Source organism: Panthera pardus, unplaced genomic scaffold, assembly GCF_024362965.1.
Source record: "Panthera pardus isolate Hobbes unplaced genomic scaffold, ASM2436296v1 HiC_scaffold_24, whole genome shotgun sequence".
In the NCBI taxonomy this organism is placed as follows: Eukaryota; Metazoa; Chordata; class Mammalia; order Carnivora; family Felidae; genus Panthera; species Panthera pardus.
In genome coordinates, this window is record NW_026526810.1 from 62,741,852 (window position 1) to 62,805,428 (window position 63,577).

At 35.7% G+C, this 63,577-nt stretch overlaps 4 protein-coding genes and 1 long non-coding RNA gene across 5 annotated transcripts; 1 reads left to right on the forward strand and 4 right to left on the reverse strand.

The window, feature by feature from the left end:
- The first annotated feature begins 5,381 nt into the window (after nt 1-5,381).
- LOC128772777 (olfactory receptor 4F6-like) lies at nt 5,382-6,320 on the forward strand. Its single transcript, XM_053888708.1, has one exon. It carries the CDS (start codon nt 5,382-5,384, stop codon nt 6,318-6,320), a length of 939 nt encoding a protein of 312 aa, XP_053744683.1.
- Nucleotides 6,321-13,477: 7,157 nt separating this feature from the next.
- On the reverse strand, nt 13,478-20,315 carry LOC109255709 (uncharacterized). Its single transcript, XR_002075330.2, has 3 exons — nt 20,182-20,315; nt 17,756-17,839; nt 13,478-13,706 (listed from the first exon to the last, which is right to left on the reverse strand). It is a non-coding gene; the product is annotated as an uncharacterized LOC109255709 (long non-coding RNA).
- Nucleotides 20,316-30,292: 9,977 nt separating this feature from the next.
- LOC109255613 (olfactory receptor 4L1-like) lies at nt 30,293-31,234 on the reverse strand. Its single transcript, XM_019430444.2, has one exon. The coding sequence runs from the start codon at nt 31,232-31,234 to the stop codon at nt 30,293-30,295; it is 942 nt and encodes a 313-aa protein (XP_019285989.2).
- An 8,481-nt stretch (nt 31,235-39,715) lies between these two features.
- LOC109255614 (olfactory receptor 4K13-like) lies at nt 39,716-40,657 on the reverse strand. The gene has a single exon (XM_019430445.2). The coding sequence runs from the start codon at nt 40,655-40,657 to the stop codon at nt 39,716-39,718; it is 942 nt and encodes a 313-aa protein (XP_019285990.2).
- A 15,177-nt stretch (nt 40,658-55,834) lies between these two features.
- Nucleotides 55,835-56,761, reverse strand: LOC109255734 (olfactory receptor 4N5). Its single transcript, XM_019430518.1, has one exon. The coding sequence runs from the start codon at nt 56,759-56,761 to the stop codon at nt 55,835-55,837; it is 927 nt and encodes a 308-aa protein (XP_019286063.1).
- Nucleotides 56,762-63,577: the final 6,816 nt, after the last annotated feature.

A 63,577-nucleotide genomic window follows, 5' to 3' on the forward strand; every position in this document is an offset into this window, starting at 1 on the left:
AGATTGAAATTTATGACATTAAAATTTAATCATCTTTGGACCTACAGAAAGAACAATTCCATATGCTTCAAACTAATAAATACACAGAAATCCAGAGAGTAACAATTTATTGATAAACATAGAAGATAAGAATTTCTGTTTTTTTTTCCTGGACATATAAGTTTAAAAATGGGTTTCCTATTCATTTGTTTCTCTCTCAGATCTACGGTTAGGGTTAGGGTATGTGCCTAATATCCTGCTGTTCAGAGACCTCTCCCAAGGTTATGGATTAGGGGTTAGGATTTCATATTCATCTTATTTGATAACCATTTCTTTTTATTCAATGAAAATTATTCATATATTTTGATGTTACTGACTTTTATTTCATTATACATGTTTGAATGGCTCCTCAGGTGGAATTACCATTAATAATTTAATTCTCTATTGTAGACATTTAGGTTATTTCTAATATTTTTTAATAAGTATAGTTCTAATATATATGTAGCCCTATAGCTTATTTTTTAACTAATCTATTGTAGCATTAAGCAAATTTTCTTCAAGTGAGATTCTTGGTCATAAATGAAGGATAATTGAAACTTTTTGGTGTGTATTATTATTGTCATGTCATAAAATTCTGGTTTAGTTTTTATTGAAGTATAGTTCACATACAATGTTATACTTGCTTCAGGTGTAGAGTATAGTAATTCACCAATTCTATACATTTCGCAGCACTCACCATGATAAGTGTAGTTACTGTCTGTCACCGAACAATATTATTACAGTATTATTGCCTATATTCCCTAGTGACCTACTTATTTTATAATAGGAAGAGTACCTCTTTGTTTTAAAAATTTTAAATGTTTATTTAGTTTTGAGAGAGAGAGACAGAGCATGAGCAGGGGAGGGCCAGAGGGAGAGGGAGACACAGAATGTGAAGCAGGTTCCAGGCTCCAAGCTGTCAGCACAGAGCCCAACATAGGGCTTGAACCCATGAGCTGTGAGATCATGACCTAAGCTGAAGTTGGACACTTAACTGACTGAGCCACCCAGGTACCCCAGGAAGAGTATCTCTTAATACCCTTCACCTACTTTGCCCATTCTGACACCCCCATCAGTTTCTTCTCTATATTTATGAGTGTGTTCCTGTATTTTTTATTATTGTTTGTCTTGCTTTTTGGATTTCATATATAAGTGAAATAATTTGGTATTCACTTAACATTCACTTAACATTCTCTAGGTCTACCGAAGTTATCACAAAAGGAAAGATCTCATTCCCTATTTTGTCTGGGTAATATTCCATTGTGTGTGTGTGTGTGTGTGTGTGTGTGTAATATATATTAACATATATATATATATATATATATATATATATATATATATATATATATATTAGTATTAGGCTGCTTCCATATCTTGTAAATAATGCTGCAATAAACTTAGGAATGCAGATATCTTTTTGAATAGATGGTTTTGTTTTCTTTGGGTAAATTGCAGTACTGGAATTGTTGGATTATCTAGTATTTCTGTTTTTAATCTTTTGAGGAAACCCCATACTGTTTTTCACAGTGGGTATGCCAATTTACACTCTCACCAATAATACATAGGGAGGGTTCTTTTTTCTCCACATCCTTGCCCAAACTTGTTATTTCTTGTTGTTTTGATTCTAGCTATTCCAACAGGTGTGAGTTGATATCTCATAATTTTGATTTGCACTTCCCTGACGATTAGTGAGTGAGCATCTTTTTACTTGTCTTTTGGCCATTTGTAGGTCTTTTTTTCAAAAATATCTATTTGGGTACTTTGGTGATTTTTTTAAATTATTTGTTTTTTTGGTATGAGTTTTATAAGTTCTTTGATATTTTTTGATATTTTTTGATATTAACCACTTGTCAGATATATTATTTACAGATATCTTCTCCCATTCATAGGTTGCCTTTTTTGTTTTGTTGATGGTTTCCTTCATTGTGCCAAAGCCTTTTAGATTGATGTAGTCCCAATAGTTCATTTTTGCTCTTATTTCCCTTGCCTGAGGAGACATATCCATATGCATGTTGCTAAGGCCAATGTCCAAGAGATTACTGCCTATCTTTTATTTTAGGAATTTTATAATTTCAGGTCTCACATTTAGGTCTTTAATGCATTTTGGGTTTATTTTTATGTATAGTGTAAGAAAATGGTCCAGTTTCATTCTTTTGTATGTAGATGTCCAGTTTTCCCAACACCACTTATTGAAAAGATTGCCTTTTCCTTATTATTGCCTCCTTTGTCAGAGATAAATTGATCATATAATTATGGGGTTATTTCTGGGCTCTTTATTATGTTCCATTGACCTAATATGTCTATTTTTGTTCCAGTTCCATAATATTTGATTATAAATGATAGCTTTGTAGGATATCTTGAAATCAAGGCTTGTGATAATTCCAACTTTGTCCTTTTCTCGAGATTGTTTTGGCTATTTGGAGTCTTTTGTGTTCCATACAAAGATTAGGTTTATTGGTTTTAGATCTGTGAAAAATGCTATTTGTATTTTGATAGGCATTGCTTGAAATCTGTAGGTTTCTTTGGGTAGTATGGACATTTTAATGATATTAATTCTTCCAGTGCATGAGCATGGTATATCTTTCCATTTCTGCATGTTGTTTTCAATATCTTTCTTCAATGTCTTATAGTTTTCAGAGCACACTTCTTTTATCTTCTTTGTTACATTTATTCTTAGATATTTTTTCTTTTGGGTGCAATTGTAACTGGTGTTTGTGACTTAATTTCTCTTTGTTACTTCATTATTAGTGTATACAAATGCAACAGATTTCTGTATATTAATTTTGTTTCCTGTTACCTTACTGAATTGATTTACCAGTTCTAGTAGTTTTTTTTTTTTTTTTTTGAGTCTTGAGGATTGCCAATGTAAAGTATTATGTATCTGCAAATAGTGACAGTTTTACTTCTTTCTTATCAATTTGGATGTCTTTAATTTTGTTGTTATTGTTATTGTTGTCTGATTGCTGTGGCCATGACTTCCAGTGCTATGTTGAATAAAGGTAGCACTAAGGGACATCCTTGTCTTGGTCCTGTTGCTAGAGGAAAAGCTCTCAATTTTTTTTTTTTAATCATGGAATATGCTGTTAGCTGTGTGTTTGTCATATGTGGCTTCTATTATGTTGAGGTATATTCTATCTAAACCCACATTGTTGAGAGTTTTTATCAGTAACAGATGTTCAATTTTGTCAAATGCTTTTTCTGTATGTTTTTATATGATTATATAGTTTTAATTCATTTTGTTAATATGATGTATTATGTTGATTTACTTGTGAATATAGAACCATCCTTGCTTCTGTGGCATAAATCCCACTTGATTGTGGTGAGTGATCCCTTTAACATATTGTTGAACTCAGTTTGCTAATATTTTATTGAGTAATTTTGCATGTCTATTCATAAGGAATATTGGCCTATAGTTTTCCTTTTTAGTAGTGTCTTTGGTTTTGATATTGGGGTAATGCTGGCCTAATAGAATGATTTGGAAACCTTCCTTCCTCTTGTATTTTTTGAAATAGTTTGAAAGAAATTGGGATTAAATCTTTAATTGTTTGATAGAATTCACTTGTAAATCCTCTGGTCCTGGATGTTTGTTTGTTGAGAGTCCCCCCCCCCCCCCCCCCCGCCCCAACTCAGTTTCATTACTAGTAATTGGTCTATTCAGATTTTCTATTTCTTCCTGATTCCATTTTGAAAGGTTGTATGTTTCTAGGAATTTATCCATTTCTTTTAGCTTGTCTAATTTGTTGGCCTCTTTGTATCTATTTTGAATGTACCTTCTGGAGAATTGTATTAGTTTGTACTACCATTATCACTGTATGAGTGTGTCTGATTCCTCACAGCCTCATCCATGACAATCATCATTTTTTTTAAACTTAGACGATTTGTTAGAACTAAATAGCACTCTAGTGTAATCTTATTTACATTTATCTGATTACTGAGTGTTTTATTTTTCATGATTATGATTAATAGGCATTTTGCTTTTGTCAATAGTCTTCATATGTTCTACTCATTTTAAAATTGATATAAAACATTTTGAAATGTATTTGGAATAGGTAATTTCATATTACAAATATTAATCATCTGGGAGTGCCTGGGTAGCTCAGTCAGTTGAGTGTCTGAGTCTTGATTTCAGCTCAGGTCATGATCCCAGGCTAGCGAGACTGGGTCCTGTGTTGGGCTCTGTACTGAGTGTGGAGCCTCCTTAAGATTCTCTGTGTCTCCCTCTACCCCTTACCCTGCTCGCATGCACATACTCTCTCTCTAAAAAAACAAACAAACAAACAAACAAATCTATTTTCCACAGTGTTTTTACTTTTATTTTTATAGCACTTTAATCTTCATGTAAAAATACCTATGTGTATATCTATATATACTATCCTTCTATATCTGTGTATATTGACATATAATGTGATTTTGATTTCAATGTCTTGGTTACTGTCAACTATTTCCTCCTTGTTTTGTTAATGAAGGGTGTTAAGAATGAATTTTCCATCTTAATGTTTGTTTTTAGTATTTATATATTTCTTTTGTTTTTTTCTTAACATTTAAGTATTCATTAAAAATTTCCTTATGTTTATGTTAAAAGGCAAAGATCTCCATTTATCCAAGTTCCATCTGCTGTTCCAATCTTGTTGGTTGAATACTTCACCCTGTCCACACTGATATGATTCTTCAGTAGTCTCACTAAGTTTACTTTAGGCCTTTCATTCAATTCCTTACATTGAAGCCTTGTGACTGTTTGACAGCAGAAATATATCAAGCTACTCCTTAAAATCCCTAATAATTCTCTATTGCTCATAGGATATAAAGCAAAGTTCAATTTATGGATACAAACTTTCATCCTATCTGGCCTGTTACTCCAGCCTGATCTCAATTGTTTATCCCTTTGCCCTGCTAACCTTCCTGTTTCATGATCTTTGAACTTGGCATTTACATAGTGTGGGCTCTACTTTTCAGTAGTAACTCCCTGTTAAGCAGAATCTGATCAATCACCACTTGGATGACCCACATTGTCTTATGGTACTCTGTTCTTTAAAGGAAAAGAGGGCTCTATCTGTCTCTAAAGCTATTTAATGTCTAGATCCACCATTAGCCTGTAAGCCTCCTAAAGTCAGGGTCAGTGTTTTACCTCAAAACTGGACATATGGTAGCTTTCAATAGGAATATTAGTTATACTATGTGTGTATATTAGCTGAACAGATAAATTAACATGATATTTTAAAAACACCTGTTGCCTGTTACTAAAGATTTCTTCTTAAAACCAGATTTAATGAAAGCTTAAATCTGTGTTTTAAAATAATAATTTTTGGTAAATTCCTTACTTATTGTTTTGTTTTTGCTCTTTTAGGTATCACCAGGTAAAGCCAATGTTTGAAACAAATTACTCTGAAGTGTCTCAATTTGTGTTGCTGGGACTTTCTACCTATAGACCAGTGCAGCATTTTCTCCTTGCTTTCTCTACCGTGTTTTATGTAACAATTGTTGTGGGAAACCTTTTGGTTGTGTTTACAGTGACTTTTGACCCATACTTACATTCCTCCATGTACTTCCTTTTAGCCAATCTCTCATTTATTGATTTGTGCCTTTCTACCTTAACAGTTCCTAAGATGATTCATAACCTATGCTCTGGGCACAAAACCATATCCTTTCAGGGCTGTGTCATCCAGATATTTGCCCTTCATGTCCTGGGTGGATCTGAGATGGTCCTGCTCATCGCCATGGCCTTGGACAGATATGTGGCCATATGCAAGCCCCTCCACTACCTGACTATCATGAGCCCACAGATGTGCATTTTGCTTCTGTCCGGTGCTTGGGTTATTGGCCTCATTCATGCAGTGGTCCAGGTAGCTTTTGTTGTCCATTTGCCTTTTTGTGGTCCTAATGAGATAGATAGCTTTTACTGTGACCTTCCTTGGTTTATCAAACTTGCCTGCACAGACACCTACAGAATGGAATTCATGGTTACTGCCAACAGTGGGTTCATTTCCATGGGCACCTTCTTCTTATTGCTCATGTCCTATATCTTCATCCTGGTCACTGTATGGAAACGTTCCTCAGGTGGTTTGTCTAAAGCCTTTTCTACTCTGTCAGCTCACATCACTGTGGTGGTTTTGTTCTTCGGACCGTGCATCTTTGTTTATGTGTGGCCATTTCCCACAGTGCCAGTGGATAAGTTTCTTGCCATTTTGGACTTTATGATCACACCCATTCTGAATCCCATTATCTACACATTGAGGAACAAGGACATGAAGATGGCAATGAAAAGACTGAGTAGTCAATTCCTGAGTTTGAGAATGATCTCCTAAATAGCTCATGGGAAAACAAGTGGTGCCTTCTGCAAGCAATACTGTATGGATAAGTGTTGAAGGGTTATATACTATCTTAAGACAATTTATTTTTCAGTAGAACAAAAATCTCAGATAGTTTATTCCATGTTAATGGTCAGTGGTGTGATTATATGCATATTTATTTATCTAAGACCATTTTGCCTATTTTAAAATGTTAAAATACCGAAAACCTGCATTTTGTGTGGCTCATGAATTTGAAGTCACCGTGCTGTATTTGCAGAGCAATGGTGTAAACAAAGTTTTCTGTGTTACTGGATTGGAATATATTCTCATGTAGACAGAATGATTGATTCTTACAACTTTTTTTTTTTTTTTTGGGTGAACAAAGCATTTAAGTTGGTTCAGGTGTGCTGCTACTTTTTTCTTTTCTTTGTTACTTAGGTTAACGGATATACTCCATTACATGAATATAATTTTTGTCATAGATTATATATTGTCTGATATTCACATAAGCAGAAAACAACAAAATGGGCAAAAAACAACAACAACAAAAAACAGTCAAACAGCTCTTAGTATTTGCAATCATATTAAGATCTGGTTTCCAAGTGGGCAAAGTTATAACTTCTTCCTCTCAACTCTGCTTTTAACTATTCCCTTTAAATGTGTACTGGTGTTAGAAAGATGTGAATTAAGAAATAACATACATTAAAGAGAATAGAACTAGGATGGGGTTTAGAAAACGTTAAAGACAAGGAACTCCTATGTAGTATTGCTACATATCTTTATGTAGCCTGGATACAATGCAATACTGAATACCACTCCATGCTCAAGCATTATGTCTGTGCTGTTTAGACTTACAGGCCTGACAGTTCACCACCCCACGAAGCAAAATGATGTGTTTTGAAAATGCTTACGTGTTGAAATTTTATTGTTTCGTTTTGTTTTTAAAGTTTATTTATTTTGAAAGAGAGAAAAGGAGGAGCAGAGAGGGAGGGAGAGACAGAATCCCAAGCAGGCTCCGCATTGTTAGCACAGAGCCTGATCCTGCAGATAATGAGATCCTGACCTGAGTGGAAATCAAGAGTGGGATGCTTAATTGACTGAGCCACCCAGGCACCCCTGACATTTTATACTGATATTGAGATGGAATTTGCTTCCTTATGTATTTCATATTGTATTTATTTGTAATCTAGAATTGTGCCTAATGAAATATCTTCCGTAATGTCTCCTCCTTTTATGTCTGAAAATAAAAATGGCAATATAATATCTTCTACCGTTAAGATAAACATTCCTTCTGAGGCTACACATCTTAAGTCTTTTTAAGCAAAATTCCTCATTTAGAAATTTTCATGAGGGGTATGTATGTATGTATGTATGTATGTATTTATGAGGCAGCCTGAAATGTCTACTTAATTTTCTGTTAAAATTTATTTCTTTTGGAATCTGGGCATAAGCTGATACTGATTCTAGCCACAAAACAGAGAAAAATTATATGATAATATTCTATCATAAATGAAATGTCATTAAACCTGTAACACAAGATATATAAGAACATTTGGATCAGAAATTCAAAATCTCTCTGGGGCGCCTGGGTGGCTCAGTCGGTTAGGCGGCCGACTTCGGCTCAGGTCATGATCTCGCGGTCCGGAGTTCGAGCCCCGTGTCGGGCTCTGTGCTGACAGCTCAGAGCCTGGAGCCTGTTTCAGATTCTGTGTCTCCCTCTCTCTGACCCTCCCCCGTTCATGCTCTGTCTCTCTCTGTCTCAAAAATAAATAAACGTTAAAAAAAAAATTAAAAAAAAAAAAAGTAATTCAAAATCTCTAACTGAAAATGAATAATTTGGAAATAAAAAGTAAGAGCCAACTTATACTCAGAACAAAATTTGAACAAGACAAAATCATTTCAGAAATGAGAAATAAACTACTAGGTACTCAAAAGAGACCAGAATGGCCAAAATTACAATGAAGGATACAGGAAACAAAGATGAAAAGAACCAAGAAAATAAAACCCAGTTAAAGACAAAAGTAAAAAATTTTCAGAGAGAAAGTTGTATAGAAGTAGGCAAATGATATTCAATATTTGTATAATTTTAAAATGAGACAATATAATAGAATTAACATTTCATACTGTTATTAATGTGTCAGAAATAAAAGGCCGGAATCTGTATAATGAAATACCTTATAGTCATCTTGGGAAATCTGATCCAATATGGTCAATTTCAAGATGTATACTAATAAAATTATTGCTATTTAAAGTATTGTATCTTCTGAGCCTCCTTTCAAAGTAACTGAAGTAACCTAAATAGGACAGAAAATCAGGTTGGCGGCAATGTATGGTTGTCCTTAAGGTATAGTTAGTCCATCCTTCAAATCTATCAGTATTAAAGAAAAATGATGTTAAGAAAGTAACATTTTGTACAATGTTGGATGTATAGCAAAACAACAAAATAGGACAGATTTATTGACAGTCGTTGATAAACAGTGTTCAATCTAAGACAGGTCAAGTGGGAAATACAATAATTGAAAATTAAAATTATCAGAAATATGATCACACTAAGCTAGATGTTTTGGGTCTGTGGATATATACCAGATTTTTTAACCCAATTATAATGAATACACTTTTCAGGTGTACATGTAACATGTAACTGGATACACCAGTGAATGGTTATTTAATGTCTAGTTCCTTCACTAAGGAGTATACTTCCTGAAGGCAGGTGAAAGTTTTATGCCAGAACTTGACACAGTATCTGGTGTTTATTGGGTATTTTCAGTAGGTGGTCAGGGATGGAATGAATGAATTCTTAAAAGCACCTTGTTCCTGGTAATGAAGATTGTTTCCAAATGCCCACATTTGGAAACCAATTGAGATCTTCTTTCAACATTTCTAACATAATATATTTCAGGTTTTTTTCTTTCATGTGAACATCCATGAACAGAGGAAATTAATTTGTGGTGAGTGAATTTACATTCCTGACCTTTTATAACTTTTGGCCAGTGCAACACTTCCTATTTTTCATTTCCTAAAACATGTTCATCACCCAAAAATAAACCCCATACCAGTTAGTAGTCAGTCCCAATTCCCTTCTCATCGCATTTCCCGGCAACCATGAATCCACTTTTTGTCTCTATGGATATGACTATTTTGGACATTTCATATAAATGGAATTTTATGTGTTTGTGTGTGTGTCTGGCTTCTTTCACTGGGCATAATGTTCTGAAGGTTCATCTATATTGTAGCATGTGTCAGAATTTCATTCATTTCAATGGCTGAATAATATTCCATTGTATGACCATACCACACTTTGCTTTTCCACTCATATGTTGACAAATATTTGGATTGTCTCTACCTTTTGGCTATTGTGAGTACTGTTCTACAAACATTTGTGCTATTTTTTTGTTTGCTTGTTTGAACACCTGTTTTCAATTATTTTGAGTGGAATTGCTGTCATATAGTAACTTTATGTTTACCATTTTGAAGAACTGTTAAACTTTTCCACAGTGGCTGCACCATTTCACAATCACATCAGCAGTGTCTGAACACCCTAATTTCCCCATATCCTCAGCAACACTTGTTATTTTATTTTATTATTTTTTATTATGGCCAATCTAATGCATATGAAGTAGGATCACATTGTGGTTTTGATTTGCATTCCTCTAGGTGTTGAGCACCTTTTCATGTGGTTCCTTGTTAGCCACTTGTTCATCTTCTTGAGAGAAATGTCATCTCATATCTTTTGTCGTTTGTGTTTTTTTTCCCTTGTGATACATTTATTTCCCAAGCTTCTTTTTTTTTTTTAATTTACGTCCAAATTAGTTTTGTCTCTTGTGTTTTTATTATTGAGTTTTAAGAGTTCTTTATATTTAGACCTGTATTAGCTTTCTAGGGCTGTCATAACAAATTAACAGTCTTGGTGGTTTAAAACAGAAATTTGGTCTCTGCAATTTTGGAGGCTAGAAATCTGAAATCAATCTGTTGGCAGGGCTATGTTTCCTCCAAGGCTCCAGGGAAGAATCCTTCCTTGCCACTTCCAGCTCTGGTTGCTCCAGATGTTCCTTGGCTTGTGACTATAAGAGTTCATCCTCTACCTCTGTCTTCACATGGTCTTATCCTCTGTATTCTTGTCTTTTCCACTTTGTCTTTTATTAGGACAGTTGTTAATTAGATTTAGAGCCAGCCCAGGTTCTCCAAATTAATGTCATCTCGGCACCCTTATTACATTTGCAAAGACCTTTTTTTTTCCCAAGGAAGGTCACATCAACAGTTTCAGGAATTGTGATATGGCATATAGACCTATCTCTTTGAGGGCCACCACTCCACTGGCTACAAGACCCTCATCAGAGGGTCTTACAACTACGTTCTCTCATCTGCAGGCTTTATTTTCACTTTCTTGAGTGGAGTCTTTGACACAAATATTTTTAGTTTGGATGAAGTCCAGTATACCTATTTTTTCTTTTGTTGATTGTGCTTTGGGTGTCCTTGTAAAGAAACCATCGCCTACAATAAACAAACAGCAAATAATAAATATACTATGAATTTCTAGGATTGTATCATCTGTGGTTTTTGTTTTGTTTTCCATTCATGGCCTGGAGAAGCTGAGATGATAATGAGGAGCGTGGTTTTGAGGTGTGTCTGCAGACAGAAACCACATTATGCAGGGCCTTTAGGTGTTGAAAAACATCACAGTTTGAACTTTATCCTAACAATAAATGGATGGCCTTTGGGAGCTTTCATAGTATGTATGTTTGCTTTGTGAAAGACACTGTTAAGCGTTTTATGTAAGTTATGCATTTTATCCTTAACATGCTATGAGAATGTAGTGCTATTTTACAGAAACTGGTTTAGAGAAATTAGGCTTCTTGTCAAAACTCCTACACTGACCCCCTTTCATAGGTGTGAGTTTCCAGTGTGTGGGGTCCTCTAAGCTTCTGAGTTTTAATAATGCCAAACTCTCCCCTTTATTCCTCCAGCCCTGAAGCTGGTATTTTTTTTTTCCTTCAGCTGCTTTTAAAATGATCCCTTAGTGCTTTAAAAAGTCTATTTTTAGTTCTTCAATACCTAGGTAACCATCTTTAAATGATATTTTTTTATTAAAAGAACAAGTATGTCTTTTTTTGGTGTGTTCTAATTTTAAATGTGTAACAAAATTGGTCCCAGGAAGCAGCTCCTTAAATATGGGGATTGGGAATTGGCTTGGTCTTGGCCTTGGGAATGAACACAGCCTGAGATCCTTGCCCGTGGGAAATGGCATGCTAGTGATCCATTACCAGCAGGCAGTGGCATTGCAGATAATTGTGTTGATTGCATTGAAGGCTAACTGAAGCAAGTGGCTATTGTACTTGACCATTTTGCTACTAATGATGATTATAACGAGTGTGGTGAGTGATGGATTCTTCTGAATACTTATAGAAAGAAATGACAAACTCAGATTTTTAAAAGTTCATTTCAGGTTGTAGTCTGAGAACCAGAAAAACATTATGGCAGCTCTTAAATATCTTACTTCTGTACATATAGATATGATCCTGCTGAAGTTGGCCACAAAATTTATTTTTGTAGTTTGCAGAATAACAATATAGTTTGTGAAATTTAGGGCATTACTTAGGAAGAAGTGGAAACATTTAGAATTAAACATGTAGGGGCATCTGGGTGGCTCAGTTGGTTAAGTGTCCAACTATGACTCGGGTCATGATCTCCTGGTTGGTTCATGAGTTTGAGCTTCCCTTTGGGCTGTCAGCATGGAGCCCTCTTCAGATCTTCTGATCCCCTCTCTCTTTGCCCTTCTCCTACTCATGCTCTCTCTCAAAAATAAATAAACATTAAAAAAAAATGTAGGGGCACCTGGATGGTTCAGTTGGTTAAGCATCTGGCTTCAGCTCATGTCATGATCTCATGGTTTGTGGGTTCAAGCCCTGCATCAGGCTCTGTGCTATAGTTTGGAGCCTGGAGCCTGCTTGGGAGTCTGTGTCTCCCTCTCTCTCTGCCCCTCCCCCCCGCCCACACTCTGTCTCTCTCTCAAAAATAAATAAACATTAAAAAAATTTAAAAAAAGTGTAAACATTCTTACAAACTTCCAATTATTTCCCTCTTTTGTTCATTAAAATATGCAACATAAAGCGGTAAAGTGTCCAAAGCTTATTGGAGGCAATCTTAGTGACCAGCCAACTATGTTATTTAAGTAAAATACATGGTACTATCTTTAAAAAAAAAACCAAAAAACTACCTCTTACATCCTAGTTAACAAGCATATTTTTAGCAACCCTATAGGATATACAGATGCAAAAGAAGTTTCAGACATGCTGCTTGCTTTACAGTAGCTTAGCAACTTTTTAACCTTTTACTTCTGGCTTTATCCAAGAGGGGTTATTCAATTTTAAGAATCTCTACAAGAGGCATTAGCACATTCTATTAAAGCATGTTTGAAATTCTTAGCTGTAATTCAGAGAATTTTCACAAGAAATGTAATAATAACTTTGGGAATAGTAAACTTGAAAAAACAGGGAAAGGAGACAAATTGAGTTACTCTTTTAGGAGTATTAAAATATAGCAACACATTTTCCATGCCCTTCTGGATTCAATGTTCATCCACTAAGATTTTTTTAAATAATAATTTTTCTAAAACTGTGAGAATCTTATCATTTATGTTTTTTCAAGGAGAGACTTGGACTCAGCGAATTTAATCATTGCCTAAGATACCCCCTTGGTGAGATGTTCAGGAAGAAAGTCCAAGTTCCTTCTGCTAGTTTAAGGTGCTTTCCTTTTCTCTCAGGTTCTGAGTTTTATCTTATTTCTGTAGTAGTTGAGTTTTATATCACTTCTCACCGGATATATATCCGTTTTTACTTCTATCTCTATGTTAAAAGTTGTTTTAAGATAAAATACTCTATCTGATGTGAAAAACTTTATCTTCTTAAATGGAAAAATCCACTTGAGTCAAGATAGCTGGAATTTGCTAATATCCAGTAGCCATCAAAGAATGGAGATCTTCCAAAAGCTGACCTGAGAACATCTCTGTGGTTCTGCATGATGATGATATGTACACCTTTGTCAAAGAGACCATAGAAGCTCCCATAGGAATAGGATGGGACGAGAAAAACTATATTACCTTCTTTAAAGGTCAGAAGTTAAACAAGCCACACTCAACTCGAAGCAAGTGGACATGGGTAATGCAGATACATACAGATATTTTAAAAATTACTTTAAGAAGAGAGTTACAGAGAACATGAGATAACTTACTAAACACAAATTTTCTCTAAGACCAGATTGCTATTTCCTCTTCTCTTCTGATTTATGCTTGAGACGACATCCGCAGTTGGGTGGAGACAGTATCTGTAGAAGTACTTTCCCTCAGGCTGACACATATTCACCACTAGAAGGAATCCTTTGGGTGAAATTCTCCTATTCTGTATTCTGGGAAGAAGAAGAATCATGAAAATAATTTACATTGGACATCTCTTGGGGACTTCTTTGTCAAGAAAAACTCTTTCATATTCTAGAAATCAGAACAAGGAGACAAGACAAATTACTCTTTAAGCAGCTATGCGTTAAACATTAGTGAAGTTTTAAAGTATTTTTCATTTAACATATAAGTACTCAGGACATGTCTTTGGCAATATTAATCTCTAACTAGATTTATATCATCAAATTCAATTAAGGTTTTACTTCCAGTTGCAAGAAGAGTCATATCCTGACGGGTATGATATATAACCAACATCATAGATGACCTCATGATGAGAAGCTCTCTGTACCCACCTGCCCAATCTTAAAGTTAATACAGAGGCCTTAAGTGGATTCAGCCATGTATAGTGTCCTGACAGTCTCAACACCACATCACTCTCTCAAGGCTGTATCCTTGGGGCAGCTTCTGGGAGGGAGGAAGGTACGTGGAATGCACATTCCAAGTACAGGGGAGGTGGGGGGAGCCTCCCATTGCCCAGTTCTAACTCATGGGTCAACTGGTGGTCATGTCCTCTCGATGACCTCCCCTTCCAATTCTCTGATTATATTTTTAAAAATTATTTCCCCTTGCAGCTCTATCAGTTTTTGTTGCATATATTTTAAAACTCTGTTATGTGGGACATAAATAATTAAAATTGTTACTACCTCCTGATTAATTGATTTCTTTCTTAGTATGAAATAACATTCTTTATCCCTGGTAATATTCTTTGCTCTGAAATATACTTTGATACTAAAATAGCCACTGATGATTTCTTTTGATTTGTGTTCATATGGTAAATATATATCTCATCCTTTTATTTAAATTTTTAAATGGACTTTTTCTTTAGAGTAGTTTAAGATTTACAGCAAGATTGAGTGGGATGTACAGAATTCCCATATACCTCCTGTACTCTCACATACACAACCACCTCCACAGTCAACATTTGATATTACAGTGGAACATTCCTTACAATTAGTAAATCAACACTGACACATCATTATTGCTCAAAGTCCATAGTTTACATTAGGGTTCACTTTTGGTGTTGTACATTCTGTAGGTTTTGGAAAATGTATAATGACATGTATTGACCATTGTAGTATCATACAGAATAGTTTTACCTCCCTAAAATCATCTGTGCTCTGCTTACTTACTTTTCCCTCTTTCCTAACCCCTGGAAACTACAAATTTTACTGATTCCATAGTTTTGCATCTTCCAGAATGGCATATACTTGGAATCATACAAAATATACCCTTTTCACATTGGCTTTTTTTTTTTTAGTAATAAAAAAAGTTCTGTAAGTTCTTCTGTGTCTTTTTGTGGCTGGATAGTTTATTTACTTTTAGCACTGAGTAATATATCATTGTCTGGATGTAATACAGTTTATATATCCATTCACTGTATGAGGCAGATCTTGGTTGATTCCAAGTTTGGGAAATTTTGAAAAAAACCTCTGTGAACTTCAGTATGCAGGGTTTTGTTCCAATGCATTTGGGTAAATAGCAACCAGCACAGATGGATTGAATTTGGTAAGAGTTTGTTTAGTTTTGTAAGAAATTGCCAAATTGTCTTCCAAAGTGTCTGTACTGCTTTCCATTCCCAATCAGGATTGGAGTTCCTGTTGCTCCATATGCTTGCCAGTGCTTGATGTTGTCAGTGTAGGTAGTAAGTAAGCCTAATAAGTTTATTGTGGATCTTGTTTTCATTTTTAGTTCTCTAATGATACATGATGCTGAACATCATTCACATGCTTATTCACCATCTGTATATTTCTTTAGTGAGATGTTTGATCAGGTCTTTTGCTTATTTTTTACTCAAATTGTTTTCTTATGGTTGTGTTTAAAGAAATCTTTGAGTATACTGGATAATAGTCCTCTCTCAGATATATCTTTTGCAAATATTTTCTCCAAGTATGGCTTGTTTTCTCATTCCCTTGACGTTGTCTTTTTCAGAGAAATGGTCTAAATTTCCATGCAATCCAGATTGTCAGTTACGTCTTTCGTGGACTGTGCCCTTGGTATTGTATGTAAAAGATAATTGCCACATAAAAGGTCATCTAGATTTTGTCCTATGTTATCTTCTAGGAGATTTATTTTTTTGCACTTCACAGATCTGTGATCTATTTTGAGTCAAATTATGTGAAATGTGTAAGGTCTGTGTAGATTATTATTTTTTTTTTTTTGCATGTTGATGTCCAGTTACTCAAGTGTTATTTGTTGAAAAAACTATCTTTGCTCCATTGCATTGCCTCTCCTACTTTCAAAGATCTGTTGCCTAAATGTATGTGGGTCTATTTCTGGATTGTATATTTCATTCCACTGATATTTGTCAATACCATATTGTCTTGGTTACTGTAGCTGTATAGTAAGTCCTGAAATTGAGTAGTGTCAGTCCTCTGACTTTGTCCTTCTCCTTTTCTTTACATGTTTAACCAATCTGTCTTTATATTTAAAGTGGGTTTCTATGCTGTAGTATATCATTGAGTCTATATTGATGGAAGATTGGTTTATAGTTTTTTTGTTTGTTTGTTTTTATTTTGTGCTGTTTTTGTCTGGCTTTGGTATCTGGGTAAAACTGCCCACATAGAGTGAGTGGACATTCCTCCATTTTCTGGAAGAGTTTTTGGAGAATTGGTCTTATTTCTTCTTTAAAAATTTGGAGAATTTATCAGTGAAGCCATCAGGGCCTGGAGTTTTCCTTTGAAAAGTTTTAAAATTATGAACAAAATGTGTTTATTTCTTATATGTCTCTTTAGATTTTCTATTTCTTATTGTGTCTTTTAGGCATTTGTTCATTTCATATAAGTTATGTAATTTGTTGGCATATAGTTTTCCATACTATTCCTTTAAAATAGTTTTTATTTTTTTTAGGGTCCCTAGTGGTGTTTCTTCTGTGACCTTGATTGTTTCAAACAATAGGCCTTGGACATAGATTTTCTGCATTTGTCTCCAAATGAAGTCCCTTCCTTCAGGCGGGGCTTCCAGACCCCTCTTGTTTACAATGTTCACCCTGGGCATCTCTCCATATCATGAGGCCAGAGCCAAGAGGGGAAATGGGAGCCACTAGATATTAAGGCCACAGCATTTGCTTACTTTGTGTCTCTGTGTTATATGTTGGTAATTCTTACAATATTTAAACTTTTATATATTTGTTAGGGTTATCTGAGATCATTGATCTTTGTTGCTTTCATTGTAATTTTTTGGGGTATACGAACCATACCCATATAAGATGGCAAATTTAATTGGTAAATGTTTGTGTTGACTGCTCCAACAACTGTTCCCCCATCTCTCTCCATCTCCACAGGGCTACCTATTCCCAGAGACAAACAACACTGATATTAGGCCAGTTAACAATCCTACAGTGGCCTTTAGGTGTCCAAGTGAAAAGAAGAGTCACACATCTCACCTCAAATTAAAAGCTAGAAATGACTAAGCTTAATGAGGAAGGCATGTTGAAAACTCAGACAGGCCAAAAACTAGGCCTCTTGTGCCAAACAGCCAAGTTGTGAATGCAAAGAAAAAGTTTTTGAAGGAAATTAGAGGTGCTATTCCCAACAACACATGAAATAGTAAGAATGCAAAACAGCATTTTTGGTGGTAGGCAGAAAGTTCTCGTAGTTTTGGATAGAAGATCCAACCAGTCTCAGCATTCCCTTAAGCCAAAGCCTAAGCTAGCACAAGGCCCTAACGCTCTTCAATTCTAGAAAGGCTGAGAGAGGTGAGGAAGATGCAGGAGAAAAGTTTGAAGTTAGCAGAAGTTGGTTCATGAAGTTTAAAGCAAGAAACTATCTCTAAAACATAAAAGTGCAAGGTGAAGCTGCGAGTACTGATGTAGAAACTGCAGAAAGTTATCCAGAAGGTCTAGCTAAGACAGGTGATGATGCTCTATAATTTCAACAACAAATCCTGGTAACAGCAAATCTGTTTACAACATTATTTACCGAATACTTTAAGCTCACTTTGAGACAACTCCTTAGAAAAAAAAAGATTCCTTTCAAAATAATACTATTCATTGACAACGTACCTGGTCACACAAGAGCTCTGGTGGAGATGTACAATGAGAATAATGTTGTTTTCCTGCCTGGCAATGCAACATCCATTCTGTAGCCTGGGGATCAAGGAGTAATTTCAATTTTCAAGTGTTATTATTTAATAAATACATTTTATAAGGCTATAACTGCCACAGATAGTGATTCCTCTGATGGACTTAGGAGAAGTCGATTGAAAACCTTCTGGAAAGGATTCACCTTTCTAAATGCCATTAAGAACATTTTTGATTCATGAAAAGGTCAATATAGCAACATGAACAAGAGTTTGAGAGAAGTGTCAACTCTCATGGATAAATCTGAGGAGTCCAAGACTTCAGTGGGGGAAGTAACTATAGATAAAGAGCAAAATAACTACAATTGTTAGTGGAGCCTGACAGTGTTACTGAATTGCAACAATCTCACAATAAAACTTTAACATGAGGCTTTGCTTCTTATAGATTAGCAAAGAGGATCTATTCTTGGTAAAGATACTGTGAAGATTGTGGAAATGACAACAAAGGATTTAGAATGTTACATAAACTTAATTGATAAAGCAGCAGAGCTGGGGAGGATTGACTTCAGTTTTGAAAGTAGTTTTACTGTTGGTAATATGCTATCGAAATGCATTGCGTGCTTCAGAGAAATCATTTGTGAAAGGAAAAATCAACCAATGTGGAAAACTTCACTGTTGCATTTTTTTTTAAGAAATAAAATTGCCTCACCCATCCCAACCATCAGCAACCACCACCCTGGTCAGTCAGCAGCCATCCACATGGAGGCAAGACCCTCCATCAGCACAAAGATTACAACTTGCTGAAAGCTCAGATGCTGGTTAGCAATTTTTAGCAAAAGGTTTTTTTCACCTAAGGTATATACATTATTTTCTTTACATATAATGGATGCTATTACACACTGAACAGACTACAGTATATTGTAAACATAACTTTTATAGGCATTGGGAAGCCAAAATATTCATGTGACTCACTTTATTGCAATGTTTGTTTTATTGTGATGGTCTGCAACCATCTCTCAATGTCTCCAAGGCGTGCTTTTATGTGTTCTGTAGTGTATTATTTTTAAATGCAGGAGCTTAAACTTTATTTCTGAATTCATAGTTTTAGATGGAACTAACACCTGTCAGCTTTCAAGATTCCTCAGTGCTCGAAGACTTCTCCAGTCCCAGTAATTGTTCCCTCCCTGCCTCCCCCAAGCACTCCCAACTATAAACATTATGTTGCTCTTTTATTGACTCCCATTCTTTTCCTCATTCCTCAAATGGTAAGGTCCAATTTGTTGTTTTCTTTACTTTGACCTAGTCAGTCTTTCCAGAGCCCCCTTTCCTTTCTTTGTTTTCTAGCTCAATATATAACGAAAAGAAAGTTGGTGATGAATTTTTGCTCTTCCCACTGAGGATAGGAATTGGACAGGGCTGCTGAGCATATCATACAGAAAAGGGAGCCCAGGCTCAGAGAAGTAGAGGTAATTATGGGTGAGGTCACTGGAATTAAGCTGATCCCAGGTGATCTCATTTTGGTTGTTTATGCAGGTTCTAAGAGTAGTTCAGGGCAGGTCTGTATTGTATAGCATAGTGTTATACTTTCTAAACTCTTTGTTCTTTCTAGCTGCACAGGAACAGTTCCAAGATCAGCAATACATCTCCTATAATTTCTTTATTGGAGCTGGTGTAGTCTAAACAACCACATCAAAAGAAAACCCTGAATAAAGCTATCTGTTTAGGTACAAAAATGCTTAAATTTTCTTAAATTAGCATGGGTTATTGATAGCTGGCTATAAGTTTTAATAGCTTAATTTAGAAGCAGGCTCACTCTCTTTGAAAAGGCTTGTAAAAAAGATAGATTCAGGAAATTTAACTCCATATCAAGAAGAGATACATGTACCTACATAAATGAATCCTCTTGACTTTATCACTCTTTTGCTTTGTCCTTAATGCCTACATAAAATTCTCAGTGGATCTTTTCCTAACAGGTTGAGTCATAATTAATGCTTCTCATCTCTGTGCCCTCATGGTACCTAGTGATATAATTATTTGTATATATATAGAAATATATATCTTTCTTCAAAGACTATAAATTTTTAAAATTTATTTATTGTCATGTTAGCTCCTAGCATGCTGCCTGGCAAAAAAATCTTTCCTCAATGACAAATGCAGTCATTTATTGAGATTCTGCTATTTGCCATATTATGTTTTTAGGAAATTCATGTAAATTATCTCTCTTAATTCTCATAGCTCTGAGTTAAATTTTCTTTCTAGCTCATCCAGAATCTCCGACACATCATTCCAAACCTGAGTGTGCTTTTCAGTACTGATTATAACAAACTCAGCTAACATTTGCTATTTTGTGTGAGCTTTAACAGGCAAATGGTTTGACTTTATTATCTTTGCAACATCTCTTTTGCTTACCAGTTCAGAGACAGTTACAGGCAATGTGTTGAGATGGGAAAATTTCTAGATGGCTGCAAATCTTCTGAATTCATAGTTCTTTTAGAAGGAACAGGTTGATAAGATGTATAAACTCCAACCTAGATTTCTGAATATAGTTTCTATTGGTATCAGGTAGTGTGTACTAGAAAATTCTCAGAATCTTCAGTAGGTGATTCTATTGGGAATTCTGTCTGTTGAGAGAATAATGCTTCACAAAATGTGTTTTGTGATGGTTTCATCTTTTAGAGCAGTAACAGTTTGAAAGGACAGATGAAGTGAGACCACTAGGGAGATTAGGGATATTTTTAGAGCTGGTGGCTTACTTTCTTCTCTTGTCTTCAGGTGGCTATGCAACCATTAAGTTTAAAAAATTTTTTTGGTTGTAAAATAATCAGATTAAGCAAATGTTGTTGCTTCTGGTGCCACATGATTCATTTTCATGTAAAACTCTCCCATGGATAGAGATATGAGATGGATGGAATATAAGTCATGTACTTGCATCTTGGCTGTGAATCTGGTTGAGAAATATAGTTTGTTTTTATTTTATTTTATTTTATTTTATTTTATTTTATTTTATTTTATTTTATTTTATTTTTTAAATGACTTTTTAATGTTTATTTGTTTTTGAGAGAGAGAGAAAGAGAGAAAAAGGCAGAGGATTCAAAGAAGGCTCCACTCTGACAGCAGACATCCCAATGTGGGGCTCAAACTCACAAACCGTAATATCATGACCTGAACTAACTGAGCCACGCAGGTGCCCCAGGAAATATATCCTTAAAAAAATCCCTTATTGGCAAGGCAGTTACACTAATGGGATTACCAAAATGTGAAGGTGTTCAAAGCTTTTAATAGAAGACACAAAACAGAATTCTCTACATATAAATCATTTGCAATGAACTCGGATATTAATGCAAAAACATGTCACCTCCTTACCCCAGGGAAGATGTGATCAGATTACTTCCCTAGAATTTAAATGTGGTTCAATCCCTCTCTGTCTAAGTGTCCTACAGTGGGATAGGAGAGATGGGGAGCAAGTTTTCAGTGTTTGTACTTTGAATCAAACCTCACCAGCAGAGAATATGGAATTCATACAGGATGCTGTTATAATGTAACTATGAAAAAAAAATAATGACATCCCTGATATATTGGCATCCAGATATTAGTGAATATAGACTCTTTAATTGAGGTCAAACTCTGGTGACACTGATATGAGAAGAAAGTGAATGATCTGAGAAACTAGAGTAAAATTTATGAGAATATCTTGAAGCATATGGTAGCCCTGATCTGACATGAATACTTTAGTCCCAGGCAGATGAGGGCTTGTGAGGGTTGTGTGACAAGCTGCCACAGAACATTTGATTTGTGCTGCTTTTCTTTTCTTTTTTCATTATATTTAGTAGAATATTTGATACACACAGCTGTGATGAAGAATGGGAAAGATCTTTATGACCTGATACGGAGGTCATGTGACTTGACATTTCTAGGATACAGTGTCAAATGAAATGACCAAAATAATGTCTATGGTACGCAAGCAAAGAGGAAAATAAGGGGGGAAGGAACCATATATCTTCACATTTGTGCAAAATTAAACATAGGAAACAAACCACTAAACAATGAGATTAGTTACTTACAGGCAGTGAGTGCATGAAAATTAAAGATTGAGGAATTGTTGAAGATTACTTTAAAAAAAGAGACGTGGCATTGGAATACAACTTGTGATCCTGGATTGGTCCTGGACCACATACTTTCTTTTCTAAAAGGACATTATTGCCATGATTGGCAAAAAAAGGAATAAGTTTGATAGATTAGACATCCATATCATATTACTATGCATTTCCAAATTTAAAAATTACATTGTTTTAGAAAATACATACTGAAGTAGCTAGAGGTAAAAGAGCATTATATCTAGAACTTACTCTCAAAATTCAGAAATAAAAATATATGTGTATACATATAATATACATATATCACATATGTATTATATACATATGAATATATACACATATAATTGTATCTCTATACACATATAATTTAATATATGTAAATATCTATTTATCTTATATTTACATAGATTTATATATGCAAATATATTTTTTGTATGCCTATACTATATACCTTTATATGTACCTATAAAAGCACTGTTAAATATTATTAATATTATAGCAGAAATGAACTTTACTAATTACCTATAATAGGCAAACTTAAAATTATGTTTGCAAGTTGAAAATATGGATGATACTATGGAAAAAATTAAAACCTCTGTTAGGAGATAAGGATTACAATTTAATTAAATGGAAGGACATATCATGGTCATAAATTGAATGACATAACATAGCAAAGACATTAGTATTGTCCTAAATATATGTATTCTACTGCTAAATACTGTCCTAAATATATGTATTCTTACCTGCTTTTTTAATTACATTTTTTATTTAAGTTTATTTATGTTGAGAGAGAGAGAGAGAGAGAGAAAGTATGAGTGGGGGAGAGGCAGAGAGAGGGAGAGGGATGTGGGGGGCCGGGCCCCGGTGCCAGGCTGAGACGGGGTCGAGCAGTGTTCCCCGTTGACTCAAGCCAACCCGGTGGTTCCCCCTCCCATTCCCCCACTTTCAAGGGCATACACAAGCCTTGTCAAGGCTGAGAAAGTTAATTCCTGAAGCCTGTGGTCTGCAGGTGTTGGCAGTAATGCTACCTCCCTTTTTCTACCCCGAGTCAGATAGACACAAACATGGGAACTGTGTCTTGCTAGCAATCTATCAACAAGGTCTTGTGACCTGTTCAGAAAGTTCACAAGGTACACAGAACTAAATGTTTTGGCTGGCAGTGATCATGTGAAACCTGTTTATTCTTAGAATGACCTGATCCATAAGAGTCTTATATTATAAAAGATTGTGTATAGCAACAATAAAGCCGTCACTTGGGCCATCAGCCCAGGGGACCCTCCTGTTCCCAAACTTTCTTCTCTCTTTTTTTCTTGCATTCCCCTACCCTCAGGACCCTGACCTCGGTGTTTGTCGCGCCGGCCGCGACAGAGGGAGAGAATTCCAAGCAGGCTTTGCACTGACAGTGCAGAGCCCAATGTGGGGCTTGAACCCACGAATGGTGACATCATGACCCCAGCCAAAGTCAAGAGTTGGATGTTAAACCTACTGAGCCGCTCATGCCCCAAAACTTAGCTGTGCGTTAAATGAGCTCACGGTGAAACCTACATAAAGGTGCATGATTTTCTAAGTGAACTGTGAATAGAATAACAAAGCAGGTGAACATATCAACTAGATATTAAACCATATGTCAAGTGAGAGCACCAAAAATAATAAGGTGATGATAAAATAAAAGACGAAGAGATGGAACTGAGTAGAAAACTCAAGTCATGTATGTATATGCATACAAATGTCTTCTGAGATACATATATGTAAGTGTACATATGAGATATACATATACAATGTACATATAAACATATATACACACATATGTACATATTTACACACACACACACACACACACACACACACACACACACGTACTTATGTGATGACCAAGCAGAACACTAAAGAAAGGACAGATTGATTTGTAGTTGCTTCTGAGACTAGTGGTTAACTAAGAGGAGAAGAATAAATTTGGGTCCCTACCTTTCAAATATACAAAGGTGGTCTGCCGAAATATTTAACCACAAAAATGTGAAAAATATGATCATAATAGAAGAAAATGTTGAGGAATATCTGTGTGGTTTATGGTTGAGGAAGAATTTCTTATAATCATATCTTTTTTAAATGAATAAAAAGACAAACGTTTAATAAGTTCCTGAACACAAATTTTTATCCAGTCAAGGAAACTAGAGACAAGAGTAATGCATGAGAAATTCAAAAGAAATATTTGTAATCTATTAATTAAATTAAAGTGATATTAATATTTAATCACTTTTGCCAAATAGAACTTTCTATGATAATGAAAATGGTTTATACCTACCTGTCTTGTCCCATTTGGTAGCCACTATTTACATATATCTATTAAACACATGAAGGAGACTAATATGAGTTAGTCTCCAATTTTATTTCAATTTATTTATTTTAATTCATTCAACTTAGAATTTAAACAGACATATAAGGGGTGCCTGGGTGGCTCAGTTGGTTACGTGTCTGATTCTTGATTTTAGCTCAGGTCATGATCTCGTGGTTTGTGAGATCAGCCCCTAGTTGGGCTCTACACTGTGCTGACAGTGGAGCCTGCTTGGAAGGAACTCGCTCCCTCTGCCGCTCCCCCACTCGCACTTTCTCTCTGTCTCAAAATGAATACAAAAACTTAAAAATAAACAGATATATATGTTACCAGCTACTGTATTGAACAGTGCAGAAGTACAGCATGCAAATCAACAAGAAAAGCTCAAAAACTTAAGTCGGCCAGAATCTTAAAAGAATAGCCATAGGAAAACTTGAATAGCTAATAGGTATGAGAGGGGTACCAAATTCACTGATAAACAAAAAAAAAAAAAAAAAAACAAAACAAAACAAAAAAAAAAAGCAAAAAAAAAAAGGCAAATTAGAGCAACAAGATATTATTTTACATTTAAACAAAAATTTAGAAAGGCTAATTACAGTAAATTTTTTAGTGGGGACATGAGCAATGGGAACTCTTGCTGTGTAGCTGGAGAGTCACCCTGGAAAGCAGTTTGTAATATTTAGTGAAATTATGTGGGTAAATGCTTTATTATCCAGTTTTGGTTCTTCTGGGTGTTTATCTTAGAGAAATTCTTACACCTACATAGGGCTGTTGGACAAATATTAATCATGAAATCATTTATGGTAATAGGAAATCATAAGCAGTTTAGCTGTCCATCATTTGATGAGTAGATAGTACAGAGAGTTTACTAGTGAATAATAACAATGCTTTGAAGTGATGAACTTTCATCGCTTCTCGGCCTTTTGGCTAAGATCAAGTGAAGTGATGAACTCTCTTTGTATTAAAACAATATGAATTGTATTCAGAGGAAAAGAAAATAGAACGGCATTTTTGTAAATTAATGCACATAGATTTATAAAATAAGGAAATTGTCACATTTAAAGGGGAATAAATATATTTAGAATGAGATAATTTCAGTGAAGAATTAATTTAGGAAGAAAAGATAAAAATAAATAGACTCTTATGTACAATAAACTGCGGCATTGTTTTTATCTCGATGCTACATAGAGGATACTATAGAAAAGGGAAAAACAACTGATAAATGACATCTGGTGTTCTAAATCTTTTCCTCTCTGCATGATATAAAGAAGCAATTAATTAATTAAGTCCTGTTATGAAGAACAGTGTCTCTCAAATTTTGGCTACAATTTCCCTTAAAAATTACAAGGAAGAATGAGCTTATGTATTTGACAAGGTAAGTCAGTGACACCTGCAATCTAACCAGTCACTCAGTCAAGCAGTGTTTATTAAGTAACTACCGTATGGCAGACATGCGCTAGGGATGTTCCAGTGAGTACGGTAGACATGGTCCTTGACTTCATGATTCCTTTATGTTCTATTGGGAAATATAGATAGATGTAAGCATTTGATTAAATAATTTACAGTATGACAGACACTAAAAAACAGCAATCTAGGCTGCTTTGGAGTCCTGCAACAGAGAGTTCTGCTCACGTTTGCAGGATTAGGGAAGGCTTCTCTCAGATGAAGTCGGAGCTCTCCCTGAAGATGAGTAGGTGTGAGTTTAGAGAAGATGGTGGTAGGTGAAAGAGCTTATAGTCAACTTTTAAAACTGAGCTATCGTTAATGTATTTAAAACCTTTTCAGAAAATAGAAAGAGAAAGTTATACAATGAACAATTCTAAAACAAACCAAAACAGAAACAACTGGTAAAATAATTCTGATAAGATGAAAAGCAAAATAAAATCCATATTATTACAAACTGGAGCTTCAAGTACAAATTCAAGGACATGTTGACAATATTAAGTCAATCCACTAGTGTAACAGATTAAATGAAGAAAGATACAATTATCTCAAAATGTACATAAATTTTTCATAAATTCAACAATCATTTATGATTTTAAAAGATTGGAAATTAATAAAAGAGACATATCTTAATTTTAAAAAATATAGTCCATGATATTTTGTGAACAAACGCTGTAAATTCAGGGTTAAAAAAATGCCTTCCCTTCAGCATTGTACTGATGGTTTTAGCCAAATTAAATCCAACCTACTAAAATATCACTAAATATATTATAAAATAAAATATAACAAAATGAAAAGATATGCTACACTGATGAACTAGAATAATAAAAATTACAAAGTTGTTAATTTTTTCTAAGTCTATAAATTCTGATTTCAATTGCTATTCTAAATTGTTTCTCTAGAATTTGGTAAGTTATCCTAAAATCATCTGAATGAGTTGATTGACAAGAACAGGGATATATTTAAAGTAGAGCATTTTGAGGGTGCAGATTCCCTATGACAAATAGCAACTATGTTTAAGATTGTGTAGTGTTTTCCTTGAGAAACAAAATGTCCATTGGAATGGGTGACAGAGGCCAGGAATGGATGCCTGGATATTCGGCATATGGCAAGGGTAACAATCAGTAGGGAGAAACTATTTAGTAGCTGGTATTTGGATGATAATTTATATTCATATAAAAATAAAGTAGATTCCTATCAGATACCAATATAAAATTTAACTTCCAGTCGGATTAAATAATTAAATGTGATTATTTAATTTGTAAAAAAATTATAAAAATTATAAAAAAGAAAATAATATTTTGGGCTATCAAATGTAAAGATGTATTACATAAAAGACAGAATCATAAACCTAAAGGAAAAGATAATTAAATGTAACAATTTTAAATTTTATAAATTTATAAACATCACAAAGTGTTCATATAATCTGTAGGAGTGAAGATGCTTTCATTTCATGTAATTTGTGTGTGTGTGTATGTATATATATATATATATACATACACACACACACAGTATATACATATATATTCACTATATATATATGTAGTGAAAAGGCAACCCATAGAATGGAAGAAAATGTTTATAAATTATATACAATGTAACATTGTGTATCAACTATATTCAAATAAAAAATTAAAATAAAAAATTTAATATCCACAATATATAAAGAACTTCTATAATTTAACAACAACAACAACAACAAACAAACAGTTTAATGGGCAAAGGATTTGAATACATATTTATCCAAGGAAAATACACAAATAGCCAACAAGTATATGAAAAAATGCTCAACATCATTAATTGTTAGAAGTGCAAATCAAAACCACGCTGAGGTATTACTTCACACCTCTTAGGGTGGTCACTATCAAAATAAAAACAAGAAGAAACCAGAAAATAACAAGTGCTGGCAGGGATGTGGAGATGTGGAAAAATTGGAACCTTCTGCACTGTTAGTAAGAAAGTAAATGGTGCAGCCACTCTAGAAAACTATGAGAAGTTTCTCAAAAAATTAAAAGTAGAAATACCATATTATACAACAATCTGGCTTCTGGGTATATATCTAAAAGAATTAAAAACAAGATCTTGAAGACATATTTGCACACCTGTGTTCATTGCAGCATTATTCCCGATAGCTTAGAGGAGGAAACGACTTAAATGTCCATCAGTGGAGGAATGGATAGAGAAAATGTGGCATATATACATAATGGACTAGAATTCAGCTTTACAAAAGAAAAAAAAAATCCTTACATGCTACAATATGGTTAACATTCGAAGATGCTATGGTAAGTGAAATAAGCCAAGCACAAAATGACAAATACTGCATGATCCACTTACATAAATCTCTAGTAGTCAAACTCTTGGAAACAGAAGGTGGAATGGTGTTTGCCAGGAGCTAGCAAGATGTGCAAAGGGGAGTTTTTGGTAAATGAGGATAGAGTTTTACTTTTGCAAGATGAAAAATTTCTAGAAATCTGTTGCACAAAAAGGTACACATAGTAACAATACTGTACACTTAAAAATATTTAAAATGTAAAAAAAAATTTAAATGTTGTATGATTTTTGCCACAATAAAAAAAATAACCAGAGAAGCACATATTTAAACAGATAAATCATCAAAACAAACTGAGTAAAAAAATACATTTTAGAATAATAACATTTATATAAATTCCATTTATATCAAGTTAAAAACACACAAAATGTTTTTATGCACAATGTATGAAATATGAGGGAAATGATTTTAAGAACATACAAAGGAATGATACTTGTGGAGTTGATGATAATGATGACCTTTGCTACAATAAAAGAACTGGGTGAAGATGGTTGCTTGGGGTCTTGATTATCTCTAATAAAATATTTTGGTAGTAAAAGAGAATCTAAAATGTGGCAAAATGTTAGAAATTTGATAAAACTACATGCTATATCAATGTCTACCCTTAATTCTACGATTGAAATAATTCATAAGAAATAAATACAAATATACCCAAAGAACCCAATGAACTTTAGGGACCTGGTTCCCTTAGGTTTTGAAAATAAAATTTTAGTCTAAAATATAGCATGCACACATGGCTCACAATACTATCTTTAAAGCACCCTTTAATCTATAATTAGTATATTGCACATATTGCTTAAGAGGCAATGAAGAAAGAATTGGGTAAAAGCCTCTAAAAATGTTCCTGGATGTTCAGAAGAGAGCAGAGCATTTGGATTTGATATCAAAGAGGCTATACAATGTCATTTTATTCTAATATCCATGAACCATAGATGAAACATTATAATTTAGTACACTTTATACAACTTGGAGAGCTTGCATACTTCTTGTTTTGTTGTAATGTGATTTCCTGGAACATAAGGGGGCTTCTTCATTTTCCCTTGTCCATGGGGATTAACACAATATTAATGCTCTTACTGGATTCTTGAGAGATACATGAGAACAAATATGTGTATAAACATAAATGAAAGAATAAGGTAAAATGAGCTGTGTGTAACATATATATCAGGTAGAATTTCTATTTTTTAAGAAAGAAATATGTGTTTCTTGTAAGTAGATGACAGATCTATCTTCATAGAAACTAGCCTGTTTGCCTTGTTAAAAAAGTAATAATTCTTACACATATTAGGATCCACAAAAATCTGAGCTTATGTGTGTGTGTGTGTGTGTGTGTGTGTGTGTGTGTGTGTGTGTGTGTTTAAGAGTTTAGAAGAGTTGGGGGTGCCTGGGTGGCTCAGTCGGTTGAGCCTCTGACTTCGGCTCAGGTTATGATCTCGCAGTTCATGAGTTCGAGCCCCATGTCGGGCTGTGTCCTGACAGCTCAGAGCCAGGAGCTGGCTTAGGATTCTGTGTCTCCCTCTCTCTACTCCTTTCCCGTTCATGCTCTGTCTCTCTCTGTCTCTCAAAGATGAATAAATGTTAAAGAGTTTAGAAGAGTTGGGATGAGCACGAGGTGTTGTATGGTAACCAATTTGACAATAAATTTCATGTTTAAAAAAAAAATCAGGGTTAAAAAAAAAAAGTTTAGAAGAGTTCATACAATCGTATGCACATTTAGTCAACTAGAGAATTTAGCTGAAAGTGCCCTAATTCTGAATTAAAAATAGATAAATAAATTCCTATTTAATTCCTCTTTATTTAAAAAAATTTTTTTTAACGTTTATTTATTTTTGAGACAGAGAGAGACAGAGCATGAACGGGGGAGGGGCAGAGAGAGAGGGAGACACAGAATCGGAAGCAGGCTCCAGGCTCTGAGCCATCAGCCCAGAGCCCGACGCGGGGCTCCAAGTAACGGACCGCGAGATCATGACCTGAGCTGAAGTCGGACGCTTAACCGACTGAGCCACCCAGGCGCCCCAATTCTTCTTTATTTAATGAAATTTAGTCTTGGACATTTCTAGGTTTCCGACTATACTTAGTGAGCCAGTTTTTTTAATTCTTTATTACATTGAAAAATGATTAACCCTACCTGGATTGAATTTTAATTAAAACATATTCTTCCAAAAAATAAAACATGTTATAGAAATGTTATAATGGAACATTTGATATTTTTAATATACATTATGAATATTTTTAAGTCTACAAACAAAATGAATTAATACCAACTTATTCTGAGATGTACATGAGTTTTGCATTGAAAAGCTTTATCATCATGATTGTTGCCTAGAAGATCTGTCTGGATCTGACATGTTGGGTCCTCAGCCTATTCATGGCTGCTTTCATCTCCTTATTTCTCAGAGTGTAAATAATGGGGTTCAGTAAAGGTGTAATAATTGAATAAAACACAGAAAGAAATTTATCCACTGAAAAGCTACTGACAGGCCAAGCATAAATGAAGATACATGGCCCAAAGAACAGAGTGACCACAGTAATGTGAGCGGACAGTGTGGACAGAGCCCTGGAGAGTCCACCAGAAGATCGACGTTGGACAGTTACCAGAATGACAGTGTAGGAAACGAGCAAGAGTATGAAGCAGATGAAAGACAACAGTCCACTGTCAGCAGTTACCAGCAACTCCAGAACATAGGTCTCAGTGCAGGCAAGTTTTAGAACTAGGGGAAGGTCACAAAAAATATCGTCCAATATATTGGGACCACAGAAGGGCAAGTTGATAGTAAAAACCATCTGGCTCATTGTATGCACAAAACCGACAACCCAGGACAGCAGCACAGAGCCCGTGAGGACCCGGCGGTTCATGATGGATGTGTAGTGAAGAGGTTTGCATATTGCAATGTACCGATCAACAGCCATGACTATGAGAAGAGTCATCTCACTGCCCCCTAAAAAGTGGAGGAAGAACATCTGAGCCATACAGCCCCACAAGGAAATAGTTTTGTTCTCCTTGAGAAAATCTGTGACCATCTTAGGGGTTGTGATTGTAGAAATACACATATCCAGAAAGGAGAGATTTCCAAGGAGGAAGTACATTGGTGTGGAGTACAGATGTGAGTCAAAGGTTACGGTGACCACGATGAGAAAGTTTCCTGCCACAATAGCTGCATAGGCCAACAAAAATATGAAAAAAAAGAAAATTTCAAGTTCCCAAATGTTGGTGAGTCCTAACAAAACAAACTCTGATATCATTGAGCTATTCATTGTATCCATCTAGTCTATATAGGGGTTTTCAGAAAGTCATTAAAATGTAGAAAATCTGAAAAAAGTGATGATTTAAACTTTGATAGTTTTGAAGATATGAACATATAGAAAGTAGCATTGGATTCCTATAGAAAGAGAAAAGATGAACATTTCTCAAAAAACACATTCAATTTATTGATTCAAGCAACATTCACAGTACCAAATTTTTTTCAGCCAGAAAAGCACCAAAGATAAGAAATTTATTGTAAAATTTTGTAAACAGTGTTTGCAGGTGTAGAATGCATCTCCACGTTGATTTGTTGTTTCTATCATGAGTTTATGAGTTTATGAACCATGAGTTCAATGTGTCAATGAGTAAAAGAGCCAAATGACCATTAGTCAAATGATTTAATTCAAGTGGGTAGTAATATAGTCGTATAACTTTGTGGTGATGGTGCTAAGTATTTGATCTTTTGCTTCTTTCCCCTTCCCTAATATAAAATATTCAGATGTGTGCATGTGAGTTGATATATTTTTTTCAGCAACTTGCTTTAGGGTAATTTATTATATCAATTATACTATATCATCACCCCTCCCTTCTATCTTAAAGAGGTATAGCAATGATTTCGCTTATTCCTGAAGCTATAATCTGGTTATGGATTATCATATGTTCTTATTGCCCCCCTAAATTATAATAAAACAAGCTTCCTAGGAAGTTTCCAGGCAAGACCATAAATGTTTCTCAGTTTCCAGGTTTCTCTCTTTCTCCCTTCCTCCTTCCCTCCCTCCCTCCCTCCATTCTTTCCTTCCTCATTCCCTCCCTTCCTTTTTTCCTCCTTCCTTCCTCCCTCCCTCCCTCCCTTCCTTCCTTCCTTCCTTCCTTCCTTCCTTCCTTCCTTCCTTCCTTCTTTCCTTCCGTCTTCATTTCTTCCTTCCCCTCCTCCTCCTCCCATCAATGTCGTCCTCCTCTTCCTCCTTCTTCTGAATAGCGTTGTGCATTCAGAACAAAACTTGTGTCCTCCACTGCTGAGCCTTTTCGCCTATTTTCCTGAATGTATTATTGCTGGGTTCTTGGCTGGAGTTTTTATTTTTTCCTTGTCCCTTTATATTGTGTATACAGATGGTCTTTACAAGTAGTGTTTATGTTTCCTTGGCTCCTAAATGCTTATCATTATTGTACCCAGTACTTTCCTCTGACACTGTTTTGCACTTGTGTGCAGACTGACTCAACTCTTATCTTGGCTCCTACATCCTTAACACTTGTACCCTGTATATGTATCCAGATTGGGCTGACACTGTTGGCTTACTTTTATCTACTTTTAATTTTGATTTAGATCTTTTGGTCCTAGCATGTTTTTCTTTCTTCTTAAAAAAAAATCTATTAGTGATATACACCAAACACATAGGTGGAGGCTCATACATATACAAACAAAAAGCATGATACTTACAGCACATTCTAGTCCTGGAGCACCAAAACAGAGCATGCAAAACCTACTCTGAATTTCTTTCTTTTCTTTTCTTTTCTTTTTTTTTTTTTTTTTGCTTAATAGTTCAGGAAATATTCAGAAGTTTTTGTTTAGCCTAACTATCAGAATTAAAGAAAGAAACTGAATCAAGAATAAAGATTTAAATTCTGCCCCTGGCCTCAACATTTACTAGAGATGTATACTCTTAACTTTTGAACATTGATTTATTTTTCCATAAAATCAAATAATACCTACTCTACTACCTCATAGATTGTTATGAGACCCCAGGGTAACATATTTGGAATATATTTGTATATTTTATTAAACAACCATAGATCCTACATAGGTACAATCACATAATTCTATCTGTAGCATTATCTCATTTTCTGATGATTTTAAGGATGCTCAAACCAGTAAGAACCACAGAAGAATCTTACCATGTAAGACTTGGTAAAGAAGACAGTGTCAAAGTATTTTTCTCTATAAATATAAATGATGTAATTACCTTAGTTGTCTTCATTATAAAGATTTAACACCATCATTGTTATTCCATTTCATGCAGTACTTGAGTCTGCGTACTAGTTATGTATAGCTTCAAATTATGCATTTCTCAGTCTTATGGTACTAACAGGAGAAAATCTTGAGAATTATAAAAGCAATTTTGTAATATTTTAATATGTAAAATTGGAAAATTAAAAGAAAAAAATTGATATTTATTAGTTTTTTTAACAATTTGCAAGCCTCTTCATTAAATATATCCATCATATAGATGGATTCTATTCTGTTAGGATAGATGAAATCATTCATTATGACAATTTATACACATGATCAAAGATAAAATATCTTTAAAATCTATGTTTTTCTGCTCAGACACAGACAAAAATAAGATAGAGTATGAAAAAGAAAATAATTCTTCTTAACGTAAGTCACAGTTAAACCTTAAGTGGAAAGTTTAAACTTTTGCATGATCTGTATTATACAGACGTGATGAGCTGAACAGGAATGAAAAATAATTGGATAAAAGTGGATAGGGCCTGGTTTGGTTTCTCTGTAGCAGAAATTTGTCTGAGAATGGGATGCTTGACCCGTGACTGGAGAGCCTGGCTCTTTCTGTGCCTTTTTTGTGACTAAAGGATGAAAACGTACTGCACTCTTTTCCACTGAGGGCACTTGTCTGGGGAAGAAAAGCTGTGGGATGTCCAATACTGAGTCTCTGTATTCAGTAACAAAGTCTTTTCCATACATTTCCACAAATGCACTTAAACAATATGTGTGGAAATGTGTAACTGGCAGTTCTTTTAATAAGAATAAAGGCTGTGCACTTTTTAGTGATCTTGAGGGTTTTTTTAAATGAATCATCTTATGAGAGAATTAGGCCGTGCATAGATTATCTAACCCAAGGGTAATATTCACTTTTATAGGCAAAAATCAAATTCTGCCAAAATAGCCATTATAAATATTTTCCTGATTAAAAAATAAACTTTTACAATTAATAGAAAAAGACTTAACATTATAAATACACAAAGGACTTTATTCTCATATATTGATCAAGTTTGAAATATTAAAGTAACTTTTAAATGTAGGTAGGGGGCACTGGGTGGCTCAGTTAGGTTAAGTGAGAGACTCTTGATTTGAGCTCAGGTCATGATCTCATGGTTCTTGAGTTCGAGCCCTGGTGTTGGGGGTCTGTGCTGACAGCACAGATTCTGCTTTGGATTCTCTCTCTCTCTGTCCTTCTCTCTGCCCTTCCCCTGCTTGTACACACACTCATTCTCTCTCTCTCTCAATACACACACACACACACACACACACACACACACACACACACACACACACGTTGGAAGAAGACCAGTGGACTTAGAAAAATAGAAGATAGTCCTTGGCTTGCACAATTACCAAAAACAAATATATTACCAGTACAATTAGATAATTATATTGAATAGAAAGTTATATAACTTCAGTGAAGAAAATACTTGTAGACTTGAGGGAGAAGATTTTTTTAAAAAATACTGATTGAAATTAATCATTGCTCTCACCTAATGTTCCCTAAGTGTTTTCTGTGTTGAAATACATACTGAATGTATGAAGGTAAAAACATATGTGAGTAAATTAATATGAAAAAAATAAGTCATATTTCCCATTTTATTATTTGAAGTGTTGATAGATTACATTTTAGACTTATCACAGATGCTAAACTTAGCCAAGTAAGAATCCGATTTTTCCATTATTTTACAACATTCTAAATTCTTTTAGTTTTTTTTATCCCAAACATATTAAACTAACCCAAGTTTGTATTGCAAAAAATAAACTCGAACTGTAAAACTGACCCCTAAAATCAGGAATGTGAGTGCTATTTATCAGTCAGACTAGCTGTTCCTCTTACTGAAATTAGATACATTTGTGCAGTTGCTAGTTGACCCAAATTATCTTTTACTGTTGCCCTCATTATCAGATAATATGGTTATCATTCAGTTCTAAGTTTCTGTAAAATTCAGTTCTGAGTTTTTCTTTTATTAAAGTGTGCAACTGCAGTTTGGTGTTAGCACTGCTATCTAAACCTACCAGTTCTAGCTGAGGAGTGGTCTCTTTAAAGACGGGCAGACACAGTGAGATCCTGAATATATATCTTTTTTACACCATGAATATATATGACCATCATTTGCAGTTTTTTTAAAAAAAGGACAAGAATCATATACATAAGGTATAGGCTTGTGATCAACTCCCAAAGGGAATTATTAAAATAAATATGCTAGGGTTCCCTAGAGTTCAGAGCAAGGACCTCTTCTCTCATTATTTAAGTGGATTGTGTATTCATGAAGTATATCAGCCATGTGAACTTTCTCTAGTAAGTGCTTTGTACTAACTCAGGTGTTTTGGTTGGGGCAGGACAAGCACATTGATAGAAAATTGATCTATTATAGATTATAGTCTTGAGGAAATAGTAATTCTATTAATTTGATTTCCTCAATCTGAATATTTGTGATTAATTTGGTAATTGAATGTATTTATTCAAGTAAAGTTAAAATATTACCCACACTGAACAAAGCATATAAGGAAATTCACAAGTATAGGCCAGTTCTTAGCAGAGAAAAATCTCCTTTTAACATGTAAAGGGAGAGAGAGAAAAAGAGAGAAGAAAGAGCTTGAATGAGCAAGCTGGGGAGGCTTTCACCATGGTAATCGATAAAGGAATAATGGTAATCAATAAATGATTGGTTAGTGGAGTTTTGCAATCAACCATTCTAAAGATAGAGAATTTTGCTAGCTCTTTATAATTATATAGAACTTCATGGTAACTCAAAAGTATTAAAAAAGATCTGTAGCAACACTTTTACAAAACAATGTAATTAAGCAAATAAAATTCTTAAAGCTATCAGTGTAACAATATGATTGCAGATGAGTTCATATGGTACAGAAATTTTTCTGAATACTCTTAAATATAACTCTTCCATGCTTGTCCAATTAAAAGCCTCTTGAAAAGATTACAAGAAAGTGAGGGTAACAAATATATGATACGTGTGGTGCCACATTAATTTCCAAAGGCTACAGCAGACATTGTTAATAAATTTTTCACACTTTTTGATTGAAACCAAGAATTTGTTTTTTAATTTAGTTCCTTATACAGCCACAGCGATTAAAATTGCCATGAAAAATAAACCTTTTAAGAATATTTATGGTGAGTAAGTGTGTGTCACAGTTCAGTGTGGCATTTGAGATGCTTCAAGAAGAAGCCTCTTAAATATAGAAATCAAAAGATAATATTAGAACAGTATTATGTGCTCTGACCTAATTGTCCAAACCAGTTGGAAAGGATGGCATGCATAGAATTTTTCAGAATAAATCTGAACTGTTAGAAGCACACAATCTGGAGCCAAAATAAAGTAGGACAAATATATTTTAAAAGGATGAAGAAGGGGATAAACAGGAAAAATATCTAAGTTTGATATGCAAAGTACATTGTAAAGCTTTTGCACTGCAAAGAAAACCATCAACAATACAGAAAGTTATTGTACTGGCTGGGGGAAGGTTTTTGCAAGTAATATATCCAATAAGGGGTTGATACCCAAAATATGTAAAGAATTCATACAACTGAACACACAAAAAGGAAAAAATCTGACAAAAATGGTCAGAGGACCTGAACAGACATTTTCCAAAGAAGCCATATAGATGGTCAACAGGCTCATGCAAAAGTGCCCAACATGACTAATCATCAGGGAAATGCAAATCAAAACCACAATGACATAATACCTTAAACTTGTCAGAATGGCTAGAATCAAAAAGACAAGACATAACGATTGTTGGTGAGGATGTGGAGAAAAAGGAACCTTGTGCACCTACCTCTGTTGGTGGGATGTAATGTACAGGCACTGTGGAAAACATTATGGAGATTTCTCTAAAAATTAAAAATAGAATTACCATGTTATCTAGTAATTCCACTGTTGGATATTTAACCAAAGAAAATGAAAACACTAATTTGAAAAGATTTATGCACCCCCTACATTTATTGTAGCATTATTTATAATATCCAAGATATGGAAGCAACCAAAGTGTCCGTTACTAGATGAATGGATAAGGAAGATATTATACATGTGCATGCACACACACACACACACACACACACACACACAGAGAGACAGAGAGAGAGAGAGAGAGAGAGAGAGAGAAATATTACTCAGCCATAAAACAGAATGGAGTCTTGCCATTTGCAACAACATAATGATCTACAGGATGTTAAGTGAAATAAGTCAGAGAAAGACAAATGCCATATGATTTCACTCATGTGGAATCTAAAAACAAAATAAATGAGTTAAAAAAAAACAACAAAAACCAGAATTCGACATATAAATACAGTGAACAAACTAATGCTTGCCAGAGGTGAGGCAGGTAGGGGGATGGTGATGGTAAGTGGGAGATACAGGTTGCCTGTTATGGAAAGAACAAGTCACAGGAATAAAAGGCACAGTATAAGAAATACAGTCAATGAAAGTACAATACTGTTTTATGGTGACAGATGGAGCTACACTTGTGTTGAGCATAGCATAATGTAAAAGTTTGTCAAAACCCAGTGTTGTACACCTTAAAGTAATGTAATATGTGTGTCAACTATACTCAAAGAAAAATTTTCAAACAAAAATATTATTTTATTTTATCAAAAACTCAAACAAAAATATTATTATTTTTCTAAACTGAGACATTTAGGGGCACCTGGGTGGCTCAGTCGGTTAAACATCTGACTTTGGCTCGGGTCATGATCTTATGGTTTGTGGGTTCGAGCCCCATGTCGGGCTCTGTGCTGACAGCTCCGAGCCTGGAGCCTGCTTCAGATTCTGTCTCCCCCTCTCTGTGCCCCTCCCCCCACTTGTGCTCTGTCTCTCTCTCTCAAAAATAAATAAATATTTAAAACAATTTTTAAACTGAGACATTTAAAAATGTTTAAAACGACTTCAAAAAAGATGTCCCCAAGATGTTCAAATACTTTTAGGTTTTCTCTTTGCCTTTGGAAGTCTTTACAGTTTCCACATACTCATTGTTTGTGTTTATTTAAGAAATTCAGGTTTACTATCTGAAACAGCCCAAAAACTATTCCCTTTGCTTTCACTTTTGATGCATTATATTCTCTACTTATGAGGACTGAGGTATATACCAAACTGTAATAAATATGGCATCCCCTCCTTCCCTTTCTCAAAACACTTCAATGGCTTTACATTGGCAATAAAAAGGAACCCATTAGGCCTGAAAACTCTGGTCTCTTCCCTTCTATAATATCTCAGCACAGGGGTGCCTGGGTGGCTCCATGGCTTAAGCATCCAACTTCAGCTTATGATCTCATAGCTCGTGAGTTCGAGGCCTCTGTCAGGCTCTTTGCTGACAGCTCAGAGCCTGGAGCCTGCTTCAGATTTTGTGTCTCCATCTCTCTCTGTTCCTTCCCCCCTCACACATACTCTCTCTCTCTCAAAAATAAATAAACATTAAAAATTAAAAAAAAATCTCGGCATAGATCTTTTCCCTTTTATTCATCCATCTCGTTCACAAGGTTTACTTTTAATACTTACAAACTCTTTCTCACTTCACAGTGTCTATGTATACTGGCCTTTTCCTGGAATGTTCTTTTCCTTGCACAAATGTCTAATGCTAGGGCTTTCTTAATGTGTTGGTATAAACATCTCTCCTTAAAATGATCTTCTGAGACAACCACTCCTGACATAGATCTCTCGCTTTGATATTCTCTCCAGAGCAGGGACCAGGTCTGTGTCTATAACCATAACCATATATCTGTATTGCTTTGGACAGTGCTTGGTACCTAGTAAATATTTTTTTACTGTTTCATAAATGACTGAATTCAGTTGAAAAATCATTGTGTTTATGTTATCTGGTACAGCAAGCTGCACTGAGCAGTTCATGGTTTTAATCTGTAATATTTGTGTTGATATTGATTCTTAGAAAACTATTTGAGTACACAAAGGTATGTTGGAAACATTTATTTTTAGGCATATTTTTTACATTCTACTAAAGATGATTAGCATATTGAGGCTATATAGTGAGAAAGTATTCTTATCCCCATTCAAATCACAATGCCTCTGTGAAGACTCCATATGGTTAACAAATATTGATGGATGTTTTAACACCTATGAAGTTACTTAATATAACTTTAGAAATAAAAATTGATAATAAACACCGTATAGTGTGCTATCTTACTAAGTTTACCCATTTTTACATACTGGGCCATTAAAACTATAAAATTTTTGTAAGAAGACATATGATTGGATATTTTAAACAGTCATCAGGGTCGTTTCCCTGACTTCTAAGAAAAGAAAGTACAAGGAAGTAATGAATGCATACTAATTTATGTATTAAATTACTGCTATGAACATTTTCCATTAGATTTTTAATAAAACTGACCTTAATATTCCATGAATTTTGAGGGAGGAAATTGAAAGTCTTTAAATTTTTAATTTTGATTGTTCTGATAAATATTAAATTTGATATTTAATATCAAAACCCCAATAGCAGAGAACACAAAACAATCAGCTGTTATAAACGTTCTTTAGGAAGTGAGCCAAGAGCCAATATGCTGGCTACTGAGTCTCTTAATGGCTGCTTTCATTTCTTGATTCCTCAGAGTGTAAATAATTGGATTAAGGAGAGGGGTGATTATAGAGTAAAACACAGAAAGAAACTTATCTACAGAGTAACTCTTGAACGGGAAAACATAGATGAAGATAGCAGGACCAAAGAAGAGAGTGACCACAGTGATGTGAGCAGACAGTGTGGACACTGCCTTAGAGGATGCACTGGAGGAGTGCTGCCAGATGGTGACCAGCATGACAATGTAGGATATGAGCAGGAGAATGAAGCAGATCAGGGACAGGAGTCCACTATTTGCAATCACCAAGAGCTCTAGGATATAGGTCTCAGTGCAGGCAAGCTTGATGACCAGGGGAAGGTCACAGAAAATGCTGTCCACAACATTGGGACCACAGAAGGGTAAACCTACAGTGAAAACCATCTGGCTTGTGGTATGTATGGACCCAATTGCCCATGAGAGCAGCAGAAACCCAATGAGCACCCTGCGATTCATAATGGTCTGATACTGCAAGGGCTTGCATATGGCAACATACCTGTCTATGGCCATAGCTATCAGAAGAGACATCTCTCCACCCCCAAAGAAGTGCATAAAAAACATCTGAGCCATGCAGCCCCACAGGGAGATGGTCTTGCGTTTTCTAAGGAGGTCTGCAATCATTTTGGGAGTTGCAGCAGAAGAAAGACATAAATCAAAAAATGATAAATTTGCCAGAAAGAAATACATGGGGGAGTGAAGATGCGTATCAACTATCACAGAGATCACAATGAGGAGGTTTCCTACTATGATGGCTACATAGACAAGGAAGAAGACTGCAAAAAAGAATATTTGAATTTCTCGAGAAGTGGAAAGTCCCAGCAAGATGAACTCAGACACACTTGATCTGTTGTTGGGGACATCCATTCATCCTTTTGTATGAGTTTATCAGAGGTTGCCTAGAAGAGGGAAAAACACACAGAATGTCATAGGGACTGACAAGTCCATAAACTTGATCTTTACTCACATACTGTCTCTTATCCAGGCAAACAACCCTGTTGCTACTATGACTACTTCTTTCGTATTTTACAGGAGATATTTCACTGGACCACATAGTATATAAACTGGAGGGAATGGAGACAACTAAATAAAATGGGTGTATTGGTTGGTAGGGGCAAGGTCAGTTGGACATTAGAGAAAACCTCTCCTTTCTTGTTCAGCTGCAGATCAGACTGTGTGTGAGCATTTAATTTATTAGAATGATATAAAGGAATTTTGGAAGGCAAAAGCAAGATAAATTTTATCTCTTGCAGGAAGTGCATTTACTGACATTTTTTGTGACATTCCAGTATGCAGTAAAAAGTTTGCCATATTAAATATTGCTGAAATCACATAAAGTGCATTATGCTTCTTGAAAAGCACTAATTATACATCATGAACATATTGTTCATGAACATATTGTTGTTAGAAGATTGAATGCGGAAACAGTTATATCATTAACTGAGATCAAACCCAATTACTGAGGAAAGATTAAGGTTTTTAGACTTGAATGACCCAGATTGACTCTCAAAACTACAGATGCTCATCTAAATATTGCCTAACTCTTCATTTCATATGATCAGACATAAAGTGTCCCATCTGTGCATTCTTATCCCGTTGTTGGAAAATTGGATCAAATAACCATTTTTATGTAATATTTTTTAATCTTTATTTTTGAGAGAGAGAGTGTGACCAGGGGAGGGGACACAGAATCCAAAGCTAGCTCTAGTCTCTGAGCTGTCAGAACAGAGCCCAATGCAGAGCTTGAACTCACAAGCCGTGAGATCATGACCTGAACCAAAGTCAGATGCTTAACCGACTGAGCCACCCAGGCAACCCTCTGATATTTGTTAAGTCATATGTTATAATATATCTGAGTGTATAGAAATACCTAAATCACTATTAGTAGGACTAGTGAAGTTTTCCTTTGTAGTCTTGTTCCTCTTTCCTCCATTAGTGAGGGATAAAGAGTATGGTGAAACATTTTCTTTGTAAACATGACCTAACAAAACTTAAAATGTGATATATTCTTTGAAGAGAGTACTGTCTTGGATTACTTAGCCTACTTGAACTTGTACTTCCTCACAATTATTTTCTTTAAAGTTCCTTTAACTTTTACCTTTGTCAAACATGGAAAAAAGTCATAGATATTATGTTGCTTGCTGACTGAAGTGGATTCAGCCAAGCTAAATGAACTTTCAAAAAATACACACAAGTAAAAAGAATAGGTCAGTGCTCAATCAATTTAAATTCACCTACTTAAGACCTTCCTTGTTTGGCTGATTTTAGCTCTATTTTTCAAGTCTTACTCCAGGCATGTTGTTGATCTTGAGTCTTTTCCTTGCTTTTATGAGAGCCTAGACCCAGGGCTAATGTAGATTGTCAGAAAAGAAAATAGAATATATGTGATTTGGGGAGTATATTTCACCCTTTTAGTTACACAGTTAAAATTTTTAAGAATATAGTATATCTAGATAACCATAATAAACATTTAATCATATTCTCTAGTCTATGCATGGTTACTATCACTAACACACACAGTTCTTGTAAATGGCCCATAATCTTCCATTTTTGACACTATCATTCAGAATAGCATAAAAATTTCTTCTTTAACAAGGTAATAAAACAAAAATGGACATCTTAGTTCTCATTCACAGATGTGAATCTATATTTCTTATTTGTGCTTTGCACTCATCTGTAAGACAATGATCTTATCTAAACTATAGTCCTGGGACCTTCCGTATTTCTCTGAAGTATGAAATAAGTGCAGCTTTAGGTACACAAGGGTCTGGCAAAGACAAAGTTCTAGACAAGATGCTATTTCTAATTTTTTCTGGCTTATTAAGTGTTTAACTACTTGGTCATTTCCAGACTGTTACCATAGGAAAGTTGCATTTTCTCATATGCTTTTCTAGCAATTTCTAACAAGTATAATGATACCACCAATATTTTATGAGTGGTGACATTCTATTATTTTCAAAGTCATGAATCGAGCGTTTTATCCTTGCATTTTTAAAAACAACAAAGGAACTTTCTCTATATTTCTGCTATAACTGAAAGAATAAATTAATTCAACCTGATATGCGTAGCCAAAAAATTAGAACATACCTAGATTTCTCTTCTCTAAGAATAATTTATTTGGCCTGGATTGCTGGATCATAATCTTACTTTCCAGTAATTATTGGTATAGTATTTTCTGATTTTTGTATTTTTTTTCAATTGTAACAAGATCAGGTTGGTTCCAGTTTAATTTTCCCCTTTCAGTCCTCCCCTCAGTTATCATTTTTGGCATATGTATGTATCATTTATGGACACATTTAATGTTACTAATGAAAATAATGCGATCAGCGTGGCATATTGGTAGAGTAGCATGTCAGGATTATGTAACCTACCAGTATGCACTTTGACCTCAGAAGTAACATCAGTATGAAATGGATGCTTAATCTTCATCATTCAGTGACTTTATTTTCTTCTCTGGACTTCAAAAGACAGCAGTATATATGTGTATCCCTTGGTAGGAGGCACAAAAGAGAGAACTCATTTGATTGTTTTAGATTCCTCAGAGACTGGCAGTAAAATAGTAATTGGGATTATTAAAAAAGACTTTTCACATTACAGAAATGAGATGCATTTTTCATCTATAAAATTGAAAATATTTTAAAGGCAACAATCCATGACTCAGGTGGTAGTGGAGAGATAGGAATAGAGTTGAATTATGAAAATTTTGCATGATGTTCATTCTTTTCCTGTAGTTTGCTTTCTCCAAAAAACATTGATAAATGTGATATTTAGGAAAAATATAAATATTCTAGATTATTTAAATTCTACATTTTATTAAGGATGAGATTTTCACATTTAAACTTGAATCTCTCTGGACTTTTGAGAAATAATGTGAAATGATTTTCCATCATTGCAATTAAATAATACTTCATTCCACTAAGAATTTGTTATGCTTTCTTTATAACCTTTTTAAATTTCCTGATAGATCAGACTCTTCTTCAGGTGCACCCATTTACTGTTTTGTTTCCCTGATAATTTTTGAGGAGGTACTATATATTTTATTACTCATTAGTTTATAGTATAATTAATGTATGGAAAGGCAAGTCTGATCTCATTGCTTTTTTAATTCAGAGTGATCTTGACTATTTTCATAATGTTTTATTCTAAATTAAATTGGTTTATTTTCTAAGTTTAAATAAGTTCCACTGATGTTTTGATTTCACAGTATTAAACAATATGAAAGGTAGAAAAAAGAAACAGAATTACAAAATTGAGTCTTTCTTCCAGAAGGATTATATGTCACTCTAAATATCTACCTACTTGTATGACACAACAAAAATTTCCCATGTTGATCATCAACACATTTTTGGGGGGGGGTAGTAACATGTGTTTTGTTAAATGTAAGTTTGCATATTTCCTACTTTGATGCCCTACTTAATATGGTCTTTTCCTTAAATATAATTGATTTCATTGCTATTGTTTCCATTTTTTTACATATTTACATGGTACATGGTTTCTTTTTTTTTAATATGAAATTTATTGTCAAATTGGATTCCATACAACACCCAGTGCTCATCCCAACAGGTGCCCTCCTCAATGCCCATCACGCACCCTCCCCTCCCTCCCACTTCCCATCAACCCTCAGTTTATTCTCAGTTTTTAAGAATCTCTTATGGTTTGGCTCTCTCCCTCTCTAACTTTTTTTTCCCCTTCCCCTTCCCCATGGTCTTCTGTTAAGTTTCTCAGGATCCACATAAGAGTGGTACATGGCTTCTTGTGGAAAGTTCTTTTGTAATTTTTTCCCCAGTTCATTGTCTTCTTTGTTTTAGGTTACTGGTAAAAGGATCAACAAACATTAATAACATTTTTCTAATACATTTCTTGTGCCATATTCCATTAACTAGAATTTTAGAGTAACTTGTTAGTTTCTCAAACATGACACTTCCATCTTTCTTGAAAATGAAAGCTCATTTTCTTGGAATCAGGTGTCTGTGCACTTCCATGATGTTTCCAGCACTGGCCGCAAGGCTGCATCTCACTAACCTGCGCTAATCACAGTTCTTCATTTTCCTTACCAGTGCTCAGTTTAGCAATGTGTCCAGCCCATGTATGCAGTCTGGTGAGTAGATTTCTCCCATCCTTCATTAGTAACAGATGCCTGAATTCATTAAGTGACACTGTGCTACCTTCCTTACAAGTAGAAGTGGCAAAGATGTAAGTAAGTGGTAAGATGTAGGTAAACAGTATTATCACGCAGCTACTTGGTGAAAATTTATTGTAAGGGCTCACTCCTGAGAGAGTTATGCCCTTTGTCTCCCAACTTCACATTTTCTCAAGTCTAATTAGAAATGTGTTAGTTTTTATACTAACATTTAGTAATGTAAATAGTTATAGTTAAAACGCTGTCAGTTAGACAATATACATATATAAAACGGATGTTAAGTGACAAAGTGACAGAAGGATGTCAAGGACTCAAGTGACAAAATATCTGAGTTGTTAACAGTAAATGTTCAGGGAAACCAAAGATGATCATCAGCAGGAACCTACAACCAAAACTAAGCTGGAGGGGCAAGAGAAGACGCAGTCTTACCGCACGCAGCCCAAGAGTGTGATCATGTATTCATTTTCTTCTTCTTGCTTAACACATTTCCATAAAGATAGGGACTTCTTTCAACACAAATTTATTATTTTACAGTCATGTAGGTCCAAAATCCAACATTGGTCTTACTAGGATACAATCAAGTTGTTGGTAGGACAATATTCCCTACTGGAGGCTTTGAGGGAGAAACCATTCTCAGACTCATACTGGCTATGGGCCAAATTTAGTTCCACATTGTTGTACAATAACATCTCCATTTCTTTGCTGATTTTTAGTCAGGGGTTATTCTCACTTTCTAGACATTGCCTATATTCCTTGGTCATGTCTTCTTCCTCTTCAGAGCCAGAAACAGTGAATCAAAGCTTCCTGAAGTCTCATCCTTCCTGGCTTCTTTTTTCTTTGGATTCATGAAAAGTTCAATGCTTTTAAATATTCATGCATTACATTGAGGCCATCCAGACTATCCAGGATAATCTCCCCATCTCAAGGTTTATAACCAATCATATCTTTAAAGTTCTATTTGCCATATTAGTTAACATATTCACACGTTTCCATGATTAAGGTGTGGACTTCTTTAGGAGAGAGTTATTCTGTGTATAGCGTCTTGTATACAAAGGTGAGAAATGTAGTGGCCAATTTCACCAGGCGAACTAGAGTCACAGAAGTGTTGCTGAGTTCCAGAGTGAGCCAAGGAACTACTGCAGACATTTGGGCTAAGGCAGCGTGTGTGTGTGTGTTTGTGTGTGTGTGTGTGTGTGTGTGTGTGTTTTTATTCTCCTTTCCTCCCACTCTTTATTAATCTAACATTGATACCCATTTGTAACCATCTGGAGGTCAATTGACTTAGCATGCTGGAAAAGCCTTCTTCATGGATTAGGGCTTGCAGTAATACAGAGCTAATTTGTAGAAATGGAAAGAACGGATTGGAAGGAAAATGGGTCTGTAATGGCACACATCCTTTTCTTATTCATTCTGTCTGGAATATTAATATGGCGTGTGGAATTTTTACAAATATTTTGTGACAAACTATTTTATTTTATTTTTTTCAATATATGAAGTTTATTGTCAAATTGGTTTCCATACAACACCCAGTGCTCATCCCAAAAGGGTGCCCTCTTCAATACCCATCAACCACCCTCCCCTCCCTCCCACCCCCCATCAACCCTCAGTTTGTTCTCAGTTTTTAAGAGTCTCTTATGCTTTGGCTCTCTCCCACTCTAACCTTTTTATTTTCCTTCCCCTCCCCCATGGGTTTCTGTTAAGTTTCTCAGGATCCACATAAGAGTGAAAACATATGGTATCTGTCTTTCTCTGTATGGCTTATTTCACTTAGCATCACACTCTCCAGTTCCATCCACGTTGCTACAAAGGGCCAGATTTCATTCTTTCTCATTGCCACGTAGTACTCCATTGTGTCTATAAACCACAATTTCTTTATCCATTCATCAGTTGATGGACATTTAGGCTCTTTCCATAATTTGGCTATTGTTGGGATTGCTGCTATAAACATTGGGGTACAAGTGCCCCAATGCATCAGTACTCCTGTATCCCTTGGGTAAATTCCTAGCAGTGCTACTGCTGGGTCATAGGGTAGGTCTATTTTTAATTTTTTGAGGACCTCCACACTGTTTTCCGGAGTTGCTGCACCAATTTGCATTCCCACCAACAGTGCAAGAGGGTTCCCGTTTCTCCACATCCTCGCCAGCATCTATAGTCTCCTGATTTCTTCATTTTGGCCACTCTGACTAGCGTAAGGTGATATCTGAGTGTGGTTTTGATTTGTATTTCCCTGATGAGGAGCGACGTTGAGCATCTTTTCATGTGCCTGTTGGCCATCTGGATGTCTTCTTTAGAGAAGTGTCTATTCATATTTTCTACCCATTTCTTCACTGGGTTATTTGTTTTTCAGGTGTGGACTTTGGTGAGCTCTTTATAGATTTTGGATACTAGCCCTTTGTCTGATATGTCATTTGCAAATATCTTTTCCCATTCCGTTGGTTGCCTTTTAGTTTTGTTGGTTGTTTCCTTTGCTGTGCAGAAGATTTTTATCTTCATAAGGTCTCAGTAGTTCATTTTTGCTTTTAATTCCCTTGTCTTTGGGGATGTGTCAAGTAAGAAATTGCTACGGCTGAGGTCAGAGAGGTCTTTTCCTGCTTTCTCCTCTAGGGTTTTGATGGTTTCCTGTCTCACATTCAGGTCCTTTATCCATTTTGAGTTTATTTTTGTGAATGGTGTGAGAAAGTGGTTTAGTTTCAATTTTCTGCATGTTGCTGTCCAGTTCTCCCAGCACCATTTGTTAAAGAGACTGTCTTTTTTCCATTGGATGTTCTTTCCTGCTTTGTCAAAGATGAGTTGGCCATATGTTTGTGGTCTAGTTCTGGGGTTTCTATTCTATTCCATTGGTCTATGTGTCTGGTTTTGTGCCAATACCATGCTGTCTTGATGATTACAGATTTGTAGTAGAGGCTAAAGTCTGGGATTGTAATGCCTCCTGCTTTGGTCTTCTTCTTCAAAATTACTTTGACTATTCGGGGCCTCTTGTGGTTCCATGTAAATTTTAGGATTGCTTGTTCTAGCTTTGAGAAGAATGCTGGTGCAATTTTGATTGGGATTGCATTGAATGTGTAGATAGCTTTGGGTAGTATGGACATTTTGACAATATTTATTCTTCCAATCCATGAGCACAGAATATTTTTCCATTTCTTTATATCTTCTTCAATTTCCTTCATAAGCTTTCTATACTTTTCAGCATACAGATATTTTACATCTTTGGTTAGATTTATTCCTAGGTACTTTATGCTTCTTGGTGCAGTTGTGAATGGGATCGGTTTCTTTATTTGTGTTTCTGTTGCTTCATTATTAGTGTATAAGAATGCAACTGATTTCTGTACATTGATTTTGTATCCTACAACTTTGCTGAATTCATGTATCAGTTCTAGCAGACTTATGGTGGAGTCTATCTGATTTTCCATGTATAATATCATGTCATCTGCAAAAAGTGAAAGCTTGACTTCATCTTGGCCAATTTTGATGCCTTTGATTTCCTTTTGTTGTCTGATAGCTGATGCTAGAACTTCCAACACTATGTTAAACAACAGTGGTGAGAGTGGCCATCGCTGTCGTGTTCCTGATCTCAGGGAAAAAGCTCTCAGTTTTTCCCCGTTGAGGATGATGTTAGCTGTGGGCTTTTCATAAATGGCTTTTATGATCTTTAAGTATGTTCCTTCTATCCCGACTTTCTTGAGGGTTTTTATTAAGAAAGGTTGCTGAATTTTGTCAAAGGCCTTTTCTGCATCGATTGACAGGATCATATTATTCTTATCTTTTCTTTTATTAATGTGTTGTATCACGTTGATTGATTTGCGAATGTTGAACCAGCCCTGCATCCCAGGAATGAATCCCACTTGATCATGGTGAATAATTCTTTTTATATGCTGTTGAATTCGATTTGCTAGTATCTTCTTGAGAATTTTTGCATCCATATTCATCAGGGATATTGGCCTGTAGTTCTCTTTTTTTTACTGGGTCTCTGTCTGGTTTAGGAATCAAAGTAATACTGTCTTCATAGAATGAGTCTGGAAGTTTTCCTTCCCTTTCTATTTTTTGGAACAGCTTGAGAAGGATAGGTATTATCTCTGCTTTAAACGTCTGGTAGAACTCCCCTGGGAAGCCGTCTGGTCCTGGACTCTTATTTGTTGGGAGATTTTTGATGACTGATTCAATTTCTTCGCTGGTTATGGGTCTGTTCAAGCTTTCTATTTCCTCCTGATTGAGTTTTGGAAGCGTGTGGGTGTTTAGTAATTTGTCCATTTCTTCCAGGTTGTCCAGTTTGTTGGCATATAATTTTTCATAGTATTCCCTGATAATTGCTTGTACCTCTGAGGGATTGGTTGTAATAATTCCATTTTCATGATTTCATGATTTCATGATTTTATCTATATGGGTCATCTCCTTTTTCTTTTTGAGAAGCCTGGCTAGAGGTTTATCAATTTTGTTTATTTTTTCAAAAAACCAACTCTTGGTTTCATTGATCTGCTCTACAGTTTTTTTAGATTCTGTATTGTTTATTTCTGCTCTGATCTTTATTGTTTCTCTTCTTCTGCTGGGTTTAGGCTGTCTTTGTTGTTCTGATTCTATTTCCTTTAGGTGTGCTGTTAGATTTTGTATTTGGGATTTTTCTTGTTTCTTGAGATAGGCCTGGATTGCAATGTATTTTCCTCTCAGGACTGCCTTCACTGCATCCCAAAGCGTTTGGATTGTTGTATTTTCATTTTCATTTGTTTCCATATATTTTTTAATTTCTTCTCTAATTGCCTTGTTGGTCCATTCATTCTTTAATAGAGTGTTCTTTAACCTCCATGTTTTTGGAGATTTTCTAGACTTTTTCCTGTGGTTGATTTCAAGCTTCATAGCATTGTGGTCTGAAAGTATGCATTGTATGATTTCAATTCTTGTATACTTATGAAGGGCTGTTTTGTGACCCAGTATGTGATCTATCTTGGAGAATGTTCCATGTGCAGTCGAGAAGAAAGTATATTCTGTTGCTTTGGGATGCAGAGTTCTAAATATATCTGTCAAGTCCATCTGATCCAATGTATCATTCAGGCCCTTGTTTCTTTATTGACCCTGTGTCTAGATGATCTATCCAGTTCTGTAAGCGGAGTGTTAAAGTCCTCTGAAATTACCACATTCTTATCAATAAGGTTGCTTATGTTTATGAGTAATTGTTTTATATATTTGGGACTTCTGTATTCGGGGCATAGACATTTATAATTGTTAGCTCTTCCTAATGGATAGACTCTGTGATTATTATATAATGCCCTTCTTCATCTCTTGTTACAGCCTTTAATTTAAAGTCTAATTTGTCTGATATAAGTATGGCTACTCCAGCTTTCTTTTGACTTCCAGTGGCATGATAAGTAGTTCTCCATTCCCTCACTCTCAATCTGAAGGTGTCCTCAGGTCTAAAATGAGTCTCTTGTAGACAGCAGATAGATGGGTCTTGTTTTTTTATCCATTTTGATACCCTATGTCTTTTGGTTGACGCATTTAGTCCATTTACATTCAATGTTTATAGAAAGATATGGGTTTAGAGTCAATATGGTGTCCTTAGGTTTCATGCTTGTAGGGATGACTCTGGTACTTTGTCTCACAGGATTCCCCTTAGGATCTCTTGTAGGGCTGGTTTAGTGGTGACAAATTCCTTCAGTTTTTGTTTGTTTGGGAAGACCTTTATCTCTCCTTCTATTCTAAATGACAGACTTGCTGGATAAAGGATTTTTGGCTGCATATTTTTTCTGTTCATCACATTGAAGATACCCTGCCATTCCTTTTGGCCTGCCAAGTTTCAGTAGAGAGATCAGTCACGAGTCTTATAGGTCTCCCTTTATATGTTAGAGCACGTTTATCTCTAGCTGCTTTCAGAATTTTCTCTTTATCCTTGTATTTTGCCAGTTTCACTATGATATGTCGTGCAGAAGATCGATTCAAGTACGTCTGAAGGGAGTTCTCTGTGCCTGTTGGATTTCAATGCCTTTTCCTTCCACAGATCAGGGAAGTTCTCAGCTATTATTTCTTCAAGTACCCCTTCAGCACCTTTCCCTCTCTCTTCCTCCTCTGGAATACCAATTATGCATAGATTATTTCTCTTTAGTGTATCACTTAGTTCTCTAATTTTCCCCTCATACTCCTGGATTTTTTTATCTCTGTTTCTCTCAGCTTCCTCTTTTTCCATAACTTTATCTTCTAGTTCACCTATTCTCTCCTCTGCCTCTTCAATCCGAGCTGTAGTTGTCTCCATTTTATTTTGCAACTCATTGATAGCATTTTTTAGCTCCTCCTGGCTGTTCCTTAGTCCCTTGATCTCTGTAGCAAGAGATTCTCTGCTGTCCTTTATACTGTTTTCAAGCCCAGCGATTAATTTTATGACTATTATTCTAAATTCCCTTTCTCTTGTATTGTTTAAATCATTTTTGATCATTTCATTAGCTGTTGTTATTTCCTGGACGTTTTTCTGAGGGGAATTCTTCCATTTCGTCATTTTGGATAGTCCCTGGAGTGGTGCGGGACTGCGGGGCACTTCCCCTGTGCTGTCTTGAATAACTTGCGTTGGTAGGCTGGCCACAGTCAGACCTGATGTCTGCCCCCAGCCCACCGCTGGGGCCACAGTCAGACTGGTTGTGCCTTCTCTTCCCCTCTCTTAGGGGCGGTATTCACTGTGGGGTGGCGTGGCCCTTCTGGCTACTTGCACACTGCCAGGCTTGTGGTGCTGGGGATCTGGAGTATTAGCTGGGTGGATCTGCAAGGTGCACAGGGGCGGGAGGGGCAGGCTCAGCTAGCTTTTCCTTCAGAGATCGGCTTTGGGAGGGGCCCTGCAGCACTGGGAGGGAGTCAGACCCGCCGGAGGGATGGATCCACAGAAGCACAGGGTTGGGTGTTTGCAAGGTGCAAGCAAGATCCCTGGCAGGAACTGGTTCCCTTTGGGATTTTGGCTGGGAGATGGGTGAGGGAGATGGTGCTGGCGAGCGCCTTTGTTCCCTGCCAGGCTGCGCTCTGTCGTCCGGGGCTCAACAACACTCCCTCTTGTTGTCCTCCAGCCTTCCTGCTCTCTGAGCAGAGCTGTTAGCTTATAACCTTCCAGATGTCAAGTCCCTCTTGCTGTCGGAACACACTCCGTCCATCCCCTCTACTTTTGCAAGCCAGACTCGGGGGCTCTGCTTGGCTGGCGGGCCACCCCTCCACCCTGGCTCCCTCCCTCCAGTCCATGTAGCGCGCACCGCCTGGCCGCCCTTCCTACCCTCTTCCGTGGGCCTCTTGTCTGTGCTTGGCTCTGGAGACTCTGTTCTGCTAGTCTTCTGGCAGTTTTCTGGGTTATTTAGGCAGGTGCAGGTGGAATCTAAGTGATCAGCAGGATGCGCGATTAGCCCAGCATCCTCCTATGCCGCCATCTTCTCTCTCTCTTTTTAAAAATAAATAAATAAATAAAATAAAATAAAATGACAAACTATTTTTAAAAAGAGCATACATATAGGAAGTTTTGGAGTCTCTGGTGATATTGTGACCCTGCCATGCGAACATTGGACTAAAATGCTATGATTTCTTTTACCCTAGGGAAAAAAAGAACTTCTATTTAATTTAATTGAAACACTATAATCATGGTTGATTACTAGCAAGACCAACAGCTACAAATACAATTCTAGTCAAGGTCATGTGATAAACAGTTACCTAAAAGGAAGTTAAGTGAAATTTTCAATATTCCTATGATAGGGCATAAGAAAAATAACATTTCCTCTCCCCAGATTAAGTGAATGTAAAGGATCAAGTGTGAGGATAAAAACCTCATTCATTTAAGATGGCAGGTAATGCCACATTTATGAAGTTTTGGAGAGTTTATACAGGGCAAGGATGCTGAGGCATCACTTTAAAAGTTAAAGTATTGCATCTTGTACCATCACCATACACTAAGAAGAAAGCATAATATCTGGTAGTCCTCTCCAAGTTGGCAGTATATTCTAACTTGTATATATTACTTATTTATTGATTGACATGAGGCTTCCAATTTTGTGAACTTAGTTCAGGAAAGACATCTTTGCAGATCTAGTACAGAGTAAATGCAGTCTTACTACTAAGGCCATATATCCAGGTACATCCAACAGTATTAAAGTTACCTAGCTAGAAAATAGACCTTTTATAAGTTATGCCATATCCTAACAGAATCACAATGTAGTTTCATAGGATTATGTAGCATGGCTCTGCCATGTGCAACAGAGAACTTTACATGAGTTGGAAATCAGCTCATAGCATTCTACTATGCCCTAGTAGATATGGACCACCTGATCATGGCACTTCAACTGACTATAGGGATGGAGCTGTCATGCTCTGTGTCATTTTATATTAAGACTGATTAGAGAGCATCACAATTTTTAGATTGTATCCTGCTATCTTGATATGGCATCTTCTAGAATGTAGTGTATGCTCTTACTTAATGGCATTATATGTATTCTTTCTCCCAGTAATAAGATTCTGCAGGCTTGGGAGCAAGGATATTCCTCATATAGCTTCAATCCCTGTAAAACACTTGTACAATTTATGCTTTATTTTCCCACAACTTCATGCTCTCTAGTTCTAGAAGAACTCCTTTCACCAATGACACACAGTAAGATTTCCATTAACTTCAGGCTATTGCTGCTACTCATTCACTTTGCATTTTTCTTTCTAAGAGACATGAAAGCAAGGAAAGGTGTCACCATCTTGTAAAGGGTAATTTACTGTAATCATCAGAAGAGATAGTACTGCTACTATACAGTGATTAAGAATGGTCATGGAAGATTTTTTTAAATCTGAATTGAAATATGGAATTGAACTATTGTACTTCTCAAGTGAAAAAAATGCATTGGAAGGTATTACAGAGATGACAGTGAAGAGGAAAAAAATTAGTGAACGTGAAGGCATAGCAATAACATTATACAAAATGAAACATGAAGAGGATAAAAATAGTTTTTATTATACAACTCTCTTTAAAAGGTAAATGACAGTACACAGTGAATGTAATAACAATATGTTGTTGAATGTATTATCTCAATAGGTAATAGTACTCATTAATATAAAACAGCACAAACAGGCAAATGGAAGTACAATGTTATAACTTTCTTATATGATACCTGGAAATATGTAATATTGAATTTAGACTGTGATACATTAAAATGTACAGTATGTATTATCACCCTAAAATAAACACTAAAAGCTTCAAGAAAAGAGATAGCTAAGAGGTCAAGATTATTACTATGAATAAATTGAACTCAATAATAAATATAAAGAGAGGAAATATAAATAACACTCAGTGTTCAACAAAATACATAAAGAAGACAAAACTGGAAAAAACAGATGAAACAAATATAAAATAAAAAGATGGTCAATTTTAACTGAACTGTGTCTATCTATTATCATGATATCTGTAAATGACCTAATAACCTATTTAAAGGCAGAGATTATTGTATTGGTTAAGATATATGTTACATACAAGAAACTGTATTAAAAATAAAGAGCCATACAATGAGAAAGAATGAAATATGGCCCTTTGTAGCAATGTGGATGGAACTAGAGAGTGTAATGCTAAGTGAAGTAAGCCATACAGGGAAAGACAGATACCATATGTTTTCACTCTTAGGTGGATTCTGAGAAACTTAACAGAAACCCACGGGGGAGGGGAAGGAAAAAAAAAAAGAGGTTAGAGTGGGAGAGAGCCAAAGCATAAGAGACTCTTAAAAACGGAGAACAAACTGAGGGTTGATGGGGGGTGAGAGGGGGGGAGGGTGGGTGATGGGTATAGAGGAGGGCACCTTTTGGCATGAGCACTGGGTGTTGTATGGAAACCAATTTGACAATAAATTTCATATATTGAAAAAAAATAAAATAAAAAAAAATAAAGAGCCATATAGATGAAGAGTAAAAGGATAGTAAAAGAAATACTATGTTACTATATTACTATTTAACCAGACTGTGTTGTCTCTATTTACTATTATATCTTAACGAATTACCCCAAACTTAATGACTTAAAATAGCAAAACTTTATTCTCATATAATTCTTTAAGTCAAAAGTCTGATCCAACTCTCACTGGGCTATACTTGGAGAGTTGGCAGAGTTCCATTCCTTTCCGGAGACTATAAGAGTATCTGTTTCCTTCCCTTTTTCAATTAAACCAAAATGAAGCAGAGAATGTGAAAAATATAAATAAACATAAAACATGTGACAAGAAAGAAAATTTTAATCCAGTCTATATTAATGATAATCCTATTATGTGTCTATCATTTTTTCATGACTATTGTCATGCATTTACACACACACACACACACACACACACACACACACACATACACATACAAACCCTAAAAGACGTCATACCATTTTTTTGTACAGTGTTCAGTACATATATATTTACATATATCAACATATTTGACAAGCTACCACATTTCTCTTTGTGATATTCAAATGTACCAGTTAATAAAATCTCTGTGCCTTTGTACTAGTCATCTTCTCTGTCTAGAATTTTCTGTCCCTGGGAAATTGCACAGGTATTTCTCTCAAGTCACCTGGAATATCAGCTAACCACCACCAACAAGACCTTGCTTAACAACCAAAAGCAAAGTAACTTCCATCTCCTGTCAAACTCTATCATGGCAGTATTTTCCACTTGCTTCAGAGCACTATCTCTCTTGGATATTATGGGGTTTTTTTTGGCCAATTTAATACTTTAATCTGTTTTTATCTATTTCAATATAACCCCAAGAGACCTAGAATCTTACCTGCCTTATTCACATACCTAGAATAGTGCCTGAAAATTGGAATTGCTTAATAAATTCAGTATTTCCTAAAGTGACTGACTCACATAGTACACTAATGAATAAATGATTTAATTAATTCCAACTGAACTTTCTCCTTTGTTGCATGTCTCACTCTTCTATTCCATTCAGCAAACCATGTGACGACTCAGTAACCTCCTCATGGAAGCTTTCACTTCCTGGTTGCGAAGGGTATAAATCACAGGGTTCATCAAAGGAAAGATCACTGTGTGAAAGAGAGAAACCACTTTGTCGGCTGGGAAAGCTCTGAAGGGACGAGTGTAGATGAAGATGGCAGGTCCAAACATGAGAAACACAATGATAATGTGTGTGGTACATGTGGAAAGAGCCTTGTGTTTGCCTTCAGAGGTGTGTCCCTTCACACGATAGAGGATGACAGCATAAGAGGCCAGAAGCCCCAGGAAGCACAGCAGGGTAAGCAGGCCACTGTTGGAGACCATCAGGAGCTCCACCACAAAGGTGTCTGTGCAGGCCAGCTTGATGACCTGTGGCACATCACAGAAGAAGTTATCCAGCTGGTTTGGGCCACAGAAGGGCAAGTGGAGAATAAGGGCTACTTGCACAATGGAATGAGTAAAGCCCCCAAGCCACAGAGCCAACAGCAAGGCATAGCAGATTCTAGGGTTCATAACAGTGGTATAGTGCAAAGGATGACAAATGGCCATGTAGCGGTCAAAGGCCATCACAACAAGAAGGAACATTTCCCCTGCCCCAAGAAAGTGCAAGAAAAAAAGCTGAGTGATGCAGCCCCTGTAGGAGATTATTTTCTTCTCAGAGAGGAAGTCCATCAGCATCCTGGGAGCCACAATGAAGGAGTAGGATGCATCCAGGAAAGCCAAGTTGCCCAGAAAGAAGTAGAGGGGGGCTGTGAGGCCAGGGTCTGATCTGATGGTGAGGATGATGAGTAAATTTCCAGGGAGGATGGTGAGGTAGAAAACTAAGACTAGCACAAAGATCAGGAGTTGAGCCTGTTGAGACTGGGTGAGACCAAGGAGGATAAATTCTGTCACCACTGTGCTGTTCTCCCTCTCCATCTCTCCTCTGTCTGCAACATAACAAAGAACAAAATATCTGTTATAACCACCTTTTCATCTACTCCATAGCTCTTTTCAGATAAAAGCATTTACCACTTCTAACACTTGCCTAGCAGAAAAAAACACATGCCCGTAATTGTCTTATGTCTTGAGTTGACCTTTCTACCCTTCATTTCTTGATTCCCCCCTAAGCCATTGTTCTTATAACCACTCTCATTCCCATTTAACCATGAGCTTCTATGTAATGTTCTCCTCTAGGACTCTGGGCTAGTTTGCTTGAGGTATAGTTGAAATTTCCTCATTAAAAAACTTTAATCATTATGAAATTTGTCAGGCTTGTTGTTCTTTTGGTTAGTGGTGGTGCACTGTCTCTAATGTTATAATAGTTGCTGGCTTTTGGTCACTTCTTATTCCCACAGACCAAAGTACTTTGGCAAATTCTTCTTTCATTTCTTTCCTGTAGACTCCCTAGTTCTATGCCTTCTTTTCTAAATGTGTTTCTTACTTGTTCTGCTTTGGTGTCCTTGTGCACCTTTATTCCAAAATGGTTTAGGGTCTCAAACAAGAATCCTACATTCTCCTAACTTAGAGGTTTTCCCCTAGTTACCCTCTTGGTTGGTCCCCATCCTGAATCTACTACATACCCTGTTCTTAAATCCTAATTAATACTAACCCAGTTTTATTTGCTCACCATGTATCCATAACCTCCTTTTCCCTCAGATCTCAGAATGGTAGGCAAATGACATCCTTCCCACAAATATTTTCATGTAAAACTTATCATAATATATAAAATATTTTCAATATCTCAACTAATAAATCAAAGCATGATAGAGTTGGAATTGTCCATATAGAACATAAAGTATGATGTACTCATTGGACAGATGAGAAAAATAAAGGAATTGTAGTTAAGATTTTAATTTTGCAGCAACTTCTTCATTCTCATTTGCAAGTAGAGTAGATAAAAATAAGAGGTATGTATTTCTTAGTTTAAACTGATTAGTACATTATTAATCAGAGTCTGTAAATTGGTATTACTTAATTGTAATATTGCTTGCATAAATATTTACCCTTTCAGGCTGTAATCTGGTCTAAATAAGAACTCTACTTAGAATTATATTTGTGGTTGTCTTCTAATTTGTATGTTACTATAATAGTAGAAACATACTTTATAAATAAATACTCATATGTTTTGATATCTCTAGATGTTTGTTGGCACAAATGACTTAAAAACGGAAGATTGCTAATTGTAACAAAATATTATAATGTGACATATAACAATATTTCCCTTGATTTTTTTAATTTTTTTTTAATGTTTATTTATTTTTGAGACAGAGAGAGACAGAGCGCGAGTGGTGGAGGGGCAGAGAGAGAGGGAGACACAGAATCTGAAACAGGCCCCAGGCTCTGAGCTGTCAGCATAGAGCCTGATGCAGGGCTCAAACCCACGAGCTGTGAGATCATGACCTGAGCCGAAGTCGGATGCTTAACCGACTGAGCCACCCAGGCGCCCCTCCCTTGTTTTTTAATTACATGCAATAGTTGTTTTTAAAAAATACTATGGATACAATGGAATATAGTTTGGCAATAAGAAGGAATGATGTATTGCGACGTGCAGAAACATGAATGAACTCAAAAACATTATGCTATGTGAAAGGAACCAGTCACAAAGGACAGCATATGTATAATTCAATTTATGAAAATCTCCAGACAAGGCAAATCGTTAGAGACAGGAAGTAGAAGAGTGGTTGCCTAGGACTACGATGCAATGGGGAGTAACTGCTAATATGAGTTTTCTTTTTGGGGTGGGGAAAATGCTCTAAAATTTATCACGATGATGATGATACTTTCATAACTCTGTAAATACATTTAAAACCATTGAATTATGCTCTTTAAATTTTATGGTGTGTTGATTATATTTCAATAAATCATTTTTTAAATGCCATTTGATGTGGTGGGAAAAACTGGAGAGAGAAAAATTCCCAATTGAAATTTGTCACGAATTTTTGATAGCATCCCCAAAAGAGAAGGTAGGAAGAGAGGGGAGGAAAAGGAGAAAGAAGAAAGAAACCTTAAGAAGTCCATAAAGAAACTCACGGGACACTTAGGCAATATGCTGGTATTTTAGGGCACAATTATTAGGAAACATCAGAACCTGTGATGTTCTATGTGATCAGTAACATTTGTAACTAGCCGCTAAATATTATAGAAAAGGAATTTATAACATGTGTACACATATTTGTACATACAGATACATGTTCACATAGGTATCAACAGACACATAGTGAATTTGAGAAAGCAAACAAATGAACAAAGGGGAAAAAAGAGGGAGAGAATGAGAGGCAGTCTGAGAAACAGACCCTTAACTATAGAGAACAAACTGATGATTACCAGAAGGGGATGGGGTGGGTGGGTTAAGTAGGTGATGGGGATTAAGGAGTCCACTTAGTGTGATGAGCAGCTGGTAGTGTGTGTCAGTGTTGAATCACTATATTGTACACCTGAAACTAATATTACAGTGTATGTTAAGTAACTGGCATTTAAATAAAAACTTAAAAATAAAGAGGAAAAAAATATCTTTGGTGTCCTTGAAATTAACTTAGAAGTTTCCTTCTGTCTTTTACCCATGTTGATGCCTATTGGTCTCCACCTTTATTTCTTACTCTGCCTATACAAACCTGCTCTTAGGAAAGTAAGTCCACAGCACCCTCTGTCTATTTAGGTTTTGGGCATCCCAGGTAATCACTTACAGTAATTTCATGCTTTGGGGGGGTTGACATTTCAAGATCCAGGGAGCACTCTGAGAGTTACAGTCTCCCACTCTTTTTCTGCTTTTATTTTTCCAGTATCCATCTCTACTCCCTGTTACTAAAAGATGGACTCGCGTATCACTTCACGTCTTTAATCCACTTTCTTCTCCCATTCCCATTTATATACCTTCTATTCCCGTGATTCTCAAATTGTGCTCATGATAGACACTGAGGACAGACATGCATCCAACGGACATTACTCTGCATAAAATGGATTCCTGAAAGAAAAAAAAAAAAAGCCCCAGGCAATGATTCTCACAGGCACAAGCTTTTGTTGTAGTCAGATAAAGCAAAGAAGTATTGTCAGTGTAGGCTAAGACACAGACCTGAATGTTTTCATCACCCCTATCCTTCCTTAATAAAAAAAAACACATCTGGCATTTTAGTGCATCTTTAGATGCACAGAGAGGGTGCTGGTACCTGTCCCTCTTACTCAGAGTGCAGACACACTGCCTCCACAGGTCACACTGAGCATGCCTGGACTCCTCCTGGAGCCAGGTGTTTGGGGACAGGTCACCTTCCTAGCATCTCCTTCATCTCTCCCCATGCATTTTCTCTTGCTCCTTTCTAAACGTTTCATATTTATCCATTCTCTTCCTACTGATTCTCTTTTATAGACCCACTTTCTCGAATATTCTTTTTACATTTGCCTTATTTTATTTTTCCTGTGGTTTCTCTCCACAGAGCCCTTGCTTTTCCTTCTTCATTACTCTTTCTTGTCCTTCCCTTTCTCTCATTTGCCCACATTCTTTTAGTCTTAATGTATTTTCACTTTGTTTCGTGCACACATTCTACATCATTACTTTCAATACCTGTCTTTCCATTAATTCTGAGACAATAGATTGCTCCAAGGTAGAGGGAGTATGGTAGGTGCTTCCTAAGTGTTCCATTCCAGTGGATTTTTCAACAGATTGAAAAGCTTAACTTGGTCTTCACTGCTAAGACTTTCTTCCTGAACATTAAACCTGTTGAAATTTACTTCATCTCAAACACTCATTAGTTACTTCATGTTGTCTCAAATATTTTGTCTAACTCATTATGATAAAAATAAAGTGATTTATCTTTGTGCTTTGAAGTAAATCCCCTTAAAACCACCCCTGCCAATATGAATCCGTTTAATGAAAGTTTGAAAATGACATTGTGTTTTCTGATACTATATTCATAACATTTTCAAATTATTAAAATACACTCTTATCCATTTCTATGAGTTTTGAAAACTGTGAATCGAACCGAAGAACATAAAAAATATTTAATCAATACTAAAGTTGAGGATTATATAAAACTTTATTCAATTGCACAAGTCTTCACCCAGACAATTGCTTATCAAATCAATGGGATGGCTACATTGGATGATGGAAACCTCTATTGTCCTTTAATATTTTCATGTTTTAGATAGTGTCATGAATGTTACAGATAGAACCCTGCTTTGGGAATTATTCTATCTTATTTAAGTTACTATAACTACAATTTGGTAGCTGTAAACCTTATGCAAATCATTTAGTCTTTTAAAATCTGAATTTTTTTTAATCTATAAAGGAGAAATAATATATCCACTCTTTCTACTGTGCAAGGTTGATATGAAGATCAAATGAGTTGATTAGTAGGCATATCACATCTACACAAACTGAACTGAGAAAGCACTCAGTGGGTAAATAAATTCTAGTAAAAAATGGTAAGTGGACCCTGTGTTAGTAGATTTTTGTGTCAGTGTGCTAGAGTTAATCCCAGAGAGGGTGACTGCTTAAATATGAGTCATTTCAAGGTAAACACTTATGTTGTTTCAAGGAAGGGTGCAAAGTTTTCTTACCTAATTCAGCTAGGATTGTGAATCAAGTCTTTCTTGTTTTAAGATCCCTAACTCTGAGCCATATGTAGTGTATCCTGGGACCATATGCAGGGAAAGAAATGCATGCCAACTGAGTGTGGGAACCAAGAGGTTTGCAAACTTGTGAAGTCGTGATGTTTGTCTGTGGACTCAGCCTATACCTTCTGACTTTACAATTCCTGACTTTCATTCTCCCCGTATCTCTGATTTACCATGGGGAAAACCTATTCATTTGTGTGATACTCAAATGGAAGTCCAGATGATTAATCTTCCTAAGATATTGGCATTTTCACTTCTTTATAATAATGTAATTAAAGATTTTAGCCCCCTTAATATAATACTATTCATGAGGAGGACAGACAGGAGGTATATTTGAGGGACAAGGTAGAAAATCCTATATGTCTGAATTTAGATCTTACCCTTTTTCTGTTTCTGCAGGATTATTAAAGCTTTTCTTGTGCATTTTAAGGCAGTAGGTGATGATTTTCTTATTCTATTCTTCCTTTCTGTTTCCTTTAAATATGAAGAATGACCAAAAATTTCACCTCCCTAAGGCTCCAGTGCTACTCTTAGACAAGGGGCCATCCTCTTCCTTCTGATGAAAAGGAGATTACCTGATCACTTCTGAATTTTTCCTTTAATATATATCCTCACGGTGGGACATCATAAATTCTGGAATCTGCTCTCTAATTTGTGATGCAGTAGGGAATATGCTTTGGAGTTTTTCAGCTACCTTAAGCATGCAGAGTGATTCCAGTGGGAATTATTAGAATGTCAAGTAGAAATAGAGAACATTTTAAGGATTAAAAATATTCAACAAGTGTGGCAGCTAAGTAAGGCCCGACTGGATCATGTCATCATTTTAAATTGGATGTTTTAACAGTGACAGTGTTAATGGACTGCCACACATGTTTATTAAGCATAATGAAAGTAGTGAGCCTGGGAAGGTTATTCTAGATCCTTCTATTTAATTCATGTAAGTGATGAGAAGGCATTGGTGTTTAAAGTGGTTAGTAGTGAGACTAACGGTAAGTATGTTAGTATGTTCATATTTTGGGCACAAAACAGAGATAAAATATTTTTCAGAAATAATTCTCCTTAAATAAGAGAACTTCCTGATGTCTTATACACTAGTTCTTTTGATCTTAATATTTATAGTTACTCACTTTTTTTGAATATGTAGTTCCTATGTTCTGCCATAGCAAAATGAAGGTCTTTCTGCTTTTCAATTAAAGAATATTACATGAAAGAAAAAGTATTTAATCATAATAAATCCATTTAATATTGTTTCCTTGTTATACATTAAAAGGGAAGATAGGATAAATCTGAGTGATATTAATACTAAGGTAACAAGGGCACCTGGGTGTCTCAGTCAGTTGAGCGTCTGCTTCAACTCAGGTCATGGTCTCACAGTTTGTGAGTTCAGGCCCTGCGTTGGGCTCTGTGCTGACAGCTCAGAGACTGGAGCCTGCTTCAGATTCTGTGTCTCCCTCTCTCTCTGCCCCCTTTTCTGCTTGTGCTCTGTCTCTCTCTGTCTCAAAAATAAATAAAAATTTTAAAAAATTAAATTAAGGTAACAAACTTAAATTCTACAAAAGAAATAAAATATACAAATACACTTTCATTCAAATTTATGTCCGGTTCAGTCAGAGGTAGAGTGGGACATCATGAAAATGATGGGATGGAGATAATATTGTTGACCATTTTTTTTCTATTAAATTTGTGCTGCAAATAAATAACTTTGAATGTATGTCATTTTGCTTCTTGAAAGGATAAATTTCCAGAAAGACAGATAGCTAGAAATATAACATCAATGGAAGAGAGAGAACAGAAGGAAAAACATGACAGGACACAAATGGAAAAAATAGGAGAAAAGATAATGGGACAGAGAAACCATGATCACAGAGATACCTGTACCACAAAGCCACATGTACAAATACAGAAAAAGGTTGGGGGGAGAGGGAGGGAAGAAAGGGAGCAGAGGATCAGAGGAGAGAGGAGAGATCTTTGGAAATACAAAGTCTTTTTTGTTTGTTTTTTAATTACAAAACACCCAGGATAATATAGAGAACTTAACTAGTCTACAGTGGGCCTCTCATCTCAGGTGAGAAAGCATTTTAATCTCAGACAATTTTGTAATATTAAAAAGAAAGATGTAGGGGTGCCTGGGTGGCTCAGTCGGTT

Bases quoted from the DNA above. Each gene is read 5' to 3' on its own strand.
- LOC128772777 (XM_053888708.1), top strand. From the start codon at position 5,382: ATGTTTGAAACAAATTACTCTGAAGTGTCTCAATTTGTGTTGCTGGGA.
- LOC109255614 (XM_019430445.2), bottom strand. From the start codon at position 40,657: ATGGATGTCCCCAACAACAGATCAAGTGTGTCTGAGTTCATCTTGCTG.
- LOC109255613 (XM_019430444.2), bottom strand. From the start codon at position 31,234: ATGGATACAATGAATAGCTCAATGATATCAGAGTTTGTTTTGTTAGGA.
- LOC109255734 (XM_019430518.1), bottom strand. From the start codon at position 56,761: ATGGAGAGGGAGAACAGCACAGTGGTGACAGAATTTATCCTCCTTGGT.